Source organism: Dermochelys coriacea, chromosome 3 (assembly GCF_009764565.3).
Source record: "Dermochelys coriacea isolate rDerCor1 chromosome 3, rDerCor1.pri.v4, whole genome shotgun sequence".
NCBI lineage: Eukaryota > Metazoa > Chordata > Testudines > Dermochelyidae > Dermochelys > Dermochelys coriacea.
The window spans coordinates 181,181,987-181,254,075 of NC_050070.1; positions in this window are offsets into that span (position 1 = coordinate 181,181,987).

Consider the following 72,089-nt stretch of genomic DNA (forward strand, 5'->3'; position numbering starts at 1 on the left):
ATTTCCTAATGGTTGAGTCAGCTTTTTTGACTGCTTCTTTACACTGAGTGGATGTTTTCAGAGAGCTATCCACAATGATGCCAAGATCTTTCTTGAGTGGTAACAGCTAATTTAGACCTCATCATTTTGTATGTTCAGTTGAGATAATGTTCTCCAACGTGCATTTCTTTGCATTTATCAGCACTGAGTATTATATATGAAATGTCTCAATAAACTTTCCAGTAAGTCACCATTGGCTATGAGTTTGTAAAAATGTTATTCAAAGTATAAATTTTATAAAAATCATTAAAGACTTAGTCTTGCAATTCTTCCTCATGTGACTTGTCCTACTCAAATGGATCAATCAGCCATATCTGACCAGTTGACAATTTGAATCATATAGTGATTTTTATTCTACTCAAAGCATACCCATTTTACTAGTCAAACTTCAGAGGCTCTCATCCACACTGAAATCATTTAATCACATTTCAACAACTAATTCTGAGACAAAGGCACACGAGTGTACACAGACAGAGATTAGCAACTCCTTATGAATGTCAGGCAGTATTTTCCAAACTTTTGAATTCCTCAGATTTAAAAAACAAGGGGAAAAATGTTAAATGGTCTTAAGCCAATCAGTGGCCTCTGAATCAACAGTGTTCAGCTTAGGAAGACCTCTTGGAAGCCCAATAGAAAAAACAACCACCATCCATCATATGTGCAGCATCCTCCACAGCACCACAGATGCACAATTAACAGTCTTGGATGCCCTAGGCATAGTCTTGGGGCAATGAACCACGCCCCACCTGAACCTCCAGAAGCAGCATGGAAGCCCAAAGCCAGGGAGCCATTCATCCAGCCTGATGATGATATGGGAGTTCCTGATATTAGTAGAAGTTCTCTCCCATTCTGTCCACCACAGTGAGCTTATGATGATATCATCTGGGTCAGTGGTGGGCAACCTGTGGCCCATCAGGATAATCCGCTGGTGGGCTGCCAGACAGTTTGTTTACATTTTCATGGCTGCCTGCAGCTCCCAGGGGCTGCAGTTCGCTGTTCCCAGCCAATGGGAGTTGTGGGAAGCAGCAGCCAGCATGTCCCTGCAGCCTGCAATGGTCCTGCAGCTCCCATTGGCCGAAAACAGAGAACCACGGCCACTGGGAGTTGCAGATGGCTGTGCAAATGTAAACAAGCTGGCAGCCCGCCAGTGGATTACCCTAATGTGCCACAGGTTGCCCACCACTGATCTGGGTGGAACACATACAGCACTATTCAGGTAAGATTTCTGCTGTGAAGTGCGTGGTGGCAAGTATGGCATTTGTTCTATCTTAGTGATTGGTTTATTGGCTTCATTCTGACACTGGATGTTTAGAGGAGGAATATTGGTTAGGACTGGTACTGTAACATTTTTTTTTTGGTTTTAATGTGCCTGTGATTCTTATGGTATGATTAAACTACATGTCTACTATTGTAACGTGGACAGAGTTGAACGAAATTGGGCACAATACTTATCTCAGAGAGTAAGCCCCAAACTACTCAATATAGGTAGTAAGTGCTAATACTTGGGTCACAGGTCCTTCTGTTTGGTCATAAACCTGCCTGATCATCATTGAACAGTTGTTCTGTCATGGGTATAATTCTCAGTTGGATCATCTGCTCCCAGAGTTTATAGTTTCAATTCAATAGCGATATTAGCTAGCTGCTAAAGAGGGGCCTTTTTTGCTAGTGGGGGGAGGGATAGCTCAGTGGTTTGAGCATTGGCCTGCTAAACCCAAGGTTGTGTGTTCAATCCTTGAGGGGACCATTTGGAATCTGGGGCAAAAATTGGGGATTGGTCCTGCTTTGAGCAGGGGATTGGACTAGATGATCTCCTGAGATCCCTTCCAACCCTGATACTCTGTGATTCTAGTGCTCCTGGTGCTGCTGTTCCTGAGCTCCGGTGTCTTCTGCACCAGCAGAGAGTGCAGCTTGTTGTTTCAGCAGATCTTGATAGACTTATAACAAAAGACCACAGGCTTGGTTGAGTGGTGAAGGCTCCGTCAGGTTTATTGTCATCAAAGCACTGTGCTAGGGCCATACATGCCAAGGTATAGATTCAGTAACACATGTATGCCAGTGACAAGGTATTGGCTCAATCAACATAATGTTGTCTCCATGGCCAGTACAAAGATACCCTTCCTTCTACTTTCATTTCATACATTCATACAATCGAGTTACGTATTACATTCTGTATATTATCAGAAGGGTATCCGTGTTAGTCTGGATCTGTAAAAGCAGCAAAGAGTCCCGTGGCACCATATAGACTAACAGACATATTGGATCATAAGTTTTTGTGGGTGAATACCCACTTCGTTGGACGACAAAGTATTCACCCACAAAAACTTATGTTCTAATACGTCTGTTAGTTTATAAGGTGCACAGGACTCTTTGCTGATTCTGTATATTGTTACCACCCTTATATCTTGTAGTTTGACATTTTCCTGTCAACCCATCCTTATCTTTACAAGGGATCTTTGTGTTCCTGTACCACCTTCTTAGGAATTTGTTTACATAGTTACTTGAGAACTCTGTTCTTGTACCATCTTCTCAGGTCAGGAATGTGCTTACTTGGTTGGCAGATACTTAGTATTACTATTCTGACAAGGCCTACTTTGGATTACAGCCTTACTTCAGTCCATACTTTTAGCTATGCCGATGGCTTCAGCAAGGCTTACAATCTTTACCTGGCTTTGGTAAGGCAATCACCATAGTTCTTGCCATATCTTCGGTATCATGATGTGTGACATGAAGATGGACAACCACTGTTGGCTTTTCTTCCCAAGATGATGTAGTACTTCTGGTTATATATTGTCAAAGCTGAAAGCTTTCCCTATTTTCATTTATTTTAATGACCTTTCTATTTCTTCCCTGGAGAATGGTTGGAAGATTTGTTTTGGTCAAGCTGTGGAAATTGCTCGTTACTCGTTTTTGATTGACACCTTTAAAATGTTATTTATTTGCGTTAGTAATGAGTATGTGGAAAATGAAACCTATCATATGCCTCCCCCCTCAGCCTTTCCACCTGTTCAGCATCTTAATTTATACATGTTATTTGCCTGCTTGGATAGCCCTTTGTGTCCCTTCCCCAGCCTCTCTTCCCTCCCTCTATATAAGGCTGTTATAGAGCTTGTGAATATGATATTTCCCAGCCTTTCTTACATGCTTCTGAGCAATGAAATAGTAAACTATGTTGACATTTAATAGATTACCACTGGCATGTGAGTTTGCATTCATTGACATGGATGGGACAGTTTAGGACTCAGATCTATTGTTTCAGGTTCTTTGCAGAGTGAGGTGGACATCTACTGCATTGATAACACAAAGGTCATTTTCTGCAGTTTTTCTTGAAAACCATAACAGCTAGATTTCCCACCCCCAGCACGGAAGCTGAAACGCTGAAGAACAGTTGGATGAGCTGCCCTCACCTGCCCCTCGCTAATGCTTGGCATCATCCAATCGGGGCAAGGAGGGTGCACTCCAGACTTTGTAAAACACTGTGTTAAAAAGAGTAGATATTAATTTACTGTAGTAGTGTATCTCACTGAGAACACATGACACCAATGCTCCATGGTCTGCCTTGGCTGCCTTTTGACTTCTGGGGTGAATTTAAAGTACTGGGTTTGCCCTATAAAAGCCTAAATGGCTTGATAATTGCCCACTTGGTGGACTGTCCCTCTGCAAGACTGTCTCAGCTGTGTTCAGCAGAGGTGCAGGATACTTTTGCAAGAAGTCTTCTGTGGGCTTTGAAAAATACTCGTACACCTTAATCCAAAATATCCACAACTTTTTGGCTTTTCTGCTGCAAGATTGTTATATTTTCCAGGCTATATCACAGGGAGCATATTTGTGGGGAATAGCTTGCTGAGTGAAGAATAAGATTGAGTCTATTTCCAGCTACTCATTTACTGCTTTAGGGGTGAGGAGTTACTGCTGCTTTTAATTTTTCTTATGTAGAAGTATTTTAAGTTATACCAAAGGCACATAGGCTCTGATCCAGAAAAGTACCCAAGCACATGCATAAGTTTAAGCACATAAGTAGCTGTATTTACTTCAGTGAAACTATTCACATGCTTACTATTATATATGTGCTTAAATACTTAAGGGCCCAAGAGCCTAAGATATAGATACCTTTTTATATATGGATTATTTTTCATTTTTATTTATAGCACCAGGGAAAAAAGTGCCAGATCTTTTATGGACAAACATATAATCTAATAGGATAAGCTGCAGATAAGGCAGGAGAAAAGGATGTATTTTTTCAATGTATCTTGTTGTGTGTTTCTATTCTGTGTATATTGACCTTTTAGTGGTGGCAGAAGCGGTCATCTTATATAAAGAATCATAACACTTCCCCACATAAGGCTGAGCCATAGGGTAAAGCATGAAGTTTGACATTTGGAACAAATATTTGGAGTAGCTGCAATAGTCTTTACAAATGTATTAACTACCCTTGAGTTAATTACAGGTTTCAGAGTAGCAGCCGTGCTAGTCTGTATTCATAAAAAGAAAAGGAGTATTTGTGGCATCTTAGAGACTAACAGATTTCTTTGAGCATAAGCTTTTGTGAGCTACAGCTCAAATGCATCTGATGAAGTGAGCTGTAGCTCACGAAAGCTCATGCTCAAATAAATTTGTTAGTCTCCAAGTTGCCACAAGTACTCCTTTTCTTTTTCCTTTGGTTAATTGACAATTGATTTAACTTAAGGTTAAAAAAGAAAAAAGACTATTAGAGACATACTCATACTCAAGACAGGGTAACAAGCTGTGTGGATAGAGGGGAAGTGGTAGATGTGGTATATCTTGACTTTAGTAAGGTTTTTGATACTGTCTCTCATGACCTTCTCATAAACAAACTAGGGAAATACAACTTAGATTGAGCTACAATAAGGTGGGTGCATAACTGTCTGGAAAGGCTTTCCCAGAGAGTAGCTGTCAGTGGTTCACAGTCATGCTGGAAAGGCATAATGAGTGGGGTCCGGCAAGGATCAGTTCTGGGTCTGGTTCTGTTCAATATCTTCATCAATGATTTTGATAATGGCATAGAGACTATACTTATAAAGTTTCCAGATGATACCAAGCTGGGAGGGCTTGCAAGTGCTTTGGAGGATAGGATTAAAATTCAAAATGATCTCAACAAACTGGAGAAATGGACTGAAGTGAATAGGGTGAAATTCAATAAGGACAAATGCAAAGTACTTCATTTAGTAAGGAACAATAAGTTGCACAGATACAAAATGGGAAATGACTGCCTGGGAAGGAGTACTGCAGAAAGGGATCTGGGAGTCATAGTGGAGCTATGACACAAGCTAAATATGAGTCAACGGTGTAACACTGTTGCAAAAAAAGCGAACAGCATTCTGTGATGTATTAGCAGGAGTGTTGTAAGCAAGACACAAGAAGTAATTCTTCCGCTCTACTCTGTGCTGATTAGGCCTCAACTGGAGTATTGTGTCCAGTTCTGGGCACCACATTTCAGAAAATATGTGGACAAATTGGAGAAAGTCAAGAGAAGAGCAACAAAAATGATTAAAGGTCGAGAAAACATGTCATATGAGGGAAGATTGAAGAAATTGGGTTTGCTTAGCCTGGAACTGAGGAGACTGAGAGGGGATATGATAACAGTTTTCAAGTACATAAAAGGTTGTTACAAAGAGGAGGGAGAAGAATAGTTCTTCTTAACCTCTGAGGATAAGACAAGAAGCAGTAGGCTTAAATTGTAGCAAGGGAGGTTTAGGCAGGTTAGACAAACACCTGTCAGAGATGGTCTAGATAATACTTAGTCCTGCCATGAGTGCAGGGGACTGGACTAAACAACGTCTTGAGGTCCTTTCCAGTCCTATGATTCTATACTACTAATAATCCCTACGTTTTATAGAGTAATTTTCTTCCACAGTTTGCCAAACTCTTTACAAAGTTTGTCAGCAGCATTATTCTCATTTTAAAGATGGAAAAATGAAGGCACAAAGAACCAGAGTGATTTGCCTAAGGTCATCCACAGACCCCCTCTTCTTCAGACAAGCATTTAAATAGTTAGTTTTGATTTAATAAAACACAAACATTATTAGTCCCCAAATGCAGTAAGAGCAACCCATGAGGAATGTCTCCTGAGGCCCAGCTCTGACAGTGGAAGGAGCAGTACAGCCAAAATAGACTATGACAGGTCTTCTACGACAGAAAGCTGTGTGGCTGGAGCCTGGCACCCTGCTCCATGCCTTCAGTGAGTCATGTCAGAAGTGAAAATCATGACAATTTTTTTTAAGTAGTAAATCTAAAGTATAAATCTTAAGAAAAAATTCCTTTGAGGCTAGACTTTCTTAGCAGAAATGTATGTTGTTAATGTTCATGTGCTGCTGACATTAACCATATCTATTTCCAGTTAAAGTGCTACTTATAGGCACATTTTTTGCATTTATATGATTCATAATTTAGCACATAGGAAACATGTTCATTCCATCAATTGCCAAGTTTTTTCTCTCTGTGGAATAAATCCAAATGGAAAATATCTGTCCTTTGAAATATCACTAAGGAACAATTAAAAATATACATTTTTCCTTAGCATTTTAAACTATTTTCTTTAATCAGACCATATCTGACCTGTGGTATGTTTCATATTGAATGCACATTGCATTCTGTATTGAAAGTAACTAGTATTTAATATAATTGTAACACTATATATTAGGGACTTGATTCTCTTTGCACTAGCACTGATTTTACACCTTTTATGGGTCCTTCATCCTTTTTCCTATAGTTTCTCCCAGTCTATCTTTTAAGGAAAAAAATCTTCAAAAACTCAAGTAATCATTGGCTGTGATGAATGAAAATAAAGGGAATCATAGTTTGCCCCCCTGCTGCTGTTTCTTAAATGTTTCCATCATTTTGGAATTCCTAATATTTATAATACTGCATGGTGTTTCTCTATTTTTATGCCCATCGGGGAAGGTTATTAGAGAAACTTATTATCTTAGCATGAAGACTCTGTCTGGATTACTCATCTTCAAAAACAGGGTTTCCCATATTACACCATGTATACTTTGTTACACTCTATATACTCCTCTTTTTATTGGGACATAACTAATACTTGTGCTTTTGATTAAGCTGTTTCTCTTTCTGTATGCTTAATAGAGAGATGCATCCTGTAACAGGGCACAACTCAGCACTGCAGCACCTCCTGCTGGCTATCTTGGGAATTAGCTCTCAGCTCTTCCATTTTCAGCTAGTGGTGTCACACCTGATGTCACTGCTGTCTCCACTTTTTGAACCCGCATTGCTCCTTGGACTGCAGTGTCCTTTTCTGGACACAGTCCTCTGGCTGTGCCCCCACTCCAGTATCTCCCCCATTCCAGGGACCAGCAGCCCTTAGTCCTGCCACAGCAGCCAACTGAAGTCCAAGGTCCAGTCCCTCACCTCAGGGGCAAACTACAGTCGGGATACCAACCACTCTCCTCATGGACAAGTGGGGTGCAAGGCTGCCCACTTCTCTGGGTCCCAATCCAGGGATCCTATAGTCCACAGTCACCTACTGCCTTCCTCCAACCTACTGCCTATTTTCCCTGAGCCCCGGCCCCGGCCCCGGCCCCGGCCCCGGCCCCGGCCCCGGCCCCGGCCCCGGCAGGGCAGGGCAGGGCAGGGCAGGGCAGGGCAGGGCAGGGCAGGGCAGGGCAGGGCAGGGCAGGGCAGGGCAGGGCAGGGCAGGGCAGGGCACTTCTTCAGGCAGCCAGTCTTCCTCCCTTGCCTTCCAGGGAGAGACTCCACTCTACTCTACAGAGCAGCCCTTTATATATGGCCCTAACCAGCCCTGATTGGCTGCTCCAGCAAGCCATCCTACTATTGGTGGGCTCAATAAGCCTTTCCTGATTTGTGGGTTCTGTGCAGCCTCCCTGGTGTTACTTTTAAGCTCTTCTTCTGTCTGTGTGGGGCAGATGCCCCATCACTGATCTGAACACTACCAAATTTTGGAAGTGTAGGGAAAGATCCAAAATCTGAATCCAGATTTTCAGAGAGCTCCTATCTTTTTAGAATTGGTTGAACAAAATTTTGGATCCAAATATATGTAAGGATGAGGTGTTCTTATCTAGATCTGTCATCAGTCCTCTCTTTTAATTTAATACATTAAATAACATAGTAGTGTTCTAGAGTGGGAGAGGGGAGTCATATGACCTCATAACAAAAAAATACATATTAGGGATAGACCTTATACTGCTATAAATTGGAGTGCTTCCATTCACTTCAGTGGAGCAACACAATTTGCACAAGGTGAGGATCTGCCAAGAATGTATAGAGAAATGTCTATAGTCTTTGTAAGATCTCTATAGTGACTTCTCATTTATATAAGTGTTTTGGAGAACACTAGTATTGTACCGAATATTTTTGTGAAGGTGAGAAGATTAACTCAGCTGTAGAAAATTCATTTGAGCTGTGACTCCCTGCCAGAAAGCAGCAATTGCTTGATCTGACTCTTCCACCCACTCTGTCTTAAAAGCCTTTTGGACATCTGCATGAAATACATCCAACCCTATGTCAGATGAACGAATGGCATCTGGATGGAAGAAACCAAGGCAATTTATGAGTAATGAGGTCTGGTCTCAGGAGTGAAATATGGTAAAACCATGTTGCTTCATAATTTTACATATTTACTGTTTTCCAGATTATTTTAAGTGGCAAAGAAGTTTGGGAAAAAAAGCCACAGAAGCTAATAGAAGCTTCCTCACTAACTACTCTGTAACTGATAAACTTATGCTCTCCTTGTTTGTGTGTGTTGTAGGCATAGGGCAAGATCCACAAAGGGGACAGAGCCTCAATATCGCAATGCCTAATGTTTAGGTGCCTTGCCACCCAGTGGAATCCACAGCCCTGAATAAGACCTTGTCTACACTTTCAGTGGCGTGTAGTATATATGTAGCTACATGACACAGTAGACGTCAATCTGTATCCACATTCACTGCAGTGTGTAGCTACATAAAGCAGTGAAATAGTCTGGCATGAGGGAGATAGCAGGAAAAGTCTCTGGCAGCAGGGAGTCAGCAAGACACAACACTGCTAAAAATAGCAGTGTAGATCTGGAGGGCACTGCTTGGGTAGGGTACATACAGGTTCAAGCATGCAGGGCATTCTACTCTCCTAGCCTAAACCATGCCACACCAGCGACATTACTGTTTATACCTGTGCTAGCTGAATGTGCAGTGTCTGTACTCTACATGCCTCCATAAGCGTAGATATACCTGTCCTTAGGCCTCCTATACAATGCATGGGGAGAGTTAGGCACCTAGGAATGGGATTCACAAAAACAAGCATGCTGAGTGAGGAGCTGTCTGAGCCAGCCAGCATGAACTGCTGAGCAGAGGGGTGTGGCCTAAACCCTCTACCCCCCTCACAGGGAGGCAGGTGCCTAACTCTGGGTCAGGAGGAGGCCATTAGCTTCTCTGGATTAACAACTATGAAGCCTCTTCCAGGCTTAGTCACAGGAGGTGATGGCCTCCTCAAACTCAATGTACCAGTGGTTAGAACACTCACCCAGATTGTTGGATGACACAGGTTCAAACTACCCCTCTACCTGATTTGGAGCAGGGACTTGAATTCCCTGATGAGTGTTCTCATCCCTGAGCAATACGTTATTCTGGAGTGGGCCTGTCTGTCTTTCCTGTTGAATCTGCTTTACCTTGTGTAAGGAGACTGTTGCCCCCTTACTAACATTCAGTGGGGTGTTTTAGTTGCTAGCTTCCAGTACTAAAAGGGGAAGAGTCTATGGGAAATCAGGACCCTGAGACTGACAGTCCCCAGGAACAATGGGGAGAGGCCAATGCTCCAGGTCAACCTGAATGACAGGGCGGGCAGGCTAATCAGAGAGTCAGGAGGCCAGGGAGATCCTGTCCTCTGTGTGAGCTGGATTTGACTGGGTCAGACAGAGTGGGGCCCAAGGTAAGCTGGGAGCAGAGCTGTGCCAGATCCAGAGAGACCAGGGAAGCAGCCCAGAGAGAGCAGATCCTGTCCTGGGAGCAGAGCTGCAGCAGCCAGAGCCAGAGGGGCCAGAAAAGCAGCCCAGGAAGTAGGTCAGTGCTGGGAACAGAGTCACAGAAGCAGCCGGCAGAGCAGACCTATCCTGAGAGTAGATCTGTAGCAACCAGAGGCAGAGGGGCCAAAGAAGCAGCCCAGGAAGCTGAAGGCAGAGCAGCAGCAGCAGTGCTGAGACAGAGTGGTAGAGCTGGGGCTGGAGCAGTCTGGAGCTGGGTGTGGTGAGCAGCTGGGGAGAGCGAGAGGGATCCTGGCCAGCGGGCCCAGCACAGGGAGATGCCTCAGGAAAGAGGCTCTGCAGGCCAGGCTTGGATCATAACCCCGACAGGGCGGGGGCGTCACTGGGAAGAAGGGTCTTACCACTTAGAGCCTGAGAGCGTGTGGCCACCACCAGCGCAAGTGTCCAACCCACAGCATCCCTGCAGCACAGCCAGGGCCTAGGAAGGCCTGGGACTTGCAAGGAATAGACTGTGAACTGCCCTGACATTCCAGGGACACTGTTTGTGATGTTCTCTGCCACAGAGTGGGTTGATGTGTTTCCTTTAACCTTTCCCATTATTCCTTATTCTTTTTAAAATTAATTGTTGATTAAATAACTTGCATTTGCTTTAATTTGTATGTAATGGTCAGTGGGTCAGAGAAGTGCCCATTGCAGAGAGAGTATCCCAGAGTGGGGACACCCTAGCCCCTGTCCTAGATGACCACAGCAGGGTTGGGTGTTGAGCCCCCCAGGAATCCTGGGCCCAGCCTTGTTGGGGTTATGAGGACCCTGCCAGACAGGAGAGTCCTCAAGAGCAGGGAGACCACTGGGTAAAGGAAGTGGGAGCGAGGACTCAGCTCCTTTCGCTAGCCCACTTCACCGGGGTAGTGCAGAAGCCAGGAAAGTTCCCCACAAGAGCAGGACTATTCCCCTGCTTACACTTGTATGAAATACTTAAATATTTAGTGGACCAGAGGGGCCTGCAAAGAAATCAAACAATCTAATCAGCATAACCTACGGAGAACAAGTAAAATGGTAGTGTTGCTTTTAAACAGAGACCTGGAACCAGCCAGACAAACTTTTTAAGTGAATTAATTCCAAAACTGAGGAGCTCTGCATCCAAAAGTATAAAAACGTTAAAAATAAATAAAACTTGACAAGGTGCCAGACTTAGTGACTGATTAAACATATAATTAGATAGTAGATAATATAATTAGACCATTGAATAATATAGTGAAGCAATAGATCTGAATTGCATTTAGGTCCAAGCTGGCACTTGATACTCCATAAAGAGAATCATCAAGAACAAAATAATTAATGAGATAACTTGGGATATAAACCAGGCATCAAAGTCTAGGTCCATCTATCAGGTTTTCTCTTGAAAATTATTGCTATGGACCAAGCCAGTAGACTCAAAAGTCCTTTGAGCATGTGCTTCTGCCTGCCAGCAGGGATCATAGGGGTTCTGCTATTGTCAGTACTGGCTGTGCACCTTTAAAACTGAACCTTTGCAACTGTGACTCTAGAATCTAGTGGAACTGGATGAGTGTATCTAAAACTCTGCTGCTGATTAAATTACTGTACTGGGTTGTGCCTTGGTCAACTCTGTAGTAGTTATCCAGAGACCCCAAAAACCTCCAAAATAATTTGAGAAACATAAAAATAACTTGCTTCCATATAATCAGTGTCAAATAGTTTGTGATTAATTCAGCTCTTATTACTTCCCCACAAAGGAGTCTTATAGGCAACCGAATATATGATTAGAAGGAGAAGTGATACTGGCTTATTCCATGGCATTGAGGTCAGTATTTGGGCTTGGTTCATTCCCCTGGCACCCCAGACAGTTTAGCATCAGCACTGCCTAGCCTGCTTGATGGCCCATTAAGGACCATCAGCTATACAACCAGCCCATTGAGAGAAGGCAGATACACCTTGTGACTCAGTGAGGCATGCAGGGACATGCCTATGGACTCTAAGGTTTTTCCATGCCATGTGCTGGGTAGCTTGTGTTTGGAACAAAGGAAGCACAAGCCTCATGGCAAAAGGATTATAAAAGGCAGCTGCATCATCTCCATTTTGTCTTCAATCCTGCTTCTTACCTCTGGAGGAACTTTGCTACAAACTGAAGCTCTGAACAAAGGACTGAATGACCCATCAAGCTGTGGGTGTACTCCAGAGACTTGATTTGAACTTGCAGTTTATTCCATCACTGGTACAAGCCTCAACAAAAGAACTTTGCCATTACGGTATGTAATTGATTCCATTTAACCAAATCTAGCTCTCATCTGTATTTCTTTCTTTTTATGAATAAACCTTTAGATGTTAGATTCTAAAGGGTTGTCAACAGTGTGATTTGTGGGTAAGATCTGAGTGGTATATTGAGCTGGGTCTGGGGCTTAGTCCTTTGGGATCAGGAGAACCTTTTTTCTTTTACTGGGGTATTGGTTTTCATAACCATTCATCCTCATAAGAAGTGGTGCTGGTGGTGATACTGGGAAACTGGAGTGTCTGAGGGAATTGCTTCTATGACTTCTGGTTAGCTAGTGGAGTAAAACCAAAATCCTTTCTATTTGGCTGGTTTGGTGTGCAAAGGACCCCCAGCCTTGGGCTATGAGTGCTCTGCTCTAAGCAATTTGTCCTGAATTGATACTCTTCGTAGTGTCCTGCCAGAGGCTGCTTCATTACATGAGTATATCTTAGTAAATATTACAATCTCGGTTTTGGTACCATGATAGTTTAGTAAATTCTTCCTGTTTTTCTGCCTAATCCAAATAGCAGATGATATATGAACAAGTGTACCTTGCTGTCTATACTTCTGCATGTAGCTGGTAACTGGAATATTTTTCAAAAAACTCTCATTAGTCTGCTGAAGACAAAAGACTTAATGGATCACAGATGACAAAAATATTTTTAAAATATGCTGTGTGAAATCCCTAACTGTGAGATGAGAAATAGGTATGTGAGTTATCACAATATATTATGTTACCTACACTATTTTTCTGAGACATACTTGAGAGCATGGTGGTTCAGAAATAAATAAATAGACCAAACCAAATAAATAGAAATAATAAATAGAAATAATAGAAATAGAAGTAATAAATAGAAATAGAAATAAATAAATAGACCAAACTAACTTCCTTGTGGAGCAGATCCAAAACTTGAAGTTCTGATGAGGATTGGTGTAGATTTTAAAAAGAAGTCTTGATAAAATTCCCTTTCTCTCTCATTCACTCACCCAGCCCTGGTTACTTATGCCAGTTCCTTTCCGAAAGACAGGTATTCCAAAACCAATACAGTTCCCTTTCTCACATATAATTGCCTTTCCCAACATAGTGACTCCCAGCAGTGAGCTTCTTTATTCCACCTTTGCTCGAGAAGCTTCTTGAACTATGTTAGAAATGTCTGAAGGTCCAGCCTTCCCTATTCTTGCCTGCTGCTCCTGCTTTTACCTATAACAGTGACCTAGGTGTTGCCATGATTCCATAACAGAGTAGCAAGTATATACTGGATTTGAAAACAGCAGAATTCAATATGAGGATTCCAGATGAGAATAACATTGCTGGTCATCATACTTTAGTGAGTATCACTCAATTCTACCTTGGGAAAAGGGAAGCAGTTTTTAACAGTTCTCTTACAGTGAAACATGACTATCAGCTAAAATAATTGCCCTCCCATTGTATCAGAAATGTGAAGTAATATACAGATACATTATCATTTATTAGCAGTAGATAGAGTTGGGTGAAACTGATGGAAATACTTTATAAACATTTTTGGATATTGTTTTCTGCCAGTTCATTTTGCATTATTTCACATCCCTGAAATTCCAGATTTTGTAGTGTTTCAGGCACTGAAATTGTTAATGATTTAGTATCATTTAATAACTCACAAACATACTTTTGCATAAAAATTCACACCTGTGAATTTTGAAAAAACTGCAAGAGAAGGACAAGACACCTGATCTATTGGAAGAGATGGAGAGATTGTTCCTTGATCCCATGTTGAATGCCATGTCTCTACATACCATCCCAGAGGAAATTCCTGAAGGATCAATGACTCTTGCAGCTTCAGAGGAATATAGAGACTGTGTCACATCTTTAAGAGGGTACAGCTCTGCTTCCCAGAGTAAGGGATGTAGGTGGGACCACTGGTGCTCTTCTCCTTGCCTCCTCCCCTGCTTTGAGGTGGCCTCAACAATATGTTCATAGGGAGTAGTCTATAATTATGGAGTCAGTGTGGTCCAGACCATATGATGCTTGACCTTCTGCCATTGACCTACACTGTGACCTTGGGCAAGTCGCTTCAGCTCTTTGTATCAAAACCCCATGTGTAAAGTAGGTACTGTTATTGTAATGCATTGTGAGAGCTATGGATGAAATATCCTATATAAGAACCAAAAATTAATACTATTAAGGTGGTTCTTCTCCTTACAGAAACAAGCATCCTATACAGGTGGAAGTGCATGGAGGAAGAAAACAATTTGTAGACTTGACGCTGATAATATTAGGGCAGGCGTGTCTCAGATTCCTAGTATCCACTTTTTAGTGTGCCTATATGAGAAGCACTGTGCACAGTTTTTAATGTGACCATTGACCCCAAACTAAATGTAATTGTCTTCAAAAATCCTGTCTAAATATGAGGGAAGTGGGGCAGGAAGTAGAACAGCAGTTCCAGTGCTACTGGAAAAATTCATATTTGTATTTATGCTATAAAAATCTTTTGAATGAAACTAGTGAATCTAAAAAACTCCCCCAACAACAACAACCTAAATCCACCCTCTTTTTTGACACTGGCCCCTTCAGCTTCCAAACTACAGTAGGTCTGTCTCAAAAATATTAGGATTTGTCTTTCTTCCTGTCCTTTTGTGGGGAAAAATTAAGAATATGTCAGAATATTTGATATTTTAATAGTGCCATATAACCCATAGATTTCATATTGGGTATAATAGTTATATTATATATTATAATAATATAATATTGAATGTAAAACTATTGTGTGATGTTTATTATTGATTCTTCATTTGGTTGTTGTCTTATCTACTTAAGAACTATCTAAGCAAATAGCCCAGTCAATAATTGAAGTCATATAAGGTAAACTAGTCAAGATATGGCAGAAACAAGTCTGGTAGATGCTATAGATTGTTTATTTTTCTAAGCAGATGTGTACGTTCCACTTTTTTTCTCTCTCAGGAATAATGATATTTCGTAAGCTTTAAAGCACTATGCATTTCAAGGTTAGGTAAGAGACCATTTATCATGTGTTATCAGGAACAGAAAGAGTATCCAGGGGACGGAGAAGCTGAGTGTATTATATGCTTCTAGAATAAAAGATGAGCAAAATGCTATTCTCTCATGATTAGGGATGAATGAACTGGTATGGAATAAATAAGATATCCCCACTGGCACCTTCAATGAAGTTCCCAAATCTCTGCACTTCTCTAAAAACAAATCTTTGTAACCCTCAGGACACTGGCTAATTACCAGCTAGAGAATAGCCAACATCCTCGTGTGGAGGTAGCCATACAAAGGCACTGTGCCAAGAAGGTTGGGACATTAGTGACTTTCACGCTGCTGGGAACTCCTTCCTCCCCACAATCTTGATCCTTCCACTATTGCTTGGTCCTTCATTATTGCTTCTTGTCCCCACACTTGGCCTGGGAATCAGAGGACTTGGGTCTGGGGACTGGGAAGACAATGGGACAGATTGTCTGTCTGACTGATTGTGTTGAGAATAGCATGGCCAAATGTGCCCTTTGCTTTCAGCTCTGCTATACCAGGGGACTCCTGAGGGGGCTGGTTCTCTTACAGTGCCTGCTCAAACTGGCTTTTTGTCACATTTCCAGTGTTAAGCAGCCATAACGGGCCAGAGGATGAGTCAGGCCCTTTGTATGCATTTGGTCACATAGCTAAGTGGGGAAGCAGGTAGAGCTGGTCAAAAGTTTTTTTGTCGGAATGATTTTCTGACAAAATCCCACAAGAAATTTCAGTTTTGTGCCAAAATTGCTGTTTTCCTGTCAGGAAAGTGCCCTGACTTACCACCTCTCCACCAGTTCTGGGGCTGGAGAGGCAGAAAGTCTTCCTGGTGAGCAGTTGGGAAGCCAAAATATTTTGTTTTGACTCTCCCAGAATGGCATTGTTCATTATACCCCTTCCTGTTTAAAGAAAACCATTCCAAAGCAGGAAGTCTTTTTTTCTTCCAAAAAATGTGATTTTTTTCTTTATTTATTTTGTATGGAAAGGAATTTCCATTTTCTGGCCAGTGTTAGAAGCAAGTTCTAGAGGAGAAACAGGAAAGGAGTTCATTCAGTGGGATGGGATGGGGTGTGCTTGATAAGCACCAGAACCGTTACAGAAGGCCAAAGGACATGGGAAGGGTCTCATTTGAGAGGAAAGAGCAGGAATGGGGAAGAAGGGGAAGTTGCTGCGGGAGGGGAGGAAGAGGTGGGGAGAGTACGAAGGATGAGTACACTTCACCCCATTCTATCTACCATAGTAGTGTGTGGGTTGTGTATTCTGAATGTTTCATGGCATTTAATTTGTGAAATGTTTGGAAGCATTACTCCATTCCTGGTGTCATCCTGGGATGCGTCTAGAAGTGCTGCAGTATCATGAAAGAGGCTATTCTCACTGTATATTTGACTATGACTGGAACTGGGAGAAACTCAATTTTTCAGTATCCAAAGGTTTGTATAATTTGGATTAATTTTACAAAGGAACCAAAATTTTTACTGGGCTTTTCCCAGATTCAACCAGAACTTTTTAACTGTCACTTGTTATTTATCATCATTGGTTGGCACATGGTTTTTAAAATCATGTCATTTTAATTTTTTTAGTTACATAATCAATCAGGAAATCTTTTGATTATGTAGCAAATTTTGGGGAAACAAAAGAGGAAACAAAGTAGTCAGGCTGAGTCCTCAAACAAGACATGTTGGATTAGTAAAGTGAAGATTTATTAGAGCCAGACAGCTCAGCAAACAGATAGATCTAAAAGTTTAAAACGTGTTGTTTTGACATGTGTTTCTCATTGAGCAATGTCAAAAGCAGCCAAGTTAAAAAAGAAAAGGAAAGAATGATTCAAACTCTGGAATTAAAGAATCATTGAATAATTAATTCATATAACTGTTGAAATTGTCATCTGTCAAGTTCTTTTTATTTCTTAATTGTTCTGGAAGTAACATTTTGGCATTCTCTTATAAAAATATAAATTTATTCTCTTTATCAATCGCAACACAGAGCTTTATGGGAAATGAAACTGTAGTTTAATTCCAAAAGAAGACATCTGTGCTCCTACATTCTTTGTTCTTCTTTTTTTAATTATGTGTTAAACTTGCCTTCACAATGTTGGGAAATATGTTTTTTTTTCTGCATCTGTGACTGATGAAGGTCCCTTTCAAATTTTATTCACAACTCTCTTTGTTTGTCCAAAAGAAACAATAAAATAATAATTAGGGGTGAGATTTTCAAAGCTACTTGGTGGATTTGGATGTTCAATTCCCTCGTGCAGCGTTGAAAATCTCAGCTTAAAATTCTGCATATTAAGGAGTAAAGCAGGGCAGTTGAAGACCTGGTTTTAACTATTATTCTGAAGCATTTAAGAAATTAATGATTGATCCAGCAACCAATGACATCAATGGAAATACTTTCATTGATTTCAATGGACTTGAATCAGCCGTTGAAAAAGTAGAGTTCATTTTTTGTTGAATTTTTCAGTAACTATAGAATATGATTGCAAGCCTTATATTTTCTCCGTGAACCCAGTTTTTAAGGGAACAACACATTGCCTTTTATAATGATAGCTGTGTTGTTTTTTTTAAATTCTCATCCTAGCTCAGACACCTTTTGTTCTAAATTATTAATGCATTCATCCACAGAAGGAAAACTTGGGGAAGAGCTATGGCCATTTAAGCCTGTTGAGGATTTATCCTTTCCTTATTCTCAAAAAGGGCTTAATTGCTAACTTCTTGCACTAGTGAAGTCTATAGGAATTTTCTGCTGCATGCATCCGATGAAGTAAGCTGTAGCTCATGAAAGCTCATGCTCAAATAAATTTGTTCATCTCTAAAGTGCCACAAGTACTCCTTTTCTTTTTGCGGAAACAGACTAACACGGCTGCTACTCTGTAACCTATAGGAATTGTGATGTTGATTTCAATGATCAGGCCTCAAGTCTTCCATTTTTTATTTATATAAATACGTAATTAAACTGAGCCTTAATGCATTATATTGCCCAAGTTAATCCAGTCTCTAAAATTGTTTTTGAAGTCCATTTATTTTTGTAGGAGAGGGATGGGGAGTGAGGACAATAACTTTTCAGTGATCTAAACAGCCACAAATGCCATTGCACCTGAGGAAGACAGTGCAGAAGCAGGAAGAATTAGGAAGTGTTAATGCAGAAATAGTGATGTTAAATGTTGATCCATACTTCTTCCTTATTTTTCTTCTATTTATTGGGAGGCACCCTAAAATATATAGTTATACAGAAAGATTAAAATTATTAGACAGAGCCCTTGTCAAATACACACAAGCCCTACCTCCTCACTCTCTCACCAAGGTCTAGCTGAAATTATCTACCGAAGAAATAATTTTTTTTATCTATCAATAGACCACAAACATATCCAAAACACTTCTTCTATCCACAGCAGGCTGTGCTGCTAGGAAAAGGGTGAATTCCCCCCTACTGAAGAATGACTTCACTGAGGCATCCTTCCAGAAAATCACTCAATAATGTGCTTAGATTTGAAATCAATGGGCCTATTTACATATTAAAAATTAAGCATATGTCTAAGCGGTTGCTGGATCAAAGGGATAAAGAGCCCAGAGGGAAAATATGATTATAATTATATCCTCCAGCTCTCAGTATCCCCCAGGAACAACCAATTGTGCATCGTCAGGGGAAGAAAGGATTGAAACTAGAACAACTAGGAGCCTGGACTTCTCAGGTCTGATTCATCATACTTTTCTAAGCTGTGATTAAAAAGCCCACTAAAATCCATGGAAATACTTCTATTGACTATAGTGGGCTTTGGATCAGGCTTCTAATCTATATGTTTTGAGTTTATTTCAAGTAGATTAAACAGGATCTTAATAACAAAAATGTTTTCTAAATTCATTTCCGCCTAGAGCCCTGTACAACTGATTACTCCCTTCAGCAAGAAACAAAAAGGGACAGTTTGTTCACTCACCCTAAATATCAGTAGTTCAGAAATGTATATTTTCTATTTCACAAACATGTTGAATGAAACCCAAGTATCATTTATCACCTAAATAGTAATAACAGTGTCCACTCCCTGCTGTGAGGGCTGGATTCTGACATAGGTAGATTGACAGTGTTCTCTCAGCGGAAGCAATAAACAGATCAATAACAAAATGTAACCTGAGGGGATGCAGGTGTGACAAGTCAACCATGATTGCAGAGTCTTGCTGGGACCCTTTATTAAATTCATTTAGATATCTGAAAACAACTGATGCCTCTCTGGGTTAAAGGCACCTGCAAAATATTGCTCTGAAGAACTCACAATAGAATTGTGTCAACACCCCAAAGGAAGAGAGCAGCCTGGTGTTCTACTGCAAGACTACAATATAGTCAACTAAACAAATAAGGCGTTGTAAAACTCTTTGTTTGCCAATGATGAGCTAAATTGTGCCCTTGTTTTACTCGGGCTAGCAGGTGAGGAAGGGAAATAATATGTCTACCTATCTTGTTCCTGAGACCTACTGAGATCTTGGGTCTGGGGATGGTGTGGTGCACAGCTTCTCCTCTCTAGATGCTCCCCCGGAAAGGAGGCAGTGTGGGCAGAACCTTGGCTCTACTCCCACACTCACTGGCCCAGCAAGATGAGGCATTAAGTTGCATCCTTTAAGGGTAGCAGTGACTTACACCTCAACGATTCCCCAGAGCAAGAGGGGAGTAAGGGAGGAATTGTGCTGCACGGAGATGTCTCTGGGTCACAGTACCATGGTTACTCCAGGGGTAGCACAGTTTACGCCACCCTTTGCCCAGAGCTGTGCTTAAAGCAACAATTTAGCCCTAAATGTTTTGCACATTCTTCTGTCTGAGAAAGGAGGATTAGATTTATTATTGAACTATGCTTGACACGAAAGTCAACTGAATTCAAAGATATCTGAATCTGAATACCCAATTTCTTTATTTTCCTATTGGAGTGCCTTGAATGAGAATAGTTTGATTGATAGGCTAGGCTGCATGTGCTTTACAGCTACATTTTCAAAAGTGGCTACTGATTTTGGGTGTCAACTTGAGATACTTATAGCTTTAAATTATTTTCAGAGCTTCTGGTGAGCATCTGCAGGTCCCATTAGGCTGACCAAATATTAAGTGTGAAAAATCGGTACACCTTTTTTGTGGGGGGGATATAGTTGCATATATAAGATAAAGCCCCTAATATTGGGATGGTCCTGATAATACTGGGATATCTGATCACCCTTCGCTCTTCTCAGTGCCTCAGTTTGGGCACCCCAACATAGAGGCACCCCAAATCAGCAGCATCTCTGGGAAATTTTTAGAGCTGTCAAGCGATTAAGATAATTCATCAGGATTAATCATGCAATTAAAAAAAATAATCATGATTAATCACACTGTTAAACAATAATGGAATACAATTTATTTAAATAGGTTTGGATGTTTTCCACATTTTCAAATATATTGATTTCAGTTACAACACAGAATACAAAGTGTACACTGCTTTATATTTATTTTTGATTGCACTGTAAAAAAATATTTGCACTGTAAAAAACAAAAGAAATAGTATTTTTCAATTCACCTAATACAAGTACTGTAGTGCAATCTCTTTATTATGCAAGTTGAACTTACAAATGTAGAATTATGTACAAAAAATCTGCATTCAAAAATAAAACAGTGTAAAACTTTAGAGCCTACAAGCCCACTCAATCCTATTTCTTATTCAGCCAATCTCTCAGAGAAATAAGTTTGAAGCATGAAGCATAAAGGGGCATACAAAAGTTTAGCATATCTGACACGTAGATACCATGCAATGCTGGCTACAAAAGTCCCATGCGAATGCCTGTTCTCACTTTCTGGTGACATTGTAAATAAGAAGTGGGCAACATTATCTCCCATAAATGTAAATAAACTTGTTTGTCTTAACGATTGACTGAATGAGAAGCAGGGCTGAGTGGACTTGTAGACTCTAAAATTTTGCATTGTTTTGTTTTTGAATGCAGTTATGTAACAAAAGCAATCTACATTTGTAAATTGTACTTTCATGATAAAGAGATTGCACTACAATACTTGTATGAGGTGACTGAAAAATACTGTTTCTTTGTTTATCATTTTTACAGTTCAAAGATGTGTAGTAAAAATTATAATATAAAGTGAGCGGTGTACACTTTGTATTCTGTGTTGTAACTGAAATCAATATAATTGAAAATGTAGAAAAACATCCAAAATAATTTACTACATTTCAGTTGGTATTCTATTGTTTAACAGTGCTATTAAAACTGTGATTAATCACGATTATGTTTTTAATCATGATTGATTGTTTGAGTTAATTGTGTGTGTTAATTGTGATTAATTGAGAGCCTTAGAAATTTTATTTCTGGTATTTCAGTCTGGTCAGATGGATGGCACCAATACTACATGTTTTATTTTGAATGTTATTTAGCCCAGGTTAAATGGCCCTTTGTTTCTGAGCTATGGTTTTGTGAAAGGAATGGTTGTCAGTTACTCAAGAATGAAAGGTCATTATCTGTCTTAATACTGTGCACAGTTATCCTACCTGCCAATCTGCCTGATTAATTCCTTGATTGCCATGTCTTCAATGAGGACTAATCAAGGTGTTTATAGAAGCCCAAGATACCAATTAAGGACCAATCACTAAAGGAAAGTCAGTTTGATGTGGCCCTAAGTTCTGCATAGGTGAATCTATTTTTTACCTAAACCCACTACAGAATACACATAAAGAAAAGGAGTACTTGTGGCACCTTAGAGACTAACAAATTTATTAGAGCATAAGCTTTCGTGAGCTACAGCTCACTTCATCGGATGCATTTGGTGGAAAAAGCAGAGGAGAGATTTATATACACACACACAGAGAGAACATGAAACAATGGGTTTATCATACACACTGTAAGGAGAGTGATCACTTAAGATAAGCCATCACCAGCAGCGCTGCTGCTGGTGATGGCTTATCTTAAGTGATCACTCTCCTTACAGTGTGTATGATAAACCCATTGTTTCATGTTCTCTCTGTGTGTGTGTATATAAATCTCTCCTCTGCTTTTTCCACCAAATGCATCCGATGAAGTGAGCTGTAGCTCACGAAAGCTTATGCTCTAATAAATTTGTTAGTCTCTAAGGTGCCACAAGTACTCCTTTTCTTTTTGCTAATACAGACTAACACGGCTGCTACTCTGAAACCTGTGAGAATACACATAGTGCTCTTTCACAAAGTCTTACATTGCATTGAATTCCAATGGTTTTAGGTATTGAGTTATATGGGAGCAACACAGCTGGAGCCTCACACATGGTTTTGAAAATATAGGAGAAAAAGTTAGACTGAGCTTCGGGACTCAAGGAAAAAGTCAGATAAGGGGTAGGTTAAGGTGAGCTCGAAAGAAAAAGTTGTGTGCACATGTGTGAGAAAGAAACCACTTCCAAACAAAAGTTTATTTAATATAAATAATGCTCCTGCATGTAAAAACCCAGTCCACTGTATTTATCTTCTTGGCAAGATGTGGATTAAAAAGCTAGGAAGGTGTACTTTTCATACAGAAACCTTTTGAGGATTACAGTTGAAAGTTCAAACGTTGGATCCACTGTATTATGCTACATATATTTGTAACACTGATTACAATTAAGTGAACCATTTTAAACTTCACATTAATATAAGAATTTCACCAAATTTCACAAACACTTTGTGCATTTCAAAATTCCCAAAATTTCATCAATTAAATAATTTGCTTTTAGCCCCAATACTAGGTTTTTTTGGAGCAAAAAATAAAATGAACAATGGCAAAAATGTGCAAAACTTTTAATTTTGCAGCACATTTTGCTCAGCCCAATGGATCTATCAAGTGGATATCATGCTAATATTTTCCTCTCAACTCTTTTAATCTTATTTACTTGGACACTTCTTTCCCCAGTGTGCCGATGGAAAGGTCCACATACGGCATGAAAATAATTGGGCCAATTCAAAGTAAACTTTTCAAATACAGTAACTTATTACTGAACAGTGATCACGTGTAGGTGCTACATAACTTGGTGATATTTAAATACCTTAGGTAAAAACTTTTGGGTGCAGCACAGATGTATGTTGCACCTCTGCCTATGAGCAGCAGGTATTGTTTTACCGCTAAAGTGTCTTTTTGTTTTTATGTCCAGAAATGCGCATAGTAAAGCAAGTGAGTCCAGCAGCCACTATGAAATGTTGAAGTGAACAATTGCAATGAACATTCGTATGTCCCTTCATGCGTCAGCCACCATTCCAGAGGACATGCTTCCATACTGATGATGCTCATTAAAAAAATAATGTCAATTAAATTTTTGACTGTACTCCTTGGGAGGAGAATTGTATGTCTCCTGCTCTGTTTTACCTGCATTCTGCATATATTTCATGTTATAGCAATCTCGAATGATGACCCAACACATGTTCATTTTAAGAACACTTTCACAGCAGATTTGACAAACACAAAGAAGATACCAATGTGAGATTTCTAAAAATAGCTACAGCATTCGACCCAAAGTTTAAGAATCTGAAGTGCCATCCAAAATCTGAGAGGGACGAGGTGTGGATCGTTTCTTTTAGAAGTCTTAAAAGAGCAACACTCTGATGCGGAAACTACAGAACCCAAACCACCAAAAAAGAAAATCAGCGTTCTGCAGGTTGCATCTGACTCATATAATGTAAAAGAACATGTGTTGGTCTGCACTGCTTTGGAAAATTATGAAGTAGAACCCATCATCAGCATGAAAGTATATCCCCTGGAATGGTGGTTAAAGTATGAGGGGACAGAATAATCTTTAGCGCATCTGGCACGTAAATATCTTGCAATGCTAGCTACAACAGTGCCATGTGAACACCTGTTCTCACTTTCATGTGACATAGTAAACAAGAAGCAGGCAGCATTATCTTCTGAAAAATGTAACCATCCTTGTTTGTCTGAGTGATTGGCTGACCAAGAAGTAGGCTGGAGTGGACTTGTAGGCTCTAAAGTTTTATTTTTGAATGCAGATTTTTTTTAAATAATTCTACATTTGTAAGTTCAACTTTCATGATAAAGAGATTACACTACAGTATGTATGTGAGGTGAACTGAAAAATGCAATTTGTTTTTTACCGTGCAAATATTTGTAATCAAAAATAAATATAAAATGAGCACTGTACACTTTGTATAATGTAGCAAACATCCAAAAATACTTAAAATAAATGCTATTCTATTGTTATTTAACAGCGTGATTCATCGTGATTAATTTTTTTAATCGCATGATTAATCATGATTCTTTTTTTAATCGCTTGACAGCCCTAGTTAAAATATTTGCACTTCTGATTTAATGACCACATATCAGTACAATATTATATGAGGGATTAAAATATATGATAGTGAGAGGTTAATTTGCTGTGTGTATTGGACCTCTAACTACTCAGTAATAGTTCACTCTAATAATTAACTTTCAAAATAGGACCGACATAATGAATAAATTAACAAAGAGAAACAATTTATCCCCCCAGTCTTTCATTGTTGTGTTGTGTTAGATGAAACTCCTGAAGTATAACTCAGTGGTGCATAAATAAAGTGGAATACAAATTTGAAATTTTATTCTTTCAAATGTTTGTAGATTTCAATATAAGTTGTCTTAAAATATTATTTTTGCACATATTAAATAAAATACAATTAAGCAATTGCTGCAGTGTTGTATTCTATTCTAGGCAGTGTTGGTAGCTTTGCCTATTATTAAGGTTGCTCAGCATTTTCCATTATAAGGCCCTGTTTCCAGTTGCTTTTAGCTTTGCCAAACTTTAAATGTTTGGGCTAAATTTTCTATCACTGGTATCTGTCTCAGGTGGCATTTTTTAATTTTTTGAAAGCTATAGCTAAAATTGTTCAGCTGTTTCAAAGAATGATATTAGAAAAAAATATATTGTTTTGCCCATTTTAACAACTCTTACAATCAGTTCGTTGAGAAGCTTTAGTACCTCCATGCTCTGAAGGATGAACTCAAAATTTGGCAGGGACAAGCTTTATCCTTCTGGTAGAAAGAAAGTTTCCTTTTGTCTGAGGAGTGGACTTGCTGACCACAGTCCTCATCCCAGAGCTTTAGGCAATCTTTTAGATATCCTGGACCCAGACATTGAGTACCCTGAAGGTAAGCAAAAAGACCCTGAATTTGACCCACTACTTCTCTGAGAAGCCAGTGCAGAGAGCTGAGGACAGGTTTGATGTGCTTGCAGTACCCCATGTTACTGAGGAGATGTGCTGCAGCATTTTGTACTAGTTGGATTTTCCTAAGGTCTGAAGTTATATCACATTGCTGCATTCTAGTCAGGGAAATGATACAGATATGTATAACAGAGGCTAGGTCATCATCTGCCAATGAACTAGAGCCATGGTTTGTTAGATTTCCTTCCCCTTTCCCACTAAACCACAAATAACTGTATGAGACATCAATACTGCTAACAATTTAAGGACTTCAATAGCTCAGACATAGGTGAGGTTTTTCGTAGGAGTGGGTGGGTGAGATTCTGTGGCCTGCGCTGTGCAGGAGGTCGGACTAGATGATCAGAATGGTCCCTTCTGACCTTAGTATCTATGAATCTATGAATTTGTAAAAAATAAAATTACTCTATGCATATAAGCAGCTTGACTCCATTCAATAGGGGATTGCTTATGTGTATAAAGTTACTCATAGGAATAAATGTTTGCAAGATCAGGATCTAAAATACTAAATTGAAAAATTAAGGAGAAGCATGCCTTTGTTCAGAAAGATAAAATTCACTCTTTCTGCAGAGAGAGAGAGAGAGAGAATATTCAGTATCTATGGCCACACTTAAGTGCCTTTGGATGTTCATTTAATGAGGATGTGCACTTGAAGGAGACTGGGTATTTATGAAAACTAGGATACTGGTTTTGACTGAAAGCTTGGATCATGGTTCTGCCAAAGACTGAATCCTTGGAAGAAAATCTACTTTATTAAATAAGAAAGATAATCATTAATAAGTGTGAGCCTTGGATTGGATCTTTTGTTTTGTTTTGTGTGTAACCACTCTGTGTCTAATATTCTTAATCACTACTCATTTGAATCTTTTAATTTATGGTTCTTTGTCAGTAAACATATTCTTGTTTCTTTTTTATTTATTATAAATACATCTCAGTACTGTGATATGAAGCAAACTATGAATCCTCATTTGAATCAAACAAGCTGATGGGTGTAGTGTTCCTTTTGGGGATTGCATTCCCCATCTGCAGGGGACCCATTTCCAGAATGGCCATCATGAAACATTTCTGTAGCATGTAGACGATGGACAGTCACACCTTTGCAGTCTTTCAGTGGGTCTATGCCGCTTGCTGCCTTTGAGAAGGTTTTAAGTATTTCAGAAAGCCTTGTATCAGCCCTTAACGCCAGTTGCTCCAGGTACTGAGAACTTTAAATTTCACCCACAGTTAATGCAATTAGCGTAGCACAGTTTGCAGTCCAGTAGTATCAACATTATTCACAACTAACATCTGGTCAAAGCAACATGTACAATACATATTTTTTTATATAGGAATCTCAAGATCTGTAAGCTCTTGCTTGTACATTTATATGTTCAATTGCCATGTCTGCACTAACTAGCAATTTCCAAGTGCAACTGTATACACACACAGAGGCATGAAATTACAGACACTTCTTTTTTCAGCTAAGACCACAGGCATCCCCTTTTGTGTGTGTGTTTTAAATACATTTTTTGCTTATAATTTCTGGGTTAACATGTACATCTTGACATGAGAAAGGCCAGTGTGGACCTGAAGGATCAGCATAGTTCTGTTGATTTCAATAACTAAGATGAAACAAAGATACCTCTCTGCCTCAGCTATTTATATAGCACCAGTCACCATAGTGGAGAATGTTGTTGCTTTCAATGGAGCTATGCTGATCTACACCAGTTGAGGATATGGCCCAATATGTATGACACATTCTGGTGGAGTGCATTTTTCTCTTTGACTACAATTCTATTTAAGAGATTAATTTACTCTGGGACTGAAGTCATTTGACCTGCTTATGCTTCAAGTCCACCCAGGTTACAGCTGAATAAAAAGGAAGGCCACTTTGTGGGGGAGGAGAGGGCAATGATAATTTTTCTGAACAGAACTATCCTGGGGAAATATTTTTTAAAAGTTACAGCTAGATTAATAATAATAAATTATTGTTATTAATAATAATAATAATTAATAAAGGCTGTCAAATTGAAAGAGACTCTGAACTTCATGGATCCCAGCACATCTCTATATTACCATAAATATTTTATGATTCTGAACATTAATAAGATCTAAAAATGTAGATGAAAACAAATCCAGTGGGAATAAGCAGTTGAGAATATTATCTATCTGAGGTAATATTCCAGCACAAATAAGTACCTTACGAAGCAGAGGATTGAAGTGTGTTTACTGCTGTAGATTTAGAAACTGTCAAATTGGAAACAGTACTATTCATAAGGTTGAAGAATCATAGAAATATAGGACTGGAAGGGACCTCAAAAGGTCTAGTTCAGTCCCTCGCGCACTAAGGCAGCACTAAGTATTACCTAGACCATCCCTGACAGGAATTTGTTTAATCTGTTCTTACAATCCTCCAAAGATATAGATTCCACAACCTTTCTAGGTAATTTGTTCCAGTGCTTAACTACCCTTACAGTTAGGAAATGTTTCCTAATGTCTAACATCAATCTCCCTTGCTGCAATTTAAGCCCATAACTTCTTGTCCAGTCCTCAGAGGATAAGGAGAACAGCCTCCTCTTTATAACAACCTTTTACATACTTGCAGAGTGTTATCATGTCCCCAGTTAGTCTTCTCTTCTCCAGACTAAGCAACCACAATTTTTTTCAATCTTTCCTCATAGGTCATGTTTTCTAGATCTTCAGTCCCTTTTCTCTCTCTCCTCTGGATTTTCTCCAATTTGTCCACATCTTTCCCAAAGTGTGATACCCAAAACTGGACATAGTACTCCAGTGCCGAGTAGAGTAGAAGAATTACATCTGTGTCTTGCTTACAACATTCCTGCTAATATATCCCAGAATGATGTCTTCTTTCTTTCTTTTTTGCAACACCATTAAATTGTTAACTCATTTAGTTTATGATCCCCTATAACTCCCAGCTCCTTTTCTGCAGTTCTCCTTCCTAAGTAGTCATTTCCCATTTTGTATTTCTGCAACTGATTATTCCTTCCTAACTGTAGTACTTTGCATTAGTCCTTAATGAATATCATCTTATGTATTTCAGACTATTTTTCCAGTTTGTCAAAATTGTTTTGATACTGATCCTGTCCTTCAAAGTACTTGTAAGTACTCCCAGCATGGTATCATCTGTAAACATTATCAGTGTACTCTCTATGCCATTATCATAATGATTTATGAAGATATTGAATAGAACTGGACCCAGGGCCTGATGTAAAACCCATTGAAGTCAGTTGAAAAACTCCCACTGACTTCTATAAACTTTTTAAAATTTGGATCCATAATAAGTAAATAGATCAACTGATTGGACACAAGAATGGTAGTCAGGAGATTTGGGTCATACTCATAGCTCTGTCATTGACCTGCTGTGATCTAGGGCAAGTTACCTCACTGCTCTGTGCTGTTTCCCTTTCCTTCCATTGTCTATTTTATACATTTAGATTGTAAGATCTGTTGGTGCTGTCTCTTGTTATGTGTTTGTACAACACAATGGGAGCCCACACTTGGCTGGGGCCTCTGATAGTGTGATACAAATAATAAAAAGATTTATATATGGAAGCGAGAAAAAGACATCCATTGTTTAGAATGGTGAAGCTAGTATACCAAGACCATCCCTGACATGTGTTTGTCCAACCTGTACCAAAAATCTCCAATTACAGGGATTCTACAACCTCTGTTGGAAGTCTACGCCAGTGTTTAACTGTCCTTATAGTTAGAAAGTTTTCCCGATCTAATCTAAATCTCCCTTGCTTCAGATTAAGCTGATTACTTCTTGTCATACATTTTGGTGAACATGGAAAAGAATTGATGACTGTCTTCTTCATAACAGCCCTTAACATATATGAAGACTGTTGTCAGGTTCCCCCTCAGTCTTCTTTTCTCAGAACTAAAGATACCCAGCTTGTTTTACCCTTTCCTTAAAGGTCAGGTTTTCTAAACCTTTTATCATTTTTGTTAGTTTTCTCTGTACTCTCTCCAATTCATCCACATCTTCCCTACAGTGTGGCACCCAGACCTGGACAGAGTACTCCAACTGATGCCTCATCAATGCAAAGTCAATCCGGACAATTACTAGCAGCCCCATGGGTTAGCACCTCCCCATCCGTCCAGTGCTGCCTGCCAGCTAGTGTTGCCAACTTTCTAATCTCACAAAAAACAAACATCCTTGCCTTGCCCCCCACCCCACCCTACCCCTGCCCCAAGGCCACACCCCTACTTTGCCCCTTCTCTGAGGCCCTGCCGCTGCTCATTCTATCCCTCCTCCCTCCATTGCTCGCTCTCCCCTACCCTCACTCACTTTCACTGGGCTGGGGCAGGGAGGTGGGGTGTAGGAGGGGGTGAGAGATCGAGATAGGGGTGTGGGCTCTAGGATGGGGCTGGGGATGAGGGTTTTGGCTGCAGAAGGGGGCTCTGGGCTGGGGCCAAGAGTTTTGGGGTGTGGGAGGGGGCATGGGGTGCAGCTCTGGGAGGGCATTTGGTTGCAGGAGGAGGCTCAAGGCTGGGGCAGGAGGTTGGGGTGAGGGAGGGGGTGTGGGATGTGGGATCCAGGAAGGAGTTAGGGTGTGGGAGTGGGTTACGTCCTGGAGAAAAGCATTGGAGTGCAGGAGGGGATTCAGGGTGTGGGCTCTGGCTGGGTGGCACTTATCTCAGGTGGCTCCTGGAAGTGGCTGGCATGTTCGGTTCCTAGGCAGAGGGACCAGGGGGCTCTGTGTGCTGCCCGCACTAGCAGGCTTCAGTTCCCACTGGCTGCAGTTCTGGACAAATGGGAGCAGCAGAGCTGGCACTCGGGGCGAGGAGCATGCAGAGCCTCCCTGGACACCCCTGTACCTAGGGGCCCAGAGACATGCCAGCCACTTCTAGGAGCCACGTGGAGCCAGGATAGGCAGGGAGCTTGCATTAGCCCTGCTGTGCTGCCGACCAGACTTTTAATGGCCCGGAAAGTGGTGCTGACCAGTGCCACCAGGGTCGCTTTTCGACTGGGAATTCCAGTAAAAAACTGGATGCCTGGCAACTGTACCACTGGCAGCCATGCCAGTCAGCTCCTCCCCCTCCCACTCAGAGCCTCCCACCTGTCACGATCAGCTGTTCCAAGGCATGCGGGATATGCTGGGGGCGGATTGGGGGAGGAGCGAAGGCAGGAACGGGTGGGGGAGGGGTGGAAAGAGGCAAGGTGGGGAGGGAGTTGGAAGAGTTGGGGAAGGGGTAGGAGTTGGGAGAAAGGAGTGGAGCATGGAAAGGGCCTGTGGTGGAGTGAGGGTGGGAAGAGGAGTGGCGGGGGGAGGGCTTGGAGGAAGGGTTGGAATGGGGGTGGAGCCTGGAGCAGAGTAGGGATCGAGCACCTCTGGGCTATGAGTAAGTCAGCACCTATGCCTGTTAATATACCCAAAAGGATTTTAGCCTTTTTTGGAACTGCATCACATTGTTGACTCATATTAAATTTGTGATCCACTATAACTCTCATATCCTTTGTCCTCACCCATAACTATTTCACATTTGGGGACAATGTATACCTTCAAATCAGCGGCACTGCGATGGGTACCCGTATGGCCCCACAGTATGTCAACCTTTTTTTGGCTGACTTAGAACAATGCTTCCTCAGCTCTTGTCCCCTAATGCCCCTACTCTACTTGCATTACATCGATGACATCTTCATCATCTGGACCCATGGAAAAGAAGCCCTGGAGGAATTCCACCATAATTTCAACAATTTCCATCCCACCATCAACCTCAGCCTGGACCAGTCCACAAAAGAGATCCACTTCCTGGACACTACAGTGCAAATAAGCGATTCCTGGACACTACAGTGCAAATAAGCGATTGTCACATAAACACCACCCTATACCGGAAACCTACTGACTGCTATACTTACCTACAAGCCTCCAGCTTTCATCCAGACCACACCACACGATCCATTGTCTATGAGCTCTACGATACTACCACATTTGCTCCAACCCCTCAGACAGAGACAAACACATACAAGATCTTTATCAAGCATTCTTACAACTACAATACCCACCTGCTGAAGTGAAGAAACAGATTGACAGAGCCAGAAGAGTACCCAGAAGTTACCTACTACGGGACAGGCCCAACAAAGAAAATAACAGAACGCCACTAGCCACCATCTTCAACCCCCAACTAAAACCTCTCCAACGCATCGTCAAGGATTTACAACCTATCCTGAAGGACGACCCATCACTCTTATAGGCCTTGGGAGACAGGCCAGTCCTTGCTTAAAGACAGCCCCCCCAACCTGAAGCAAATACTCACCAGTAACCACACACCACACAAAAAAAAACCACGCTGACTTAGAACAACGCTTCCTCAGCTCTCGTCCCCTAATGCCCCTACTCTATTTGCGCTACATTGATGACATCTTCATCATCTGAACCCATGGAAAAGAAGCTCTTGAGGAATTCCACCATGATTTCAACAATTTCCATCCCACCATCAACCTCAGCCTGGACCAGTCCACACAAGAGATCCACTTCCTGGACACTACGGTGCTAATAAGCGATGGTCACATAAACACCACCCTATATCGGAAACCTACTGACCGCTATTCCTACCTACATGCCTCTAGCTTTCATCCAGATCATACCACTCGATCCATTGTCTACAGCCAAGCGCTACGATATAACCGCATTTGCTCCAACCCCTCAGACAGAGACAAACACCTACAAGATCTCTATCATGCATTCCTATAACTACAATACCCACCTGCTGAAGTGAAGAAACAGATTGACAGAGCCAGAAGAGTATCCAGAAGTCACCTACTACAGGACAGGCCCAACAAAGAAAACAACAGAACGCCACTAGCCATCACCTTCAGCCCCCAACTAAAACCTCTCCAACGCATCATCAAGGATCTACAACCTATCCTGAAGGACGACCCATCACTCTCACAGATCTTGGGAGACAGACCAGTCCTTGCTTACAGACAGCCCCCCAATCTGAAGCAAATACTCACCAGCAACCACACACCACACAACAGAACCACTAACCCAGGAACCTATCCTTGCAACAAAGCCCGTTGCCAACTCTGTCCACATATCTATTCAGGGGATACCATCATAGGGTCTAATCACATCAGCCACACTATCAGAGGCTCGTTCACGTGAGCATCTACCAATGTGATATATGCCATCATGTGCCAGCAATGCCCCTCTGCCATGTACATTGGCCAAACTGGACAGTCTCTACGTAAAAGAATGAATGGACACAAATCAGACGTCAAGAATTATAACATTCAAAAACCAGTTGGAGAACACTTCAATCTCTCTGGTCACTCGATCACAGACCTAAGAGTGGCTATACTTCAACAAAAAAGCTTCAAAAACAGACTCCAACGAGAGACTGCTGAATTGGAATTAATTTGCAAACTGGATACAATTAACTTAGGCTTGAATAGAGACTGGGAATGGATGAGTCATTACACAAAGTAAAACTATTTCCCCATGGTATTTCTCCCTCCCACCCCCACCCCCACTGTTCCTCTGATATTCTTGTTAACTGCTGGAATTAGCCTACCTTGCTTGTCACCATGAAAGGTTTTCCTCCTTTCCCTCCCCTGCTGCTGGTGATGGCTTATCTTAAGTGATCACTCTCCTTACAGTGTGTATAATAAACCCATTGTTTCATGTTCTCTGTGTGTGTGTATATAAATCTCTCCTCTGCTTTTTCCACCGAATGCATCCGATGAAGTGAGCTGTAGCTCACGAAAGCTTATGCTCTAATAAATTTGTTAGTCTCTAAGGTGCCACGGGTACTCCTTTTCTTTTAACATTGCCAATGTGTCCACATATCTATTCAAGGGACACCATCATAGGGCCTAATCACATCAGCCACATTATCAGAGGCTAGTACACCTGCACATCTACCAATGTGATATATGTTGTCATGTGCCATCAATGCCCCTCTGCCATGTACATTGGGCAAACTGGACAGTCTCTACGTAAAAGAATAAATGGACATAAATCAGATGTCAAGAATTATAACATTCAAAAACCAGTCAGAGAACACTTCAATCTCTCTGGTCACTGGATTACCGACCTAAAGTGGCAATTCTTCAACAAAAAAACCTTCAAAAACAGACTCCAATGAGAGACTGCTGAACTGGAATTAATTTGCAAACTGGACACTATTAACTTAGGCTTGAATAAAGACTTGGAGTGGATTTGTCATTACACAAAGTAAAACTATTTTTCCATGTTTCCCCCCCCCCCACTGTTCCTCACACATTCTTGTCAACTGCTGGAAATGGCCCATCTTGATTATTACTACAAAATGTTTATTTTCTCTCCTACTGGTAATAGCTCACTTTACCTGATCACTCTCGTTACAGTGTGTATGTTAACACCCATTGTTTCATGTTCTCTGTGTATATAAAATCTCCCCAGTGTATTTTCCACTGCATGCATCCGATGAAGTGAGCTGTAGCTCATGAAAGCTTATGCTCAAATAAATTTGTTAGTCTCTAAGGTGCCAGAGGTACTCCTTTTCTTTTTGCAGGTGCCAGCAGTACTCCTTTTCTTTTTGCAGATACAGACTAACACGGCTGCTACTCTGAAACTTTTCAGCCATATTACTGATTAGCCAGTTATTCCCCATTTTGTAGTTGTTCATTTGATTTTTTTCTTCCTAACTGTAATAGTATTTTGCACTTGTCTTTATTGAATTTCACAGTTCTCCAATTTGACAAGGTCATTTTGAATTCTAATTCTATCTTCCAAAGTGCTTGCAAGCCCACCTAGCTTGGAGTCATCTGAATTTTGTAAGCATATACTTCACTCCATTATCCAACTCATTTAATGAAAATATTGAATAGTACTGGACACAGGACAGACTCATGTGGGAACCCATTAGTTATGTCTCCCCAGTTTGACAGCAAACCATTAATAATTACTCTTGAGTATGGTCTTTCAACCAGTTTTGCACCCACCTTATTGTAATTTCATCTAGACCACTCTTCCTCAGTTTTCTTATGAGAATGTCATGAGGCAGTGTCAAAACCTTACTGAAATCAAGATATATCATGTCTACTTGCTTCCCCCTAGCCACTAGGCCTGTAATCCTGCAAAGAAACTATGTTGCTTTGGCACAATCTGTTCTTGAAAACTCCATGTTAGCTATTACTGAAAACCCTATTGTCCTTTAGGAGCTTACCAATTGATTGCTTAATAACTAGTGCAAGTATTCTTTCAGGTATCAAAGTTAGGCTGACTGGTCTATAATCCATTCGTAATTCTACATGATGATTTTTGGAAAGATATTTTTTCTTGTTTTTCTAAGTGGAGAGTTGCTTCAATACTGCCAGTAATTAATTAATTTTATATTAATATAAGTATTTTATACAAAAATGGCTTCTTACATTAGTAATTAGTTTAGCAGGGCAATTAGATTCCATATTAGAACATAAAGCATTTTACCATTTACATAGAAATGATGTTATGATCTATATTAGGAGCTTCACATTTAGCTAGCATACTTGCAAGTTCGCAGTTCAGAAAGATGTTTGTCATACAATATTTAAGAAATAAGCAGAAGTTTAAAACATTTCCACCTATACATGGTTTTTACTCTAAAGTTGCAATAGCCCACTTTACAATCTAGATATATTGCTCTGATTACACACCAACATCCCTTTGTACAATTAGGTCTCTTCCTAAAGCATTAATGTTTTACATGGTTTTATGAATAAGAAGTTTATCTTCTTGTCATTTGCTTGTCCTCAGAAGATGGAAGAAGAAACCTTCTGGACTTACTTAGGTTACCCTGAATGTTTCACATAATTAAAAAACCAAAAATAACACATGCGAGGTACTTTGCCTCAAGTACCCTCGGTATGAAAGTAATGATAAATATTTCTTAAGCTTCAGTAAAGGCACAAGGAAAGCTAATGACAAATAATTTTATTAATATATTTTTGCATTAATTTTGAGGTCTTTCCCTTATGGATGTTAGCATAGAAAATGATACAGTAAAGCTTGGGAAATCATTTATTTTAGAACAGGGCAATCTGAAGAACATTTCAAATCACATGTAAACCTTCTTGAAGAAATAAAGATAAAGGATAAAATTCTGCTGTCAGCTGTATAGCTACAATTCCCAGTAAGCAGAATTCGGTTCCATACATTTAGTAGTTGTCCTATCATAGGCACCCGATGTGATGCCACTGGAACTCGAATGAAAAAGTCAACATCTGAGACAGTGAAAAAAGATTACCCAGTATGTAGATCACCTTACAGTATGAATTTATAAACTTTTGTGCATGTCTACTGTCAGATGCCTCATTACATAACTTCCCAACAGTTCTAGTTGAACTTTTAACTCATGTCACTGCCTTCTAATACTTGACAGTACAAATGAATATTATGAAGAGAACAAGCAGAACAATAGGAAGGGATATCTAAATGTTGGAAGGATGGTCTTAGAAAGCAAGGATGGTTTTGTGATTAATTGGGACTCAGGAAATTTGGGTTCAATTCCTGCTTTGCTACAGACTCCCTGTATCCTGTGTATCCTTGGGAATATCTTTTAAAATGGGAATAAAAACTTTTCATTCATCTGTTTAGTCTATTTAAATGGTAAGCTCTTTTGGGTAGAGTCTTTTACTATGGATTTGTACAACACCTAGCACAGTGCATCCCCTGTCTCAGTTGGGCCTCTAATCACTAGTACAAATTGCAATAATCTGGTCATTTCCAACTCTGTGACCATTAAAAACAACTATTGTGCTATTGTTCCTGTGGCCAGTACAACTAGACCTGGAAGGATTAGATTTTTATTGGTAAATGTTGATAAACATCAATTTCACTGTACACACACTGGATATTTCCATCCCTGATAATTGAAACATATACGCAAAGTATGAAAAATGCTGGTTGAGAATGTATTAGCTTTGATTTAAGGCTATTTACTTTGTATATTTTTACATATGATGCCTATTTGTGTTTTAATAATAGCAGAGTTTTAACTTTGAATCTCAATGTGCACTGTCGTTAAATTGTTCCCCATAATTTCCCACAACTGTGAAAATTTGAATGACAAAAATAGAAAAAAACTTTAAAAATTGATATTATCTGAGTATAACATATACACAGCTGAAAGATTTGTATTTTTTAAGATAAAAACATTCAAACAAGATTTTACTCTTTTTTTTAAAGCAGTGTCAATATAAAACAGTCAAGTCAGGAAAAGTGGCCATACACTGCAGTTTTGTACACTCCATAGACTATGTTATAGGATTATTTCCATTTGCACTTTCTTTTTGCCAATTTAATGACTATTTGCCATAGCCAATTCCGCTCCTTTGGAGTTATCTCACCTTGTAGATGTTTTTTGCAACCTATTATGGAACTTGTCTGTATTTGATTTAGGACTGTTATAATGTTAAAAATGAAAAAAAGTGCCAAACTTTCTGAAGAAAATAGACACCTCAAAACCTGAGAGGCTTGCAGCATCTGCAGAGAAATCTTTCCTGTCGCCATTTTGTGGTTAAATATGTGTAACTACAATCTATGTTGGTGTTTTTGTTTGTTTTTGGTTTTGCAAATGTTTTGCAAGTAGTTATATCATTTTTGCAGGGTTCTAACATGATTTTGAAAATGTTATCTGCCAAGCAAAAGAATTTAGATAATGCCACTCAGTGTATTGTCTAGGCACTAACATTTTAAACAAACCATAACATTTAAAGTTTCTATTCAGCGAGGTCAATGCTTTAAGTAAGGTAAGTGAACCATACAGAATGGAGTTGAATGTATTTTTATTGCTACTCAAGGACAGGAGGAGGGCTTCATAAAAAATAAAGCTTCCTAAAGAAGCTTAAAGTTCTCTTGAAATTTGCTTTAAAAGCTGTAGCAGGGAAAATAAAGAGCACTAGCAAATGCTTCTGTATGTTTATTTGTTTTTTTAAAGCAACAGGGACAATAAAAACACTTGTTTTCAGCAATTCTGAGTACTACATAAGGGATTGAATGAGGGGATTCAAGTGCTTTGAGACTCTTCACCTTCAACACGCAACATATATTTTTTATGACATATCTTTTGTTCAAACACTTTATCGAAAGGTTTTGTGCAAATACTTTTTAAAAGATACAATAAAAATTCAGCACCTGACTAGGTCTTTGTCCATGCTATGGCAGTCTTGTGCATCTTCAGGATTGCAATACTGCTATAAATTTAGGTATTGAGTGACTTAAGGACTTTAATGTCTGCTGTGCTATGCTGTGGGCATGACCGGGGAAAAGGGCATGGCCAATGCATCTCTATCTAGTGCTACTCCCAGGTGCCTTTAGATTGGGTTAATCCATGCTGGTGCACTGGCCTCATGCTGAGCTGGCCAAGAAATGTGAGGAGGGGGTAGAGAGACGGTTCATAACTGGAACCTTTGCATTCCCACCCCTGAGATGTGCCAAGGGCTCGTTAGCTGTAGCTCCAGATGTGACCAACAATTGGCAAGCATATTTGGGCAAATGGTTTTGCATAAAAGTAAATGTTACACATTGAATGGTAGCAATGTCATCCTAATTACATACTTATTGTTTGAATCATACATAAATTGGAATAAAAAAAGAGAAAGAATTGGGCAACTTGGTACTATACTGTGGTAGGTTTCTCCGTGTGAGTGGAAGAGTGAAAGGGTACTAGAGACCTTCTCTCCACATTTCTCCCCTGAATGTGTGTAGGAGCCCTGGAAATCATAGGGCCATCAATCCCATGGAGCATAGACGTTGAATATGAGATTGGAGAAACTTTCTTTCCATATTTATTTAAATCTTTCATATATTTTTCCTTTAAATTAAATGTTTCATTGATTAAGCAAAAGAGAAGACTTAAAGGCTTCCTCCAGAAGAGCTAGGATTCTGTGGAGCTGTGTTAAAAGCTCACAATTGCTATCCTATCAGTTCTGGGCTACCATGGGGATAATCTTGTTTCCTTGTGCTTTTTATACTTTTGCTTTACATCAGTCTGATTGCCTGTGGAAGGACTCCAAAAATTCTCCTGTGTGTACTTAGCAGATCTGTGCAATCCTGTCTTGCACACATTACTTATTGTGAATTCATTGTGAGGAGTATTTCTTTATTGATTGTAAAGTATCACAGAGACAATTAGAATTTTCAAAGGATGGTGTAATTTGTAACACTATTCTTGTTTCAGAGTGTAACACTATGTATAAGGCAACTAGGATCAAGGATGGTGTCAGGCATTCTGGCAGAATGATCCAAAATGTCATGGTCTGAAGTTGAATGGATTTAGGCCCTGATCTTCCAAATGACTCTGTGCAGATGACATGCTGCAACGACCCACAGCCCCATTGAATACAATGGGAACCCATGGTGGGGTCTGCCTGCACGGTCCCTTGCAGGCTCATGGCCACATTTTGTAATGTTTGACGGAACTGGCTTCATTTCCATTTTAAAAAAATCGTTGTGCATTGTATTTTTTAGAATCAACTATGGGCTCTAAACAGTGTCTGCATCAATAAGACATCCCAGCAGGCTGTGGTGAAACTGGGGAATGGGAGGCAAGAAACCATAATTGTATCTTAGATATCAATGGGTCTAACCTAGAGATACAGTACAGAAATTAGGGGCTGGAATGAATCCCTCATGGCCTGATAAATGATTTTAGAGGTTGGAAAATCCATTAGTCATAATCATTGCTCCTTTACTCTGGAGACTGCATGTATAATGCATTTACAATGCATAGGAGTATTCTGGTTTCTGATGACTTGCAGTAGTACATCTACCTAAAGCAGAGGTATTTGATGGGGAGGGGAGGTGCAGGGGTAAGAAGAATGGAAACACAACAGCTTTTTGCATCTGTGATAAGAAAGACATTAAAGGGACAGTAAAACATCCAATCATCCTTTGACTCTCTGTGGTTGCTCCGTGACTTCTAGGCCTGTATTACAATCATTACATCATGCTAACTAGTCTAATAACTAGAACAACAAGGAACCAATCCTGTGTACTTAAAAATCAATGACAAAACTTCTATTTATTCCAGTATAAGCAGGATTGAGCCCTAAACACTTGTCATTTTTATTGACTGAAGCATTAATTAATAGGCTCCAACATTTTTGCACAGAGTTGCAAAATGAAGGCGCTAAAGTAATTCTTTGGTAATCAGTGAATCCCATTAGATGAAAAAATTTGGCCTTGTAGAGTACCTTAAACATCATTCAGTATTACTGCGCTGCCATTGTATACTCATTATAATGATGATGGTTTTTTTAAATCTACTTTCAATTAGTTCTAGTTCATTTTAATTTTATCCTCCTGAAATAACATTCCATTAAATGCTGTGAGGATGGTAGTATGGTGAATAAACTAAGAGTAATGCTTCTTAGTCCTCAAAGAATACCACACACGTTGTATTTAGGGTTAACCATAAAATATCTGCCATGTGGTGTATCTCTCTTTTAATCATGAAAACGGTAGCCATAGCATTGGTAATTAAACATTATCATCTTTTTCTATGATAATTATAATTCTTAATTCAGTCATTTGTAGCCAGAGGCAGGCTGACACTGATGTAGAAGCTCAGGAGGGGTAGGGTCTAAGAAGTCTTCCCACACACTACCTTGCCTGGCCTGGGCATAACCAAAATTATATCCCTGTGTTTAGAGGAGGATTGCTCCATCTGTGTGCCTTCCAAAGGGAATTGGGAAGAAGGTGGTCGCTGGCTCCTCTACTCTCTGCACTAGTCTTTGGAATGGGCTAAGTGCACCATGACCAGTAGGCAGCAGGCCAGACTGTCCTTTAGAATGGTGCTGCCTATGTATTAATGCAACCTTAAAGGGGGTAACTCTTTAAAAGTAACCTACTTTGTACTCATTGACGAGATCCATTTTTAATCAAATAGACATGAGTGCTTGAAGTCCCAATGAAGCTCATTGAAGTAAACATTGTATTGCAATATATCTATATGCACCTGTATTGTAATTCAGTAGAAATTAAAACATGATTTTTCGAAGGAGTTGTATTTAATTAATACTTAATATATATTGCAGTTTGAGTGGTAGTGCAGAAACATGCTCTGAACACATTTGAAGCAAAGGAATCATTTACCAGATTGCAAATGGATTGTAACACAACAATACTGATTGATAAATCATGCTGCATCCACCAGAGCTTTCAGGCCATTTATATTTCATGAACATGTTACTATTTTTCATTTAGCTGTGTCACTATGAAGCTCTATTTCATATCAGATCTTGTACACATCCAGAAACTGCATCATCTGTAGTGCAGGAATTTCCATGTGAACTTTAGATCATGAGACATTAGTAACTGATAAGAATCTACAAAAGTTCCTATAAAAAACAGTATTTCCCAACACGTACTGCAGTGTGATATTTGAGGTGACCAGTTTCCCTTTGACTCAAAACTGAAGATAGCTGTAGTAACTGTAATGATGGCTCGCAAATGTTTCCTTTTTAATGTGTTCTACTGTACTTTGCAGTTTTGTAGCCATGTTGGTCCCAGGATATTAGAGAGACATGGTGGGTGAGGTAATATCTTTTATTGGACCAACTACTGTTGGTGAAAGAAACAAGCTTTCAAGTTACAAAGATGTGAAGAAGAGCTCCATGTAGTATGTCTTTCTCCTGTACTGACACTTTCTTTATTCTTTTTCCCATTTTCAAATTAAAACTATCTGTATTAACCCAAGCATTCGAACATCTGATAAAGAACACAATTCTCCCTGGAGACTAACAAATGTATTTGACCATAAGCTTTCGTGAGCTACAGCTCACTTCATTGGATGCATCATGCTCAAATAAATTTGTTAGTCTCTAAGGTGCCACAAGTCCTCCTTTTTTTTTTGCGGATACAGACTAACACGACTGCTACTCTGAATTGTCCCTGGGTGATCTGATAGCTCAGAAGACTGGTAACGGTTATAGAGCCTTTCTCCAACAAGATCATCAATGACGAAAAAGTCATTACCCTCTGCTGTTTGTTCATGGCCTGCATGAAATGAGCAAGTTATCTTAGTCTAGTTTCTGTTGGACAGGTTCCATGTTACATAAACAAATATTATAACTGGCATATTTGGAAACTTTGATAGAAGACAAAGTTAACAGAACTGGTTATTGAAAGTTAGACTCTGAGGGACAAACTTTGAAAAGGAAGATGGGATGAGCAGTTCATGGAAGCTCACATTGTGAGTTTGATGGTAGGAGAAATTCAGACCTAAATTTCTGTAAATAACTAGTGATTATTAGTGGCTCAGTTTTTGAATGTCCAATTTACAACACACGTAAAGTGTTGGATGCTCAGCACTCTAAAAATCAGACCTTTTAAAGGTGTCTCAGGATGTGCAGCCAAACATTGAACCACCAAAAATCACTAGTGCTTTAGAAAATTTAAAAGACCTGCATTTCTCCTATCACCAAACATTCACAGTTTTAGTGTGAGCTTCCACATACTTCACTGCCAATCTTCCTTTTGGGAGTTTAGCCTTCAAACTCCAGAAATGTTAAACTGGTACCTTTTACAAGAACAGTCTTCACTTAAGTATTCTCACCTCATTTCAATTTTACTCTTGAAGTAGAAGAGTTCTCCATGCATTGTATGTGCAGCTGTTGTAGGAGATTGTGTAAGTACTGTGTATTTCATTAATTGTTTTGCTTTCTCTAGCAACTGCAAGGTGCCTTTGATTCTTCTACTGTCTCTTTTGTTTTTTGCATTTTGATGATTTTATCATGAATTCATGCTTAATTCATGTTGACTTGATGCAGTAAGTAGTAACACTCAAAAGATACTTATTTGGTAAAATCAAACCAAATTCGTTTGACCTTTATATGAACTATTTCATTCCTTTGAAGTACAAAACATTAATGAGGACAGATATTAAGAAAATAACACGCAAGAGTAGATTCACTAAGAAATTTAGGTGAGGGGTTTCTCAGCATCATCACACCTAACTTTTAGGTGCCTAGAAAATCACTGAATTCACAGAGTTTGAGTCTGGCACTTAGGCTCCCTATAACAATGAACAGGGAGAAATAGAAACCTCAGAATGGGATTCACAAAAGCCAGCATGCTAGTCGGCTCCTCACTTAAGAGAGCCAATGGGAGATGCCAACCTGAGCGGTGTGTTTCCTCTCTCAGAGACAGGTGCCTAAGTTTGGGCTGCAGGGAGGTGCCTCCCTCTGCCATGATTCTGAGCTGCAAACCCTCTCTTGGCATTAGGGGCCTATGCCACTTTAGCAAGAAGCTAGTGGGGTGGGTAGAGGATGACCTCTCTCATAACTTTTAGCCCAGTGATTTGGGTGCTTAACTGGGATGTGGGAGACCCCCAGTTCAACTCCCCTCTTCACCCAAGTGGAAGAAAAAATTTGAATTGGGCTCTGCTACCTCTTGTGTAAGTGCTATAACCACCAGACTTGCTGAGTCATTCTTGTTCCTGTGTTCGCTGTTCCAATGGTTCTTTCATTGTTTAAAAACAGTGAACAGCTTCAACAGAAGAGGCTGAGGGAGCTCCACATCAGAACATCCCATAACCCAGTGAGAGGTGGCAGATCCCAGTTCCAGTTTGACTTCATCTTTTTTGAACATGGGTGACTACAATTGAATATAGTATTCCAAATGAGATCTTATCAGTGCTTTGTACAATGGCATTAATACTTCCCTAGCTCTACTGCACAATGCCTTGTCTGATACATCATGGAATTACATTTGTCTTTTTCATTATTACATCACATTAGTGGCTCTAGTCTCCTGTGATCGATCCACACACACAAGTCTCTCCTCTGCCATCATTTCCAGCTGATGAGCCCCCAGCTGGTAGCAGAAATTCATCTTCTTAGACCCTAAGTACATGGACTTGCACTTTGTACAACTAAATTTAATCTCATTTCCATCACTCCAGTACTGTCAATTTGCTGGATCAGGAAGAAAACTGTCAGCCAGTTTAAAACCAGGTTATTTATCCAAAAATTCTTTCTTTGTCTGATGGTCCCTGGAGAATCCAGTTTGTACTAGTATTTGCGTATCTCCTCCCTACTAGCGTGAGTGTACAGGCAATTAAAGAATTTCTTATTTTCATGTCATATTGATTCCTTGATTAATTTTGTTCTCAACATCTTGATTTTGTACTGAGTGCTCATATTTTTACCATTCCCTTTTGCTATTAGTTTAAACCCCTCCTGACATCTCTAGCCAGCCTGTCTCTGAGGAAATTGTCACACCCCTAGCTTAGATACTATGGCGATGGATGCTTTAAAAATGACAGAGATAGATATACAGCTCAATGACAGTTCATAGTGTTGATTGAGCAATATCAGAGAGTGACAAATTAATGACAAAGACGTTTGTGGATTACTTGATCTTCTCTAATAGGTAGTCAATGAAGAAATTGCTACGTTAAGAGGTTAATTAGGTAAATGCCACAATTTAGCACTGGAGAGAACCTTGAATGTCATTCTTTTTATATATATATCTATATAGACAGTGGGTGTGAGATGTGTGTGGTTTCAGAATATAAAGGGTTTTCCACAGTTAGCAAATCGTAATAAGTTTAAGGTAAGTCAAATTTTGGCCAATAAACAATGTCAAAGATGGGGTTTGAACAAATGCCTTCCATTCCTATTCCTAGCTCTTTATTCATTTGTCCTGATGTATTCTGAAGATTCCTTCTTTCCTTTAACAATTCAAACTCTTTGAATGAGGAGCGGGAGGTTGAGAACCTCCGGTCCTCAAGTCTGAGCATCCTCTATTTGTTCTTATAAGACCCCAGCTGTGGGGTGATTAAGGACCCAAGGATCCAATTAGAAGTAGATTCTCTATCCCTTCCCACTGTCCTCTTCACCCTGATGCAAAGGGAGCTCATGCTGAGCAAGGCTGCATCACATTCGTTGCCCAGATGAAACATAATTTATACTGTCAGTGGGCTCCTCCAAATCTGTCTAGGATTGCCCCACATATGAATTTGCACTTTGGTTTATAACAGTGACTAAGCTTATCCTCTATGCCTACAGTGCACTTCAAGAATAGTTTAAAAACCAAACTGTAGAACTGCTTGATTTGCTTAGTTTTAGACATTGCAAAGTACAATAGGGAAATAGCATTTTATCACCCCTGAAGTAGATATTTTCATCTAAAAGTGGCTGTCTTCCATAAACTGTGGCAATCTCCTCCCTCTGATCAAGAGGTCAGGACAGAATAGATTTAACATGACAGTGTTGCAATGACAAATAGGATGATTCAAAATGGTTTACAATGTGGTTATATTTAAAGGCAAATGAAAAGGGAACTATCAGATAGCAGTTATGACTTAAGAGAAGAAAGTAATTGCAAGTACATAATGGCTAAATTGGATTATATTTAAATATATGTAAATTTGATTGAATTTGAAATTTAATCTCTAGGTGTTCATTTTAATTCACAGTTGTATGTGACAATTTATTCCTTTGAACAGAAAGGGTGCTTATTTGGTGATTTCAGGTCACTGATTTTGTTCAAGATTTCAACAATTATTGCTATTGTAGTTTGCAGTAGGCTGGATTGCTTCAAGATTTCTTTAGTAATGAGTGCTTTAGGAAACAGGGGTTGCAATTGCAATTTACAAGATAATAACAATATTGCAAGCGTTATTAATACAGTGGTTGCCATTAACATCTTTATAATTTTACCAATGAATTGGGACATTTGGGGAACTCGAAGTAGGGAAGCCATAGTGTCACCGACTTTAGAAATGTAAAGTCCTAGGAGAGTCAGAAGGAAAAAACTCATGCCTAAGGCTCTGATCTATGAGCTCTGAAATGGCCTTTGTGCCCAGACAATGCCCCATTGATTGACTGAGGGATTGTGTACATGGGAAAGTTTTACCAGCTACACCAATACAAAAAGAAAAGGAGTACTTGTGGCACCTTAGAGACTAACAAATTTATTAGAGCATAAGCTTTCGTGAGCTGAAGTGAGCTGTAGCTCACGAAAGCTTATGCTCTAATAAATTTGTTAGTCTCTAAGGTGCCACAAGTACTCCTTTTCTTTTTGCGAATACAGACTAACACGGCTGCTACTCTTACACCAATACAGTTATACAAGTATAACTGGAAAAAAAACCCATGTATATAAGGTCTAAATTAGGGATGGGTGAATGTGTTTAGCCTCATGGGTTTGAAATAAGACTATATTTGTAAACTTTTCCAAGTTCTCTTCAAGCTTAGTGGAGTGCCAGTTACTTCTGGCTAAATTGTATCTTACTTCCTGGCTTAAAATATGAGTTACCAGCCAGAGTTTTACTTCCTCCTTATTTGTGGACAGGAAATCTTGTGACAATTTGTCTTTCGAGAGATTACCATTCCATATAGACACCTTTCATTGGGCAGCTAGCTAGCAGTCTGTGGAAGGGAGAAGAAGAGACTGGAAGAGGGGATGAAAACAGGTGTCAGGGTACTCAGAAACAATAAATGTTTAAGTGAAAACAACTATATAACTTCTGGAACTGCAGTTTAAGAGCCCAAAGGGGAGAAATAAATTTTCCAAATCAGACAAAATATTTTTTACAGGGTGCAGTGTGCAGTTTAAAAACCCAAAGGGGAAAAATAGCTTTTGCAAATCAGAGAAGAAAATATATTACAGGCTACTGCTTAGGAGCAATGGAAGATGATATAGGGAAACACCTTTTACACAGCAGAAAAAAAATCTGTATTTCATGTGTTTGTAAAGATCTGCGCAACAGAAGCCATTGCAGTACACAGCAACTTTTATTGGTCCTACAAAACCTATGAACAATGCTGCATATTGATTGAGCACCATCTATTGGCACATTATCTATTAACTATTTACATATGCAGGACTGCTCTATTAAGAGCTGTATGTGTAACAGTGTCTATTGGGGATGAAGAAGGATGGGGAGAATCCTTTTTCAAAACAACAGAAAGCAAAGAAATTATATCTGATAGAAATACTTGCTGTGAAACTTAGGCCATGTGTATACTAGAGACCTTACATTGGCACAACTGTAGCGATGAAACTGCACTGCTGTGAGGTCTCCCATGTAGCCGCTCTATGCCAATGGGACAGAGCTCTCCCATCAGCATTATTAAACCACCTCCAATGAGTGGTGGTAGCTCTGTCGGTGGGAGAGTGTCTCCCGCCAATGTCATGCTGACCACACAGATACTTCTGTCAGTGAAACTTATGTTGCTTAGGGGGATGTTTTTTCACACCCCTAAGTGACATAAATTACACCAGCAAAAGAGCTAGTGTAGACGTAGGGAAGGTATGTGTACACTTGAAATGCTACCCTGGCAAGCTTCAGTGCTGCAGCTGCACGCAGTACTGCTTCAGTGTAGACACTCGCTGCAGGAATGGCAGGGGTTCTCCCATTGCTGTAGTTAATCCACCTCTTTGAGAGGCGGTAGCTAGGTCTATGGCAGAATTCTGCTGTTAAATTAGTACTGTCTATATCGGGGCTTAGGTTGGCATACCTAAGGGGATTGGTCCTGTTTTGAGCGGGGGGGTTGGACTAAATGACCTCCTGAGGTCCCTTCCAACCCTGATATTCTATGATTCTATGCCTATACCTCTCAGGAGTGGGGATTTTTCACATCCTTGGGAGATGTAGTTCTGATGATTGTAAGTTGTCAGTGTAGAGCAGCCCTAAGAGCAGAATAATTAAACAAGAAACCCATTATCGGCAACACTCCCAATGATTAATAGCTCGAAGCTGGAAAGTAATTACAGAAAATATGTAATAACTGCTGCTAGGCATCTAGTAGATGAGATTAGAGCCCCTGAGTAAGAAGGAGAACCACTGAATTGAGATAGGTCTTTTACAATTTTTTTTGTTCCTGTTACAGGGCAACTGGAGGTCATCTGGCCTAACAAGGACCAGCACTGGGAACAAAAGGATGGTGGTGGTAGAAGTGCAGTTTAATTGGGGAACGGGCTAGTAGTTCTAACCACAAATGGAAGCACTGCTAGTAGCAGTGCCAAAGAGAAAGTAGCAGGCTTGGTTTCCAGTTTGAATCTAGAACTGTGTTTCAGCTGGAGAGGATTTAGGAGTTTATAGAACCGCTGCTGTTTTTGCTGTTATCTGAAGCATCTTTGTTCAAGATGAACAGGAATTGTGTACAGAGTGTGAACAAAACAGACTAGCAATGAACATTCTGAGTGTCAACCCACTCATTTATCCTTCTAATAAGGAATTAAATAGAGATGGTCAGAAAATGGACACTTTTTTTTGCAAAAAAATCACAAAATATCCTTTCCTTTTTTTGGCAAAATTACACTAAAGGATTTTTCATCACCTCAGAATTAATCCACCCAATAAACAGAAGCTCTTCTATGACCATTTGGAATCTGGTCTTAAAGTTGGCCCTGGCTCCTATTGACTTTATTCATGCTGGATCATGCCATGTAAAATTTAACATAGTGTCCTGCCACTACCAAAGCAAAATATTATATTGCCAATAGGGCTATTGATTAATCGCAGTTAACTCATGCGATTAACTCAAAAAAATTAATTGCGATTAATTGCAGTTTTAATCGCACTGTTAAACAATAGAATACCAATTGAAATGTATTAAATATTTTGGATGTTTTTCTATACTTTCATATATATATATATATATATATATATATATATATATAGTATTCTGTGTTGTAATTGAAATCAAAGTGTATATTATTTTTATTACAAATATTTGCACTGTAAAAATGATAAACAAAAGAAATAGTATCTTCAATTCACCTCATACAAGTACTGTAGTGCAATCTCTTTCTCATGAAAGTGCAACTGACAAATGTAGATTTTTTTTGTTATATAACTGCACTCAAAAACAAAACAATGTAAAACTTCAGAGGCTACAAGTCCACTCAGTCCTACTGCCAGTCGCTAAGACAAATAAGTTTCTTTACAGTTACAGGAGATAATGCTGCCCTCTTCTTATTTACAATGCCGCGAGAAAGGGAGAACAGGTATTTGCATGGCACTTTTGTAGCTGGCATTGCAAGGTATTTACGTGCCAGATATGTCAAACATTTGTATGCCCCTTCATGCTTCGGTTACCATTCCAGAGGATATTTCCATGCTGATGACGCTCATTAAAAAAAAATGTGTTAATTAAATTTGTGACTGAACTCCTTAGGGGAGAATTGTATGTCCCCTGCTCTGTTTTACCCACATTCTGCCATATATTTCATGTTATAGCAGTCTCAGATGATGACCCAGCACATGTTGTTCATTTTAAGAACACTTTCACTGCAGATTTCACAAAACACAAAGAAGGTACCAATGAGAGATTTCTAAAGATAGCTAGAGCACTCGACCCAAGGTTTAATAATCTGAAGTGCCTTCCAAAATCTGAGAGGGACGAGGTATGGCAAATACTTTCAGAAGTCTTAAAAGAGCAAAACTCCAATGAGGAAAATACGGAACCTGAATCACCAAAATAGAAAATCAACCTTCTGCTGATAGCATCTGACTCAGATAATGAAAATGAATATGCATTCGTATGCATTGCTTTGGATTGTTATCGAGTAGAACCCCTCATCATGGACAAATGTCCCCTGGAATGGTTGTTGAAGCATAAAGGGACATATGAATCTTTAGAGCATCTGGCATGTAAATATCTTGCGATGCCGGCTACAGCAATGCCATGAGAATGCCTGTTCTCACTTTCAGGTGATACTGTAAACAAAAAGTAGGAAGCATTATCTCCTGCAAATGTAACCAAACTTGTTTGTCTGAGAGATTGGCTGAACAAGAAGTAGGACTGAGTGGACTTGCTCTAAAATTTTACATTGTTTCATTTTTGAATGCAGGTTTTTTTGTACATAATTCTACTTTTGGCAAGTTCAGCTTCTATGCATTCCAATACTTGTATTAGGTGAATTGAAAAATAGTATTTCTTTTGTTTTTTTACAGTTCAAATACTTGTAATCAAAAATAAATATAAATTAAGCATTCTGCACTTTGTATTCTGTGTTGGAATTGAAATCAATATATTTGAAAATGTAGAAAATATCCAAAAATATTTAAATACATGGTATGCTATTCTTTAATCAAATTAATTGTGCGATTAATCACACTTAGTTTTTTTAGTCACTTGACAGCCCTAATTGCCAAACATGGTTCCTTTTTCCATTGCATACATTGGTGCTAATGACAAAGGATCTAAAATGTCTGTGCCACTATTGTCTGTGGGAGTGTGGGGAAGTCATATATGTCTTTCCCTTTCACAAACAGGCCATGTGCTTTGACACTCTCAGTTCTGCCTTATCCTTGCTAGTCCTGCTTTGTTGTTGTTATTTGTTGATAAGAGTACCGGTATATGCCGCAACGATGCTGCTGGCTGCAGCAATCTGGCTGCTATAAAACTCTCTTTGTTTAGGGAAAGCTGTTGTTAGCCTTTAAATTATTTCTATAGAGAATCGGGAGCAATTGTTTTCCAGCTCCCTGACAAACCGCCCCCTACCCAGTCATATCTGACTAGCTACTGAAACTAGCATGGATTCTACTGGACTATAGTTACATAAACTCTGGAGTGAATTCACTACATTGTAACTCCATCGCTTGTCATCCCTTAGACAAACAGAACACGTGCCTTGACATTTCCTTTTCCACTAGGACAGCTGCAGCTGTGTTGTGTTGCAAAGCTGCCTCTAAGTCATACATTAGCTCATAGGTTTGTACCTTAAAACAGAGACAATAATAAAGCTGTATATCAATTCTGCTTAGGAAACAACCCACACATTCCTTATACCTCAGGTTCTTCCATGTGATAAACTGACTGTTTTGAAAGAGCCCCAACTATATGTGTCTCCTCTGCTAGTGGCTGATGGGAAAATGGCCATAACTTTGTCCTCCTTTTCAGCACACCTCCTTTGACACTGTCTGTTCTGTCCTGAGAAGTACTGCTTTGGGGTGTCAGATTAAAGGGTGACTCTATATCCAATGAAAAAGCCCATTTCCTCACTAGGCAATGACAACAAAAATAAAATGATCTTGTTGGCAGAGAAGCAGCAGCAGGGCATGTATTGATTAGAACAGCCCAGGCATCAACAGGGAGAACCCGCTGCTGTCTGGCGAGATATGACACCCATAATGCTGCTGTTATTAAATAATAATGCAGTTACTGTGGCTTCAGTTGTAACTACAGGTGAAACCTGTGGGACAGCAAAAAATGCTAAAATAGTGCAGGAGGGTGATGCACATGTTTTCCCCAATGATAGCACAATGGGGATCCTGATCCACAACTAAGGCTCCTAGGCAGTGGTGGATTAATGCACAGGCCCCTGACAGCAGCTTCGGCTCCCACTGGGGCAGGCAGTCATCAGGCATAACAGTTGGTGCCACGGTGGCACCATCATGTTGGGTATCATTCCGGGCCCAAGCCGCCTCCACTGCAGGCAGCCCCTGCATTTCCAACTTGGGGGTCCCTGTAGCAGAAGCTGAAACCAGACCCATGAGGCAGAGCTGGGCTGGATGGGCTGCGGGGGAAACCCAGACCGGGGAGTCCAGATTGGAGCTGGGGCGGGGGAGAAAACGGGAAGCGGGAATGCAATGGTGCCACAGAAGGGAGGAAGGGGCTCCTTGCAGCTCTGGGGCTAAAACTGAGCTCTGGGCAGGGAGGGAGCCATGGCAGACAAAGAGCACCAGGGGGGTGCACAAGGGGGAAGCAAGTAGGGGGCATGGGCCCCCTGAATAATTGTCAGCAGCACAGTACTCCTCCAGCCCTGGTGCTGCAGTGCAAGCCAGCTCCTTTAGCCCCAGGGCAGGGGCACCATTTATGAAGGGCGGGAGAGTACCTGTCCTCCCTCCCCCGAATTTTGTACCGGAGGTCTGTTCACAATGCATGCCCAAATCTAGGCAGAGCTCTTAACTGCAGCACTGGGCAGCCAGAGCCATTCTCCAGAAGCCCGCTTTCTCCAGAGTTCACACACACCTCACCCCTTTCTCTGCCTCCCCCAATTAGCAACCAAGATGATAAGAAGGGACAATCCTCCTAACCAATAATAGCAGGGCTGCGGTGGGAGCACAGAATGTGCCCCTTCAATAGGGGTCAAATTTTTATTACTGAGAAGTCCCCTGTGGAGCCCAGAGTCTGTAACAAAGGTGCACAGCTGGTGTGGCAGAGGCTGGTGTCTTGTCCCTTTGCCACCCTCGCCTCTTGGCCAGTCCCAAATCCTGAGCTTGGTTTACTACTCATGGCAGTTGATAAATACTCCACATGGGTTGGTCTGTGAGATTCAAACTGTGCTTGGTGTGTACCCCTCAGCACCGTTCTGCCTGCAGGTCCTTGGAGAGGCGATGCTACTTGTTCTTCCCTAACTCCTTGAGTTGGGGAGCTGCCATTCTAGCCCCAAGCTTCTCACTGCCTTGGCCCCCCTCCCGGTGCCAACCTCTCATATGCTCCCTCTTTACTTCCCCAGAGGTTCCTGTCCCCTGCCCACTCTCTACAGTCACTTGTGCTCCCTTTCCCCTCCTATTCCCACTCCTTCTCCCTTGCTTTCTCAGCTCTGGCCCCACTTCTCTTGCATTCTCTTCTGTCTCCTCCCACACCCCAAGCTCCCCAATCCCCCCTTTGTTTACCACATTCCCCATCACACCCCTCAGTCTTCCTCCTGCGCTGCAGAACCTCCCTGACCCTGGTACTTCTTCATATTCTCCAATTCCGTCTCTGACAACCTCCTTCTCCCTCCTTTATCCCCTGCACATCCTCCTCTCTCCCTTCTGAACAAGATATGATATCGTATTTAATATGTTTGCATTTTTGATTACATAATGTGATAATATTACTAAAATTTAAGTGGAATAGGTTCATAAAAGAGAGGCATTTACAGGATATTAAGTGTAGAACAATTTTTTTCCCATGGCTATGTAGAGATGTTACTGGGAACGATAATCAAAGTCTGCCTGTAATTGGTTTCCTAAACTACTCTAAATTCAATAGATGGTGGTGAAAAGGACCTTTGATGGGATACAAGTCACAGAATCAAAATAATAACGTCATCTCTCTAAAAAGAATGTGAGTCTTTATATTAATGAATTTTGACACATTTGTGTTTTAATGGGATGTAGGGGGCCCAAATGTTCTTTGTGCCCAGAGCCCCAATAAATCTTAATCCACCTCTGTTCCAAAGCAATGTGGCAACACAAATAACAATAATCAGCAGCCCCATCATCTCAGGCACTGACACCCGGACGGCAGGATTGTCTGGCTATGTAGACGCCCTCCTCTAGCCCTAGGTTACCAGCAGTCCCAGCTATCTTTGAGACACCATTGACTTCCTGAGGAAACTGCAATCCATCGGTGATCTTCCTAAAAACACCATCTATGTCATCTACATGTACTATGGATGTAGAAGCCCTCTACACCAACATTCCACACAATGATGGACTACAAGCCATCAGGAACAGTATCCATGATAATGTCACGGCTAACCTGGAAGCTGAACTTTGTGACTTTGTCCTCACCCACAACTATTTCACATTTGGGGACAATGTATACCTTCAAATCAGCGGCACTGCGATGGGTACCTGCATGGCCCCACAGTACGCCAACATTTTAATGGCTGACTTAGAACAACGCTTCCTCAGCTCTCGTCCCCTACTGCCCCTACTCTACTTGCGCTACATTGATGACATCTTCATCATCTGGACCCATGGAAAAGAAGCCCTTGATGAATTCCACCATGATTTCAACAATTTCCATCCCACTATCAAACTCAGCCTGGACCTGTCCACACAAGAGATCCACTTCCTGGACACTACGGTGCTAATAAGCGATGGTCACATAAACACCACCCTATATCGGAAACCTACTGACCGCTATTCCTACCTACATGCCTCTAGCTTTCATCCAGATCACACCACACGATCCATTGTCTACAGCCAAGCTCTGTGATATAACCGCAGTTGCTCCAACCCCTCAGACAGAGACAAACACCTACAAGATCTCTATCATGCATTCTTAAAACTACAATACCCACCTGCTGAAGTGAAGAAACAGATTGACAGAGCCAGAAGAGTACCCAGAAGTCACCTACTACAGGACAGGCCCAACAAAGAAAATAACTGAATGCCACTAGCCATCACCTTCAGCCCCCAACTAAAACCTCTCCAATGCACCATCAAGGATCTACAACCTATCCTGACGGATGACCCATCACTCTCATAGATCTTGAGAGACAGGCCAGTCCTTGCTTACAGACAGCCCCCCAACCTGAAGCAAATACTCACCAGCAACAGAACCACTAACCCAGGAACCTCTCCTTGCAACAAAGGCCGTTGCCAACTCTGTCCACATATCTATTCAGGGGACACCATCATAGGGCCTAATCACATCAGCCACACTATCAGAGGCTCGTTCACCTGCACATCTAGCAATGTGACATATGCCATCATGTGCCAGCAATGCCCCTCTGCCATGTACATTTGTCAAACTGGACAGTCTTCGTAAAAGAATAAATGGACACAAATCAGACGTCAAGAATTATAATATTCAAAAACCAGTCGGAGAACACTTCAATCTCTCCGGTCACTGGATTACAGACCTGAGAGTGGCTATCCTTCAACAAAAAAACTTCAAAAACAGACTCCAGCGAGAGACTGCTGAATTGGAATTAATTTGCAAACTGGATACAATTAATTTACGCTTTAATAGAGACTGGGAGTGGATGAGTCATTACACAAAGTAAAACTATTTCCCCATGTTATTTCTCCCCCCCACCCCATCCCCCACTGTTCCTCAGACATTCTTGTTAACTGCTGGAAATGGCCCACCTTGCTTGTCACCATGAAAGGTTTTCTGCCTTCCCCACCCTCACCTGCTGGTGATGGTTCATCTTAAGTGATCACTCTCCTTACTGTGTATGATAAAACCCATTGTTTCATGTTCTCTGTGTGTGTATATAAATTTCCCCACTGTATTTTCCACTGAATGCATCCGATGAAGTGAGCTGTAGCTCATGAAAACTTATGCTCAAATAAATTTGTTAGTCTCTAATGAGCCACAAGTTCTCCTTTTCTTTTTGCGAATACAGACTAACGCGGCTGCTACTCTGAAACCTGTCATAGTTGTTTCCGAGGCTGTGGATGGCACTGTGTTCTGCATGGCTGAGGTTATGGGACAAGTGTTGCTGCTCTATACATCATCTCAAGTTCTTACAACAACAATACCCACCTGGTGAAGTGAAGAAACAGATTGACAGAGCCAGAAAAGTACCCAGAAGTTACCTACTACAGAACAGGCCCAACAAAGAAAATAACAGAACGCCACTAGCCATCACCTTCAGCCCCCAACTAAAACCTCTCCAGCACATCATCAAGGATCTACAACCTATCCTGAAGGATGACCCATCACTCTCACAGATCTTTGGAGACAGGCCAGTCCTTGCTTACAGACAGCCCCCCAACCTGAAGCAAATACTTACCAGTAACCACACACCACACAACAAAAACACTAACCTAGAAACCTATCCTTGCAACAAAGCCCGTTGCCAACTCTGTCCACATATCTATTCAGCGGACACCATCATAGGGCCTAATCACCTCAGCCACACTATCAGAGGCTCATTCACCTGCACATCTACCAACGTAATATATGCCATCATGCGCCAGCAATGTTCCTCTGCCATGTATATTGGCCAAACCGGACAGTCTCTACATAAAAGAATAAATGGACACAAATCGGACACCAAGAATTATAATATTCAAACACTAGTTGGAGAACACTTCAATCTCTCTGGTCACTCGATTACAGACCTAAAAGTGGCAATATTACAACAAAAAAAATTTCGAAAACAGACTCCAGCGAGAGACTGCTGAATTGGAATTAATTTGCAAACTGGACACCATTAACTTAGGCTTGAATAAAGACAGGGAGTGGATGTGTCATTACACAAAGTAAAACTATTTCTCCATGTTTATTTCCCCCCCCCCACATGCACACACACTGTTCCTCACAAGTTCTTGTCAACTCCTAGAAATGGCCCATCTTGATTATCACTACAAAAAGTTTTTGTTTTGTTTTTTCCTCTCCTGCTGGTAATAGCTCACCTTACCTGATCACTCTCGTTACAGTGTGTATGGTAACACCTATTGTTTCATGTTTTCTGTGTATATAAAATCCCCCTACTGTATTTTCCACTGCATGCATCCGATGAAGTGAGCTGTAGCTCACGAAAGCTTATGCTGAAATAAATTTGTTAGTCTCTAAGGTGCCACAAGTACTCCTTTTTGCAGATACAGACTAACACGGCTTCTACTCTGAACTCTTTCCTACAGTGTGAATTGATTGTAATGGGATTACTTATGTGATCAAGGAAATGCATAACTGGAACATAAATGTGGAATTTCAAAGTTTCTCTCATCTGATACAATACGGTTTAATAAACATACTATTAACAGTAAATCACATTAATGTCTATTAGGTCATAATAGTAATGTAATAAAGTAATTATCCCTTTACTGAAGACTACTTGGGGAAAAAACAATGTTAATTGCTGGTTAATTACAAAAGACATGCTACAATTTATTACCTATAATTCCAACTACTGTAGATAGGAAAATGTGTCCCAAAGTAAGGATTATTCCATTATTTGTTTAAATTATGAATTAATCTATTCTGTGTGTTTGTAAAGTGTTACTTTCATGCTTTAATAAGGAAATAGAACATCTAAAATTCAGTGTGTGTGTGTATTTGTGTGTGTGTGTGTTCATGTAAATAAAACAAATAAGGTTTCTTGGCTAAACCACCAGGCAAAGAAAACTAAAAAGCAATAATGTTTTATAAGGTTTTATTGTGGGATTTTCAAAAACACTTAGCAGAGGCTTAAATCTGCTTTCATTAACATCAATGCTTCACTTCAATGCAAGCAGAGTTAGGTCAGTGCTGACTGACTGCTTCTGAAAATCCCACCCTTAATATGTGATAAAAAGAAAAGGAGTACTTGTGGCACCTTAGAGACTAACAAATTTATTTGAGCTTAAGCTTTCGTGAGATACAGCTCACTTCACTTCATCCGATGAAGTGAGCTGTAGCTCACGAAAGCGTATGCTCAAATAAATTTGTTAGTCTCTAAGGTGCAACAAGTACTCCTTTTCTTTTCACGAATACAGACTAACATGGCTGCTACTCTGAAACCTGTTAATATGTGGTGTTTCTTCTAGAAATCTCAGTATAATTCAGGGAGCAGCATCATGTTGTTGCACATTAGCTTGATGGATAATGCATGGCCTCTCTGGCTTAAACTTGCAGTCATATTCCCACTCTTATGCATAGTTACTTTGCCCTTGCCTTCTATAATTTCACATTTGGCTTTGCCCCATGCAGCAAACCTGTTGAGTGCTGTGGTTTTGGTGTAGCATGGATGGCAAGGCAATCTTTAAGATAAATTGTCCTTAGCGTCTGTGAGTAGTAAAGACCTTGGTGTGGATCTGGATTTGAATGAGGAGGAGTAACAATAATAATCAAAGATTTCATTAGAAAAAAAAATACAATGGGTTCTTTTTGTGAGTGTCCTTGATGTGTTGAAGAGGTCTGTGGAACCTTTGGCCTCTGTGCATTAATTTTTCCTCAGTGGCGTCAGTACACTGTAGAAAAGTGGCTTATGTAAAAGTTTCAATGTATTCAAGTGCTGCTATGTTCTGAGATAAGGCTGCTTCAGAGAGAATTTTGAAAAGACCTGTCTTCTGCTACTGTCAGTCATGAAACTTACTGATTTGTAAGCTGGTCACACATCACTGTGGTGTGGACTAATCCACTTTCTCTGCCTGTAGCATTACCTGTTTTATTTTCTGTCTCAATTTCATACCTTTTTTGGTAAAACCAAAGGGGGAATACGTTTCAATGACAGTGGATGGTAATTTTACTTTGTCTACTCTAGCTTATTACAAATATCTTTGTCTTTCTGAAATAAAAAACAGATTTATGTCTCCTATCACTCCTGCTACTCACTGATTCTGTGAAGGAGCTCTTGGGTGGTTGGGAGTAAATTTAATTTTCCCTGCTGTTTCATAAAGTGAGTCATTTTTCTCACAGATGATCTCACTGACAATTTACAAGTTTTCTTCCTGGCCTCATGTGTAGGAGTGATCATAAGGACTCTGTAATGTTAATGTAGGTAAGTACAGGGGGCTAGAAAATGCCAGGGGTGGGGAGTAGTACTCTAGCTTTTTATTTCTTACCAGCAAAGATTGAAATGTTGAGTTTGTAGGGGTGGAGGAAATGGCTAAAACCATAAAGGTGGCATATCTCTCTGCATATTTTAAAGGCAGATGGATTTATTCTATCCAAATAGGCATTCAGCTATTGTGGTAATGGAAGCAGTATAGCAATGTGAATGGACATATATGCAAAAAATGTGATTTACTGAAGATCTGTGTTTGCAGGTTCATACATTCTTTTTTTAAAAAGAGAACTGGTCAGTTTATTCATTGTGAATCAATTGTCCAAAGAATGTAACTCTTTCTTCTATTTATAAATCTAGATGTTTTTAATTAAAGTATTTGCTGTTGGTAACTGTTCAATGAACAGTTTATACACATGATTTTCGACACATTTGGGTTTTTCCATGGACTCCTTACTCTTAGCGGTGCATCATTTGCAGTTCACCATAGTCATGTGGTATTGTTTCAGCTCCATGATTGGATAACTTCTATTGATGAAGTATGCATCTTATTCACACACAGGTAGCCTTGCTCAAAGAATAGCCATTCCTCAAACCAATTCTATGTGACTAAAAGCAATTTGTGTGAACATTTATGAATGGCAACCCCTCCATGTACATAATGTTAAATGTGGAAATATTAATACTTGGCACTTGTGTAGTCCCTTCCATGTCATTGTCTTAAAGCATCCTACAGACATTATTGAATTAAACCACACAGCTCCTCGGTGAGGTAGAGAATTATCCTCATTTTCCAGACAGGGATACTGACATGCAGAGATTAGAGCATATCCTACATCACCAGCAAAACTGGGGCCAGAGCCAGGACTTCCAGTGTATGCCCTAGCTCTTAGACCATACAATTAAGATAGTCACCAAAGAAAGTAGGTGTCTCTTTGTGTTAGTGACCACATTTCTTTTCATATAGTTCTTAGCCAAATGAATATATTTTATAGTGTGTGGGGTCTTGCCACATAATTGCCATGACACACCATACCCAGTTACATTTTGTAACTCAACATACTGATTGTAACAAGGCATGAGTGTCTGAATTTCAAAAGGGTGGTGCTTCATAGAGGTCTTTTTCTATGCAGCTCAGATTCTTTCTATTCAAAAGCACCTCCTGAGTACAGCTGTATGTATCTTCTACTTTTTGCATAAGCATTTAATTCACAAGCAGTGGGAAAAAGTTCAGTGACTATTAACATTCAATGTATATTGCTTTTATACACTTTTAGGCATAGAAGATAGTATATGAATTGATAGGTATTCCCAGCCAAAAAGTGCTGATTTGTGGTAGGAATACAAATCTCTCCTTGAGTTCCATCCAATTTATATTATGGGCCAGATTATTAAAAAAAATCAACATTCCACTCCTCCCATTTACCTAGACTACCTAAGTAACTGGTTGGCTGAGAATTACATGCACTATGACTTTATACTATGGCAGTGTAAATTGTACATGTAATTCAAAGGGAAAGCTGCCCTCAGGATCTTTTTAGCCCTGGTCTACACGAGGAATTGAGGTTGAATTTAGCAGCATTAAATCGATTTAACCCTGCATCTGTCCACACGATGAAGCCCTTTTTTCGACTTAAAGGGCTCTTAAAATCAATTTCCTTACTCCACCCCCGACAAAGGGATTAGCACTGAAATCGGCCTTGCCGGGTTGAATTTGGGGTACTGTGGATGCAATTAGATGGTATTGGCCTCTGGGAGCTATCCCAGAGTGCTCCATTGTGACCGCTCTGGACAGCACTCTCAACTCAGATGCACTGGCCAGGTAGACAGGAAAATGCCCGCAAACTTTTGAATTTCAATTTCCTGTTTGGCCAGCATGGCAAGCTGCAGGTGAGTGCAGAGCTAATCAGCAGAGGTGACCATGCAGAGCTCATCAGCAGAGGTGACCATGATGGAGTCCCAGAATCGCAAAAGAGCTCCAGCATGGACTGAACAGGAGGTACGGGATCTGATTGCTTTATGGGGAGAAGAATCCGTGCTATCAGAACTACGTTCCAGTTTTCGAAATGCCAAAACATTTTGGCAAAATCTCCCAGGGCATGAAGGACAGAGGGACCCGAAGCAGTGCCATGTGAAACTTAAGGAGCTGAGGCAAGCCTACCAGAAAACCAGAGAGGCAAACGGCCACTCCGGGTCAGATCCCCAAACATGCCGCTTCTATGATGAGCTGCATGCCATTTTAGGGGGTTCAGCCACCACTACCCCAGCCGTGTTGTTTAACTCCTTCAATGGAGATGGAGGCAACATGGAAGCAGGTTTGGGGGATGAGGAAGATGATGATGATGAAGTTGTAGATAGCTCACACCAAACAAGTGGAGAAACCAGATTTTCTGACAGCCAGGAACTGTTTATCACCCTGAACCTGGAGCCAGTACCCCCCGAACCCATGCAAGGCTGCCTCCCAGACCTGCCAGGTGGAGAAGGGACCTCTGTTGAGTGTACCTTTTAAAATAGTATACATGGTTTAAAAGAAAGCATGTTTAATGATTAATTTGCCCTGGCATTTGCGGCTCTCCTGGATGTACTCCCAAAGCCTTTGCAAAAGGTTTCTGGGGAGGGCAGCCTTATTCCATCCACAATGGTAGGACACTTTACCACTCCAGGCCAGTAGCACATACTCGGGAATCATTGTAGAACAAAGCATTGCAGTGTATGTTTGCTGGCATTCAAACAACATCCGTTCTTTATCTCTCTGTGTAATCCTCAGGAGTGTGATATCATTCATGGTCACCTGGTTGAAATAGGGTGCTTTTCTTAAGGGGACATTCAGAGGTGCTCATTCCTGCTGGGCTGTTTGCCTGTGGCTGAACAGAAATGTTTCCTGCTGTTAGCCATGGGGAGGAGAGAGGGGGGAGGGGCTGGCCACTGGGTGGGGGGAGGCAAAATGCGACCTTGGAATGAAAGCACATGTGCTATGTATGTAATGTTAACAGCAAAGTTTACTGTGAAAGAATGTACCCATTGCTCTATAAAATGTGTCTTTTTAAATACTACTGTCCCTTTTTTTTTCTCCACCAGCTGCATGTGTTTCAAGAATCACAGGATCGTCTCCTTCCCAGAGATTAGCGAAGATTACAAGGCGAAAAAAATGCACTCGCAATGAAATGTTCTCTGAGCTCATGCTTTCCTCCCACACTGACAGAGCACAGACGAATGCATGGAGGTAGACAATGTCAGAGTGCAGGAAAGCACAAAATGACTGGGAGGAGAGGTGGCAGGCTGAGGAGAATAAGTGGTGGGCTGAAGAGAGGGCTGAAGCTGAAAGGAGGCAGGACTCAATGCTCAGGCTGCTGGAGGATCAAACAAATATGCTTCAGCATATGGTTGAGCTGCCAAAAAGGCAGCTGGAGCACAGACTGCCGCTACAGCCCCTGTGTAACCAACCCCCCTCCTCCCCAAGTTCCATAGCCTCCTCACCCAGACGCCCAAGAATGTGGTGGGGGGGCCTCCGGCCACCCAGCCACTCCACCCCAGAGGATTGCCCAAGCAACAGAAGCCTGGCATTCAATAAGTTTTAAAGTTTTAAACTTTTAAAGTGCTGTGTGGCCTTTTCCTTCCCTCCTCCACCACCCCTCCTGGTGCTTCTCTCTTCCACCACTCCTCCCAGGCTACCTTGGCAGTTATCCCCCTATTTGTGTGATGAATTAATGCATGAATGTGAAACAACAATGACTGTATTGCCTCTGTAAGCGGTGATCGAAGGGAGGAGGGGAGGGTGGTTAGCTTACAGGGAGAAGAGTGAACCAAGAGGCAGGGGGTTTCATCAAGGAGAAACAAACAGAACTTTCACACCGTAGCCTGACCAGTCATGAAACTGGTTTTCAAAGCTTTTCTGATGCGCACTATGCCCTCCTGTGCTCTTCGAACCGCCCTGGTGTCTGGCTGCATGTAACCAGGGGCCAGGCAATTTGCCTCAATCTCCCACCCTGCCATAAACATCTCCCCCTTACTCTCAAAGATATTGTGGAGTGCACAGCAAGCAGTAATAACAGTGGGAATATTGGTTTCGCTGAGGTCTAACCGAGTCAGTAAACTGCACCAGCGTGCTTTTAAACGTCCAAATGCACATTCTACCACCATTCTGCACTTACTCAGCCTGTAGTTGAACAGCTCCTGACTACTGTCCAGGCTGCCTGTATATGGCTTCATGAGCCATGACATTAAGGAGTAGGCTGGGTCCCCAAGGATAACAATAGGCATTTTGCAAAAGAAAAGGAGTACTTGTGGCACCTTAGAGACTAACAAATTTATTTGAGCATAAGCTTTTGTGAGCTACAGCTCACTTCATCGGAGGCATTTCAACATCCCCAATGGTTATTTTCTGGTATGGGAATAAAGTCCCTTCCTGCAGCTTTTGAAACAGACCAGAGATCCTAAAGATGCGAGCATCATGTACCTTTCCTGGCCATCCCACGTTGATGTTGGTGAAACATCCCTTGTGATCCACCAGTGCTTGCAGCACTATTGAAATTACCCCTTGTGGTTTATGTACTCGCCGGCTTGGTGCTCCGGTGCCAAGATAGGGATATGGGTTCTGTCTATGGCCTCACCACAGTGAGGGAATCCCATTGCTGCAAAGCCATCCATTATGACCTGCACATTTCCAAGGGTCCCTACCCTTGATATCAGCAGATCTTTGATTGCGTTGGCTACTTGCATCATAGCAGCCCCCACAGTAGATTTGCCCACTCCAAATTGATTCCCGACTGACTGGTAGCTGTCTGGTGTTGCAAGCTTCCACAGGACTATTGCCACTTGCTTCTCAACTGTGAGGGCTGCTCTCATCTTGGTATTCATGCACTTCAGGGCAGGGGAAAGCAAGTCACAAAGTTCCATGAAAGTGCCCTTACGCGTGCAAAAGTTTCTGAGTCACTGGGAATCATCCCAGACCTGCAACACTATGTGGTCTCACCAGTCTGTGCTTGTTTCCCAGGCCCAGAATCGACCTTCCACCGCATGAACCTGCCCCATTAGCACCATGATGCCCACATTGCCAGGGCCCGTGCTTTGAGAGAAGTCTGTGTCCATGTCCTCATCACTCTCGTCACCGCGCTGACATTGCCTACTCTCCCAGTTTCACTTTGCCAGGTTCTGGTGCTGCATATACTGCTGGATAATGTGTGTGGTGTTTAATGTGCTCCTAATTGCCAAAGTGATCTCAGCGGGCTCCATGCTTGCCATGGTATGGCGTCTGCACAGAAAAAAGGCGCGGAATGATTGTCTGCCATTGCTCTGATGGAGGGAGGGGCGACTGACGACATGGCTTACAGGGTTGGCTTACAGGGAATTAAAATCAACAAAGGGGGTGGCTTTACTTCAAGGAGAAACAAAAACACAGAATGGCCCCCTCAAGGATTGAGCTCAAACCCCTGGGTTTTGCAGACCTATGCTCAACCCACTAAGCTATCCCTCCCTATAGTATTTCAGGCAGGACTGAATCTCCATTAAAGTTTTCAGGATGCCCCTGATGGACCTCACCAAAATGATTGTCGGCCATTGATTTCACGGAGGGAGGGACGGAGAGCAAATGAATACAAAACAAATCTGGTCTATTTCTTGTTTTGATCCACTCCAGCTATTTTTTACATCTTTGGCTGGCAGCAGATGGTGTAGTAGGACTGCAAGCCATGCACATCTCCTGGCTGCTCGGCAGAAGATAGTACAATAGGACTGCCTGCAGGACTAAAGAGAATGACCTGGTCAAGTCACTCCTAATTTAGTCCCTGCACCCATGTCTGCCCAGGCGCTCCTGACTGATCTTACCGAGGTGGCCAGGAGCACCTTGGACATGATAGAATGGTTTTCAGGCCTATTGCACTGTCTGCTGCCACAAGGCAATGGGCTGCTGCTGCTGTGAAGCAATGCAGTACCACATCTGCCAGCACCCAGGAGACATACGGTGACAGTGAGCTGAGCGGGCTCCATGCTTGCCGTGGTATGGCGTCTGCACAGGTAACTCAGGAAAAAAGGCGTGAAACGATTGTCTGCCATTGCTTTCACAGAGGGAGGGAGGGAGAGTCCAATGACATGTACCCAGAGCCACCTGCAACAATGTTTTTTGCCCCATCAGGCATTGGGATCTCAACCCAGAATTCCAATGGGCAGCGGAGACTGCGGGAACTGTAGGATAACTACCCACAGTGCAACACTCTGGAAGTCAACACTAGCCTTGGTACTGTGGAAGCACTCTGCCGAGTTAATGCACTTAGAGCATTTTGTGTGGGGACACACACAATCAACTATATAAAAACGATTTCTAAAAAAACGACTTCTATAAATTCGACCTAATTTCGTAGTGTAGACATACCCTTACAAACATGGGGAAGCAGAATGGACTTGCAAATGGCACTATATGAGGCTGTTCCTTTTTTTCCCCCTTATTTTTCCCTCTTTTTTAAAAAATTCTACTTTTTCCCTTTTTATATTATTGAGTTTTTAAAATATGATTTTTTGTGTCAAAATTTGATCTGGCCTGTGGAAATTAGAACAAGAGTCCCATAGCTTTTAATAAGCAGTGAATCATATTAATCCCAATGTTTGACTACTTGACAGTTTTTCTAGAGCACAGTATGAGTTCTTTTGCAACATTCTTTTTTACCTCCAACAACATGAAGAAAGCAAGTTGTTGAGATGGGTTTTTTTTCCAGTCAGTGTGCCTATACAGATATGATCACATACAAAAAGTCTCCATTGTATTTCACTAAATTGCTATGTGTTATCTCTTTTTAAACTCCTGATCTAAAGGGAAAAGTTAACACAATTCTTTAATTACAGGGCATAAAAATAATGTTACTCTTTCCCCCACATATTTCCTTACATCTTCACTACAAAGTAACTAGTGACCTGCTATGCTGCAGCCATTTACAGATAAAAAAGCTGGTGAAAGTTCAAAAAGGCCCAAATTAGAACCAGCAATGACTGTTCTGTCTAAATTATTTTTCATTGAAAAATGCAGTTTCCCTGTAATTTTGCCAAAAGATTTAAACAAAATATATCGGTTGGTTTAGTTCAACTTGAACCAAATATTTGTTCATTAAACTGACCTGAAATATTTTGTTGCAATTCAGTTAATATTGCATCTTCTTGGTCACAGAGGAGACTACATTGCACCATGTAGTTCAGCTACATTAATTATTTTCAGTAGATGTCTAATATATACACTTAAAGATACACACAAACTGTTAAAACAATATTATTAAGGTTACAAACTCAAACACTTGATCTTTAGAAAATGCCAGAATTAAAGTTTCCTTTGTGCTCATGCACTATGATAGTCTTTAATTACATGGTCACATTCTATTTTTTCCACAGGACACTTGCCTCATTCAGTGCATAGAGAGAGATGGGGACTGGGAAATGTGATGGGGGGTAGAGAGGGAGGGCATGGACTTGTGGAATAGGAGAATGAGAGGGCAGGAGGCTAAGAGAAAATATAGAGGACATGTGAATGTAGGGGACTGGTAAAGAAAGGACCCTGAGGATCAATATTGGGAGAGGGAGGGTCTGGCAGGACAAGGAAGGAGGCTGGAGAATGACTAAAGAAAAGATGCATTTGGCTCACATGGCAGTAAGGAGGAGTGATGGGTTAGTGGATAGGGTACCATATTAGCATTCAGAAGACCACCATTCATTTCCTAGCTCAGCCCAGACTCCCTGTGTGACCTTGAGCAAATCATTTAATCAGCTCTGTGCCTCAATTCCCTTTCTGAAGGTGTTTGTACACTAATGCAAGGAGCCTAGGTAACAAAATGGAGGAACTAGAGCTACTGGTGCAGGAAGTGAAATCAGATATCATAGGGATAATAGAAACAAGGTGGAATAGTAGTCATGACTGGAGTACGGGTATTGAAAGGTATGCGCTGTTTAGGAAAGACAGAAATAAAGGCAAAGGTGGTGGAGTAGCATTGTATATCAATGATGAGGTAGACTGTAAAGAAATAAGAAGTGATGGAATGGATAAGACAGAGTCTGTCTGGGCAAAAACCACGTTGGGGAAGAAAGCTACTAGAGCCTCCCCTGGGATAGTGCTTGGGCTGTGTTATAGACTGCCAGGATCTGTTCTGGGTATGATAGAGACCTCTTTAATGTTTTAATGAAGTAAATACTAATGGGAATTGTGTGATCATTAACTTCCCAGATATAGACTGGAGGACAAATGCTAGTAATAATAATAGGGCTCAGATTTTCCTGAATGTGATAGCTGATGGAGTCCTTCACCAAATAGTTGCTGAACCCACAAGAGGGGATGCCATTTTAGATTTGGTTTTGGTGAGCAGTGAGGACCTCATAGAAGAAATGGTTGTAGGGGACAACCTTGGTTCGCGCAATCATGTGCTAATTCAGTTCAAACTAAATGGAAGGATAAACAAAAATAGATCTGTGACTAGGGTTTTTGATTTCAAAAGAGCTAACTTAAAAAAAAAATAAGGAAATTAGTTAGAGAAGTGGATTGGACTGAAGAACTTGTGGATCAAAAGGCAGAGGAGGCCTGGAATTACTTCAAATCAAGGTTGCAGAAACTATCAGAAGCCTGCATTCTAAGAAAGAGGAAAAAAATCTAGGCAGGAGTTACAGAACAAGCTGGACGAGCAAGCACCTTAGAGTGGTGATTAAGAAAAAGCAGAAAGCCTACAAGGAGTGGAAGATGGGAGGGATCAGCAAGGAAAGCTACCTTATTGAGGTCAAAAGAAAAGGAGTACTTGTGGCACCTTAGAGACTAACAACATGTGGGGATAAAGTGAGAAAGGCCAAAAGCCATGTAGAGTTGGACCTTGCAAAGGGAATTAAAACCAATAGTAAAAGATTCTATAACCATATAAATAAGAAGAAAACAAAGAAAGAAGAATTGGGAGCTCTAAACACTGAGGATGGAGTGGAGGTTAAGGATAATGTAGGCATGGCCCAATATCTAAACAAATACTTTGCTTCAGTCTTTAATGAGGCTAATGAGGAGTTTAGGGATAATGGTAGGATGACAAATGGGAAGGAAGATATGGAGATAGCTATTACCACATCTGAGGTAGAAGCCAAACTTGAACAGTTTAATGGGACTAAATTGGGGGGGCCCAGATAATCTTCATCCAAGAATATTAAAGGAGCTGGCACATGAAATTGCAAGCCTATTAGCAAAAATATTTAATGAATCTGTAAACTCAGGAGTTGTACCATATGACTGGAGAATTGCTAACATAGTTCCTATTTTTAAGAAAGGAAAAAAAGGTGATTCAGGTAACTACAGGCCTGTTAGTTTGACATCTGTAGTATGCAATGTCTTAGGAAAAATAATTGAAGGAGAAAGTAGTTAAGGACATTGAAGTCAATGGTAATTGGGACAAAATACAACATGGTTTTACAAAAGGTAAATCATGTCAAACCAACCTGATTTCTTTCTTTGAGAAGGTAATAGATTTTTTAGACAAAGGAAATGCAGTGGATCTAATTTATCTTGATTTCAGTAAGGCATTTGATACAGTTCCACATGGGGAATTATTAGCTAAATTGGAAAAGATGGGGATCAATATGAAAATTGAAAGGTGGATAAGGAACTGGTTAAAGGGAATAGAAGATAAATACAGCTTCTCCTCTCTTCCCCCGCTCCCAGTTATGAATTGCACAAATTGGGTTTTGGAATAAACAAAACAAGTTTATTAAGTGTAAATGTTAGATTTTAAGTGATTATAAGGGTTAGCAAACAGATCAAAGTGGATTACTGAGCAAATAAAACAAACACGCAAACTAAGCCCAGTACATTAAAGAAACTGGTTACAAGTAGTATTTTCTCACCCTAAATGTTGTTTTAGGCATTTTTTCAGAGGACAGACACCTCTTCCAGCCTGGGCTCAGCTCCTCAGTCCTTGTTTCTCTAGATCTTCTCAGCAGTCATCCTGCAAGGGGATTCAGTGAAGAAAGAGCCCTGATTAACTCACTTCCCTGCCTTAAATAGGATTTACATGTCGCGGGAATCCTTTGATTTCCAGTTTGATTCCCAACCCCGTTTGTGGAAAAATACTAGCAGGCCAAGGTGGGGTCCAGTACCAGGTGACATGATCACATGATGCTGCAGTGTCACAGCAGCATCCCAGGAAGCTTCTCAGGAAGGTGGGAGATTATCATATTCAAAGTCCTATTCTCTTCTCTAATGGCCCATTGACTAACCAGCCAGACTGATTGCATTTTGTCTGGTGGGCATTCCCCAGGCGCAAACTCTTTTGTAATTGATACATAGTCCATATTCCTAACTTAAGATACAGAAATGATACATGCATACAAATAGGATAATCATATTTAGTAAATCATAACCTTTCCAACTATACCCCACATGATCCATCTTCCATGGAACACATCTTAATTATGCCATATTCATATCATAACAATATTCATATGAGGAATATGGGGAATAGGTTCCCTGACCATGCAGTCCCTTAGTAGTTAAATCTCTAGTTTACTTAGGCATCAAATCTGCATAAAGGCAGTGGTTTTCCAATGCAGATGCACCCAAGTGGGATTCACTCCCAAGAAGAGAGTGGCAGAAATACTTCCAACTCTCTCTCTGGGATTGCAGTTGGAGAAGGGAAGCTTTAATTCCATCTGGGGCTCTGATGGCAGAGTCCGCCCAGGGGAAGCACTGACACAGTGTATCTCCTTATCTGTTTAGTGTTGTCTTCTTTTGCAGCGGTGTCAGCTGCCTCTGAACCCATAAAGCAACAGGAGTTGTAGTAGCTTGAGCTGTCATGCCTCCTATTCTCCCTCTCCATTTGGAATCACATTCCCATGGGGCCCACAGATCTGGGAGTGAAACAAGCTTATTCTAAGTAAATTAGGTACCATATTATTAAAGAGCAGTTACATGACATATGTGCCTATTAATTTAAAGTGTTGCCAGAGTTGGTATCTTGTGTACAATCACTTATTTTCATGGTCTGATAGAGTTGCTCGTATTTTCCATTGGGTTTTGACACACTTATCTGTGCCTTTGAAATGCTATATCTTTTCTTTAAAAAGAGCATGGTTTTGAAACATTGTAAAAGCAGAGAACTCAATAATCTCCAGACTATTACCACAGACTGAGTGTATTGTACATTTGTAGATACAGTATTGTATGTATCCAAGCATTCTATAGGCTTTTCCTTGTTGATTGCCTACATGAATTCAATATTTTAGAGAGCACCCCACTGATCATCAAAGATTATATTCAACTCTCTCTTTTGTTCAGTTCTGTTTAATTGTGTTGACCACAATGGCTATCACTATATACCTGTAAAATGAATTACTTTTTTTTCTTATAAGCACAGCTTGCTTTTTAAAATCTACATTGTTTGAAGCCTGGGAAATCTGTGAGTAAGGTCAAACCCAGGGCTAGTACCCAGAAGCTATGAAAGCACTTATAACAAATAGTTTACCCCTAATGCCTATAAAAACAAATCCTATTCAGTATGATATATGAAAGCATAACCCTCTGTAGCATGACAATCAATGGAACCATTCATATAACAGATGACTGCTCAACCTAGTGAAGTCTACCTTTCTAACATAATTGGCATCTATGTATAAAATACTGGTTTCAGAGTAGCAGCCGTGTTAGTCTGTATTCGCAAAAAGAAAAGGAGTACTTGTGGCACCTTAGAGACTAACAAATTTATTAGAGCATAAGCTTTCGTGAGCGATGAAGTGAGCTGTAGCTCACGAAAGCTTATGCTCTAATAAATTTGTTAGTCTCTAAGGTGCCACAAGTACTCCTTTTCTTTTTGCGTATAAAATACTGAACATCAAGGGAAATGTTTTAGATTTTTATGAAGCCTCACATATGACTATGGAAAGTAAAATAGGCTATCTACCACTTGAGTTGCCATTACAATATTTATTTTATTTTTAAAGAAACTTAAAGGTTTAAACACTTCTTAGTTTAGCATATTGTATCACCAAAATCAACTACTGGGCAAGGGGTGGGTGGGTAGCAGAGATGTATATATATGAGAATTGAAAACTTGAGTTTTTCCATTGAAATTCCTATGTCCTGGTTCAAAACCACTCTCCCTTGTTATGTGTTTATACAGCACTTAGCACAATGGGGCTCTTACCTCAGTTGGGACTCTAGATTCAAATGGAATAGAATAAGGTAAGCTACTGGCAAGCATGCTAAATGTAATATTTACCTGTTTCCAATCCAACAAACTGGAATAAAGATAATCCATATTGCTTGGCATTTGCACACAGCTGCAGTTTGTGAGTCTAATCCTGCAAACTTTACTGATGTGAATAGCACCATTAAAGTCAAGGATGACACGGTGAATAAAGGTACCAAGATCAGTGCCATGAGGTCCTCTGATTAGTGTGATTGCTGCTCCCCATGCATACTAGAAAAGCAATTCTCTCTCTCAAAATGCTGATCCTCATTGTTTCATTTTTTGCAATGAGATGTCTCTTGCAGCATATACTAGGTGTTCACAGATTCCTACTGCTGCCCTGTTTGTATAGGAAAATCAGCTGCACCTTTAAAATATAATAAATATCCAAAATATCAAATATGTAAATATCTTGAAAGAAAATTTCAATATCTTGCTTTACCAACATATCTCAGACCATGGCTATGTTTGCATTTGACCCATGCTGTCCCAATTCCCAGTGCTGGGTTTTGTACTGTTCTTGTCAGGATGCCAGAATCCTAACACTGAGCCTACTCTTAATGATATTAATACAAAGTGAGACTTGTACTAACTTTTTTATGAAGTTTCATGGCTTTTGGCAACATAATGTAAATGGAATCACATGTAAGTACCAGACTTCTAACCCTGTTCCAGGTCAGCCTACTGACCTACTCATTTTGGCCATCCACTTGTATGCTTGTACGGAAGCAAGAGACGGCTGGCCAGGCACAGCGCAGTGTGGCTAGATGGAATGTCTGCTGAGTAACCATACCCAGCACCCTCTAGCCTCTCTTCATGCTGTACAGTGTTTTGCAGGACTGAGCCATTTCTCTTGGGCCTTTAGTCAATGGTTGATTACTTTTTTTATTTCTGGAACAGGGAAAGGAAATATTATTCCGCATTGACTGCCTCTTAAACATTCGACTACAAATTTGCACTAAGGGACACAGGTGGGGAAAGGAAGGAGAGGTTGCCAAGTAAAGCAGCAGAGAAGAGTTGGACACTGGACAAATTCAGAAGGGCCATGAAATTTAGAGACAGAGAGAAAGACGCATGCATACTCAAACAACGTCACTGGTGGGTCCAAACACCCTTTTGTTTGGATACCTCAAAGTTTTCTAACACAATTCAAAGTACCTCTAAAAAAGAAGTCTCTTTAAGCTTTTTTATGTACTCAACAATGTCCAGATCATCAACTGATGTAAATCAGCATCACTCCTTTGACCACAATGGAGCAACTCTGATTTTCATCACTTGAGGATCTGGCCCATTTTGCTTGCTGATTAGCATTTTTACTCCCTCCTTGTCTCTATCATCAATTGCTTCTGCTTTGATTATGGGAAGGTTAGAATTTACATCACAGTTTGGTGAATCATCTATTTTCATAGAAAAAATATTTCTCTGGATGACGTGCAGTAAATCACACTGTGTTCCTTTATACTGTAGCAATGGTTGGCATCTGTATTATGGGTAATTATTCTGTATGTATGTAAGTGTGTGTGTGTGTATTTCTCAAAGTGAATATGACTTGTGATTTTTTTCAACAATTATTCCAGTTTTTCAAGAGAAGTTAAACATAAGCTTAGTCTCTGACACAGAAAAAGTTTTGATTTAAGAGGTTAACATGGTTCTTGCACTTTGAGATCTACTGATGAAAAGGGCTATTTAAATGCCAACGATGATTATTACTTAATTCAGTGGGAAAATAACATTTTTTTTATAATTCTGTCTACTAGAAAAAGAATGATGAACTTGGTGACATCTACTGTAATTTATATTAAATGTTGTAAAAAAAATCCACACTACTGAACAGATGTCTGCTTAAAAATGATAGGTAACAATTAAAGAATTAGAGAAATAACTGTAGAGGCTCAGTTCATTTAAGCACTCAGTGCTATAGATCTTTGTCCAGAACTCTATAAAATTGGTCAGGCTATCCATTCTTGTACCGTTTCCTAATATCCATTCTCATACTGTTTCCTAATTTCTTCTGGGCTGGAAAACACTTTGACAACTGATACTACACTTTATATCAGCATTTTCACATTTGGAAAGAACCAGGAACAGAAGAATCATGTGGAAAGGGGGGGGGGGAGGTTAAATTGAAGGATTCAGTTGGAATTTGATCTCAATTTCAACTGGAAACTTTTTTGTCCATTCTTATTTTATCTGAGCCCGTTTATACATGTCTAGTAGGGAAACTCATTAGGAATATGGAATTAAGAATGTGGGATTTGTAGTGATGTTGTTTTTTTCTTGGGAGTTTCCATTAAAGTACCCAGGAACTTTGTATGATTGGAATTCACTCCAAATCAGAACTTATTATTATTTGCTTTACAGTAACAGCTAGAAGTCCTAGCCCTGGACCAGGATCCCATTGTGCCA